A 72,089-nucleotide genomic window follows, 5' to 3' on the forward strand; every position below is an offset into this window, starting at 1 on the left:
CAAATGCTCAAATACTAAAGCTTGTGTGTCAAGCCTTGCAAAGACTGAAACATTTCTCACCCAAGTGTTTACTTCTAACCATGTTTTTGAAGCAAGTACTCCGGCCATTAACACTAGCCTGTCTTAGGTTGGTTACCTAGAAGCAGATCCTGAGGAGGATGCTCTAGAAAGCAATTTATTGATTAGGAAGTGTCCCCTGGAAGGGGGTTGGGAAGTGTGACTTACAAGGGGAAGAGGTCAAGTGAGGGCGTCGCCTGAAGCCAAGTCCAAAAAGGGGAGCACTCCCTCGAGTGGTCTCCCTCAGTTTGCAGAGAAGAAGCGTTTTATCATCTGCACCTGTAGTCATACAGGGTAAGGCTCCCCAGGGGACATACATTTGGGTTTGGACAGTGGGAGGGAGATCGCCAGAAAAGAGGCACAGGTGCTTACAGTTGGGAGTGAATATGTACTGGGAGCCATTGAGCACGAAAATGGTGAAGGGATTCAAGGACATATGAAATCTTGTTCTATGTCCCCAAAGCTTGTCTTTGTGAACAGTGAGAATATTCTCTCTAGTTTCTACCAGCTAGAAAGTGCAAATACCATCTTGCATTTGGTGGCCAGTTGAATAAACTGGGGTTACGAGACATGAAGTCACAGCAGCATTCTCATTGTCCAGCTCTCGGAGGAATTTGGCATAAGGGTGCACCTGTCTACAAGGGGCCTTTGTTGTCTCAATTTTCATTGTCTGGTTAGCGCTGGAAAAGTCCCATTCCAGTAGTACCTGCCCAGTGTTACATATAGTGGGTCTGTGACTGAGGGCATCTCACAATCTTGTGAGGAACTGGAGACACCCTTTTCACTAAAACTTTCTTACTGCCTGTGGCAGTGAAGGTCTTTGCTTTCACAGGCTTTGGGGGTGAACCTTCTGAATCTTGTGAGGGCTGCATCTTTTGCATTCTCCTTTGGGATGTCTCTGTGTCCATGGTTAAGCCATAAAAAAGCTTACTGGTTTGAGTCATTACTGAAATTAATATAAGATCCTACTCATCAATGACCAGACAAAAGATTGTTTGAATTGGAAAAACTTCTGTATTTCAAAAAAATTTCTTTTACAGACCTCTCATTCTAAACAATTGTTTTATTGGTACCTGTGGAAAGACCAAATTTAAAAAATGGCTACAAAGGAGTATCCTAGCCTTAGGGACTCCCTTAAAAATACGAAAGAACAGAGATTAGACTTAAAAAGTAAAGTCTACATCTCACATAATTTCCCCTTAGCTCCTTTCTGGCCCTGTCTCCTCAGCAAATTCCCTTAGCTCCCCAAATTCCTCCACCTTCCCCAGAAAATCCCTTAAACACCCTGCTGCCTGTTTTAACTTCCCTTTCTCTGCAAGATTTACAGAGAACACTCCAGCCTAATAGCTAGGGTATACAGGTTATTCACATAAATGCTGAAAGTCAGGAAGTGAATTTAGCAGAAGCACCCAGGACAAGAAGTGGGGTTCACTTTGCTGTCCCTTACAACTCTTCCTACTCGCTAGGGCTCTGTAATCAGGCCCTGCTAGCTTTAGGCCTTCCTATGCAATGCCCTTTGCAGATATATAGTCTAGAACCCCACCCAAAGAATTCATGTTCCCCAGACAGCAGCAGATCTTTTAAATTATAAAGCCCCTTGACTTCTACTTTTGGAAGATTCTACCAAATTTAAGGAGGAATTAATGGCTTTTCAAAACCCTATTCACAGTGACCTTGTTTGGCTGCCAAGGGGTGTTCTTCCCACCCATATTAGACTATAATTGTCAGATAAGTCAGACAGCCCTCCTGGAGAAAATCTCCCTTGGAGGAAACAGATGACCAGAAATTCTCCCAGGCCTTCCTGCAAGTTACCAGGAAATGGCTCAGCCAGAGGCTGAGATTGAGGGGCTGTTAGAGACATTAGTGGAGGCTTTCCCCTCTAACGTGAATTGGTCTAAGTTTAAACTGAGCACTCAGAAGGAAGGAGAGCATCCAAGGCCTTTGTTGAACGTTTTATAGTTTTGAAAGGTATACTTCACTAAACCCCGAAGCTCTAGAACATAAAAAATCTTTTAAATTTTGCCTTAGTAGGAAAATTTCTCCCTGATATAAAAAGGCAGATTCAAAATTGGTGGTTAGTGGGCTAATCAACCTCTAAGCATTACAATGAAAGCATCACTCAATTCTTTGAAGATAGTTTGCAGGGATGCAAGAGAAAAAAAGAGTTAAATTCTTGAGTTGCAACTTGAAACTTTAGAAGAACAAAAGCAAAACTCTGAGAGCAACCCAAAGCCCACTCAGACTCTTTCTTTATTTGCCTTCAGACATTTGCAGATATTGTAAAAAATCAGGACATTGGAAGTATAATAGCATTTAAGAAAGAGAAGGAAACATGTAAATAGTAATTATCCTAGACTTCTGATAATAGACAAATATTCTCCAAACCTAGGAAAAATTTATGTTCTTTCTATGTCCCTTGAAGATATCAATCTTACCATGTCTTTGAAATGTAAACACCCTAAGAGATAACTAAAACAATGCTCACACATGCTTGGGACTGACGGAAAAAAATAGGGAAAAGAGGCTTTCTAAAATACAAACTGCTACAATAGCTCTCTGGTCCAAACTGTAGTCCACAGCCTCCATAAGATTATTTGTCAAGGGCAAATACAAGTTTTGAAAATCTTCTCCATAAATAGTAAAAAGCTTTAGTCACCTGAGCTGGTAAACTTATTTCAACTGTTATTTATTAGCTAGTGAGTTTTATATTATTGTACCCCATTCACAACTAAAATTTTGTAACAGAAGCTATAGGGTCTCTATGCCTGTCTATACTGTCTCTGTGTTTATGTATATTCATGGATGTATGTTTATGTATATATATACATTTTTTCTACCTCCAGATGGTACTGCTAAAATTAATTTGTAAAGAGCTCATTTAATTGGCATAAAGGCAAACAAGTGCTATATAAATTAAGTACACTCTTAGAGATATAAAAACTAATCCAAATGTTTTTCAAGTTCATGTGATCTAGGATAATATTCAGTAAATAAAAACTAGTTTAAGATTTCTTGGTTTAATTAAAACATGCATACCTTTAGAGTTACCAACATTAAGCATAATACTTTTATTTTACTTGGTTTACTAAAAGTCAAATAAGCTTGTGATGTCCTGTTATAAAATTTGTGAACAAGAAAAATAAGATGATGACTAGCTGCTTTAACGTCTCTTGAAATTTTCATGAGTAATCTAAATATGGCTGTTAACAGCAAGTGAATTAAATGCAAGTGGAATAAAAATTTTAAGCGAACTTTTCAATAACGATTATGTTTTATGATATGTCTACTTAAATATTTTCCTAAATCTCTTAGGTAACTTACACCCTTAGGGTTTTGCTAAGTTAAAGTAAATGATGGAAATTTATTTAATATCTAGATCATTTCCTAATAAAATAAAATACAAAAACATTAGTTATTAAACATAGGTTTATCTACTTTTAGCTCCTTATTACCAAAAAAAAAACTGTACTATGAGAAAGCATTTCTAAAGGTTATGAAATGTATTCATAAATTTGCAAATCTAAAGAATGCTGTTATAACAGTTCAATTCTTTGCAATGCTTACTTCTTAATTTTCAATAGAAATTAAGGTTTTTAAGGGTTAAGAATTCTAATGCAATTAAAACTATTAGAAATAGTAATATTTGCAAATTTTCCTTGCAACCCTGTATACAAGGAAAGTAAGTTGTGTTTTTGGCTTAGAAAAGGTATGAGGTATGGAGATGTACTTTTTTAATGGAAAAGAAGTAAAGTAAGGTTGCATATTTTAGAAAGGAAAAGAGCAGGGTAAAGGGAAATCTATGGACATAGAAATTTGGGAAGAGAGAGAGGGAGATAGATAGTGGTGGGGGAGAGAGGAAAAGAATCTTGTGTGGTCAAGTTGGCTAAAAATTGAATTGTTATTATAAGGGTTTAAAAATAAGCTTTAACACCAATAGTATACTTATATAAAAGTACAATTTAATTTTGTTTCATCTGCTAAAAGGAGAAAGTTCTTTTGGACTATGGGTCTGCTCTCGATAAGACATTGTGAAAGATTTCTCTTTACCTTTTAAGTAATCTGCCAAGAAAGCAAAGGTTTTGTGTTTTATCAAAATAATTTTTGGGGGCTTCCCTGGTGGCTCAGTGGTTGAGAGTCTGCCGCCGATGCAGGGGACACGGGTTCGTGCCCCGGTCCGGGAAGATCCCACATGCCGCGGAGTGGCTGGGCCCATGAACCATGGCCGCTGAGCCTGCGCGTCCGGAGCCTGTGCTCCGCAACGGGAGAGGCCACAACAGTGAGAGGCCCACGCACCGCAAAAAAAAAAAAAAAAAAAAAAAATTATTTTGTGTTTCATGTTATCTTCATCATCAGGTCTTTGATTACTTAAGTAAACTGAATCTTCTAGATACTAAAAGAGCTAAACTTTGCTCAGAACTATGTAACTTTCTGTATGTGCCCTTGAAATTTTTTGTCACTTTGGTTAAATGGCTAATTAAGTATTGTTTCATAATGATCTGTGATCCTTTTGAGTCGAGTGTCGAAAACTTTTTTATATTTTTGAAAAACTTCCCCAAATCAAGCTTTAAATGAAGTCCTGTTGACCTCAAACTAAGTATGGGATTTTCCAGAGGGTCCATGAAACATCTTAAAAGATTTGTTCCATCTCCTTATAAAAGAGAGATGTTACACTAATTAGGCTTATTTGATATGTTAAATTACATGAGAAGCATTGTCAAATAAGTGATGCTAAACCTTTTTAGGTTACTTTTGTATAGATATATGTTATTAATACAAATGTTCCATAAATTGTATACAATTCTTAGAAATCTGATATCTCCTGGTATGTTATCACTTATAATTCTAGTCATTATCTTGAAGTGTTGTGTGTCACAGAAATAATCAAATTTCCTTGTCAACTGCATAATAATGAACTCTCATCAGATCTTTAACCATGACCATTTTAAGTCTTTTGGCATTTACAGTTATTGTTTGATGGCTTTGGCAAATGTGTTTCATCTTTAGAGAAATTCATAGAAAGGACTCGGACAAGTACTCTAGAATACAGGTTTCTGATAACTTTCAGATCATACAACTGAACTGAGTAAGAATTTACAGAACTTTAAGGAAAAACTGGATTCATAAAATTGCTAACAAAGTTCAAGGTCAACAAGAATTAATTGCATAGGACTGAAATGACTAAGGTGGATGATTTTAATTTTTATGACTGAAACATTGCTGGTTCTTTTAGTGTTTTGTTTTTCTAGATTTAAGGAAACATTTTTCTCTTTTCTCTTAAGATACCTATGACTTAGGGCAATTTGATAAAGTATACCTTTGTGAATAAAGATGAAGCAATTACTCTGTCTTCCTACCTGATCCCTCGAGAATTAGGAAAATTCACTGAGTATTATTATTTTTATGGCAATACAATTATTTGTAAGTTCAATAATAATGTTCTCCTTGTAACAAGACACAATTAAAAACATTGGTTATGTTACCAAGGCTCTGATTGGAATGTCATATTTGAGAGAGATGTATATATACTCAGTAGCCAATAAAGTCCCTTGGAAAAACATCCTGGTACCTTGCTTACAGGGTTCCTGGCAGCCTTACCAGGCAAGTAAGGAAGGTCACTTCCTGGCAGGTGCAAGAAACTCAGGGTATTTTGGGGACCTCAAGAAGAGAGAAATTTACCCAAATCTATGGGTACTGCAAGCAAAGTCTGATGGCAAATTCTCAGCTTGGCTTCTCCTAGAAGAGAGGCTTTTTAGAGCTCAGTCTGAGATTCTTTATGAAAAGTTCCAGCAAAGAATATTTAAAAGAGCCTATATGGTCAATCACTATCCTTGCTGCACTTACGTAAATAATCAAGTCAAGTTTATTGAAACTAGACTCAATTTGTAAACAAATTAGTGTTACTGCGGTTATCTTTGATATAAATGGGTGTAATCATAGAGAGAAAAATTATGTTTCATTACATTTCAGTAATACGCCTCTGTGGATATCAGATTCTAGTGCTATTGTCTTTGAGGTTTGTTTTCTACTTGTAAACTGGACTGGACCCTGAATTCTTCTAGTTTCCTTCAGTATTTGGGTACACCTCTCTCAATTAATGTTTCCAATTTCTCTACTACCCTTCTTGACTTGGAATCACTGAGAACTAAAACTGCCCTTTTCCCAAAGCTGTGCAAACTAATGTTGGACAACTTGATACAAACTACAGAAAAGTCAACACAACAGCTCATATATGGACAATCTTCAGGCCTGTTGCTGTGTAATTACTCAGAAAGGTTATCAAAGACATTCAAACTGCAAACTAGGAAATCTGTCATATTGCCACTGCCTGCCTTCACTCCATCTGAAGATGTTTTGAGCCCAATATCTAGAAATCTTCTTGACTGACTACTCTCAAAGCTCAGATTGGGTTTATAACTTGCTCCAACCATTGACCTTTTGTTTTTCTTTTGTTTCCTTAGAAATGTTTATTAAATACCTTGTTGCTAGCACAATACAGGCCTAACTTTGGGAGCCCACCTTAGCATCACCACCTCCTGAAATAAGTTTGACTGAACCAACCTATTTTCAGGACTAAAAGAGGAATTCAATGAAATAATGGAGCAATCTGCCAACGCGGCTTCTGAATTGTGAAACTTCTTGGAAGTTTCGAAGGTAGGACTGAAGGAGAGCAGAGTATGTTACCCCAAAATATGATTCTTTGGCATATTGAATCAAAGTTACTTTAGAAACAGCCAGTGCAAGAAGAACATTCTGACACTCCTTTGTCTCCCTGAAAGCAGGAAATAATTCTCTCATGTGAAGTTACTCTTCCTGTACCAGGAGGGTAAAAGGCATCCTTATTGCCAAAGATAGGGAATTCAGGGCCACAAAGTCTGCGTAAACACACCTTGTTACTTCTTCACTAATCCCAAGCCCAAACCCCTTTGTTTGGCCAATTCTTCACAAATTAATTTTTTCCTTGTCTAAGAGGTATAAAAGCTGCCTGCTTTGGTCACTTCTTGGAGTTTCATATTTTTATGGGCTTCTGTATATATGAAATTAAAATTTTCACCTGTTAATCTGCCTTATGTCAATTGAATTATTAGACCAGCCAAAGAACCTAGAAGGGAGAAGGGAGAAGTTTTCCTCCCCTACACTATCAACAAGAAAGTATTTCTCAAGTAGGTTGAAATGTATTTGTTTCCCTACACTTCTGGTCCATTCAGAACAGATGCCTGTTGTCATGGTAACAGAAACAAGAGCAAGTAAGAGTTTTTGAGTGCCCTAGATGCTTTTGTACAGGGGGAGGGGTGAGGTTGAATTGAAATGTGGACTTAAAATGAAATATCATTTTCATCTTTCTCTCTCCGTAGAGGGCAGATGTCATGATTATGCCTCAATCCATTCCCCAAGAGTAAGCATATTCAGTCAGTGCGTTTGAAGATGAAAGAAAAGAGAGAAAGGGAGATGAAGAGAAAGGAGGCTTCATTTTCCCCTTGCTCCTTCCCAAACTATTTCATCCAGTGACATGCTTCTGGAAATATTTTGCCTCTCTCAGGCTCATGGACTGTAATCCAAACACATATCAGTTTTGAGGAAATTTATAACTCCTCTCCCATCTCTATATTTCAAAACACATAGGTTAGGTTCACTTTTTAAATACATAGATATGATCTAACTAAACCAGCAAGAGTAGGTTTGGTTTGGTGTTTAAAGAAGAAGAGTGAATTTTCCTTATTTATTGTGTCTAACCCAAACTGTGCTCCCTGCCTGGAAACTCTCCTTCAGTTTGGATGACCATTTCCCTCACTTCAGCACTGACTGAGGCTCACGGCTGCACATCTTCTCAGTTCTGTCCTTTTCTGTCCCTTCTTTTTCAAGGTACAGCAGACACTCACCCACAGCACACTCCTGGCACCAGATGCACCGTACATGCCCCATGCTCTGACTTACCACCACTCCCTCTGGAATCTTCATGAATCAGCTCTGGTTCCCTCATGCCATCATGGGGCATAGCCTGCCCGATTCCCAGGTACCTTCAACTCAGGAGTATCTTTCCTTTCCTGTGCGTGTGTTGAAAGGCATCCATCCCCTGCCCCCAAGCGATTTCTACGTTCAACACAATTAGCAATTATAACCTGGGGTCAGAGACCTGAGGTCTGAGTCGGGTGGGGCAAAGTTGAGCAAAGGTGAAGATGAGAGAGTCTCAGGAAGAGAAGAGGCAGAGACGTAGAGAGGATGGTGGTGCTCGAGGCAGTGGAGTACATGGCAGACAGCAGGCGCTTTGCAGGCTGCCCAGCCAGCTGGCACCCAGAGGTTGTCCCTTCCGCTGTGGAAACCCGGACAAGTTATTGAATTATTGAACTTCTCTATACCTTACTTTCCTTATCTGTTGAATAAAATAATATTTTTACCCACTTTAGAGTCTTGAGAACTGAATGGAATAATGTATGCAAATTACTTGCTAGTGTACCTGGCATCTGCTAAATGCTCAATAAACTTCATTATTATGTGTGAATATTATTACCACCCGAGATGGACCCTGTTGACATTTATAGGCTGCTTAAAGAAAACCTATTCATCTGAACCAAGCCCCTCTGTTGGTTAAGTTTGAGATCATAAGAAATCCCAAAGGTTTAAATGGGCAGGTTCTCACCTGTGATACTTCATTAAGCATATTCAGGATATTTGGATATTTGAAGTTCAAGAAAAGAATTTGAGGAGAGCACTCCTAATATTTGCAAAGTCAGGGTCACTAGTGTACATAGATGTCCACAAACCATGTGTCTAAATTCTGAAACATTGTACATCAAGCTACCAAACTGTTAACTGTTTTACTTTCCATCTTGACACACACATTTTCATGGCAACCCAGAAGTCTGCTTTTTTTTTTTCAATAGTACTTTAAAATAGCATTTATTGCCTGTGTTCCTAGTTACAGAATTAGTACATGTGTGTAATACTAACTGTAGTTACAATTATTTTATCAAGCATTTATCCTGCGTCAGGTACTGTGCTTCAACTTTATATGCATGATCTCATTCAGTCTTAATAACAATTTGACGGGGGATGTCCTATTGTTATTTCCATTTTATAGACATGAAATGTGAGGCAAAAAAACACATAGAAAAAATGACCCATAATGCTATCCTCCAAAGTTAACCAACACCTTGATGCCTGTTTTCCAGTAATTTTGGAAGGCAGATTTGAATTTAGAATTCTTGGTCTTCTTGATGGTATGTGCTGAAATATGGTGACACAGGGAAGGCAAGCCCTGGTTCTTAGCCTGAGGCCATCTGCCTCTCTCCCCATCCCTGGCTCTCTCTTGCATGCACTCACATGGGCATCCCTCTCCACTGTGTACATTCACCCCCTCAGGCTGAGGCATGAGCACTCTAGGTGTGGTCCACCCTCTGGAGGAGGGACCCTGGGAAGTGGTGCTGCACAAGTTCTGGAAGTAGCTTGGGGTTGTTTGACCTGGAAACTCTGGGGTCCTAGATACCCAGAGCGTGTTCTAGGAGGGGGGGGATGTGGGCTTTGGGTATGCATATCCCTTTGGCCCTGCAGACTCTGTCACTGGCAGGGGTGATGGTTCCAGCTGGACAAGTGCCAGATAGGGGATCCAGGACAAGGGCCCTCTTGCCTGGGTCTAAGGGAGGTACTTCCTTCCTATTCCTGAGGAAAGAGAAATCTGGTAGCCTAAGCATTTTAAAATTTCTGTATAACTTAATGAAGGCCCAATTAAAGCATATTTATAGTCTGTACTTAACAAATAAGTCTAGTAATGCATTAGTATAATTATACTCTAGTAGCAGAATTACCTTTGTAGTATCAGTATCTCAGTGCTTGCTTATAGTTTAATGAAACGCATTTAGAATCAATACCATATGTTGTTGAATTAATTAAAAATACCATTTGTATTTTGGCTGAATAAATATGAGTCACAGATTTCAGCAGTTTATTCATTCATGCAACAAATATTTATTGAGTGCCTACTCAATAGATACTTGCCAGGCACTGTACTAGGCACTCTAGTGATACCAAATACTATTGATAATTAAATAAATATTGACTGGATCTGCATCTTGTAAACAATTGACATAATGCAGTAAATTGGAGATTCAGGCTCAGAGAGGGAAAAGTCTAGGAGTTTCTCAGAAAGGATGGGGGTGATTATTTGGTTAGAAAATATTTCTCGATTCATAACATGCTCTTGTTTTCCAACACCACTTCTTGATTTCCACTTGCTTAAGAAAATGTAAATTATAGAGTTTAGAAGCATTCCTCTTCTAAAAATGGCTCTTTTCTGCAAATACGAAATCCTTCTTATCACTTACCTTATGCTTCTTTGGAGTCATATTCTAAATGTATAGACTTGGGTTGACTCTCCTATTTGTTCCATGACTAGACTATATGATGGTGGGGTCCAAGGGGATATGTAGTGATGGCCTGATCAAAGGCATTTGGGTGAATGCCAGCATCTCTCTCCAGGGATGAAAGAACTGGAATATAGAAGGTATTGAATCTCAATGGCTAACATTTAGTAGATGCTTAATACAAGTTGGTTGGGTATTGTAACCCCACACTATGCCAGCGATTCCACCATAAAGGTTTAGACCTCTATTAATAGTGCCACTAGAACACCGATGTTTTAATGACCATGAATTGAGTTCCTGCTTTGCTTTTACTTTGTGGTTGTATTTATGTATATGAAACAATGGAAATGGAAAGCGTGAAGCAGTCTTAAAGAGAGTGAGTTTGTGGAGCTGGGAAAATTGTGAATAACAGACTCCCATTTAGAGATCATGGCCATATACTCTAGCTAAGTTAGAATTCTTTCACCATTTATTTGAACATCAGTTTCTGAACAACATTTTGGTATGACATTTGAAATATTACCTGCACAAATATATGCCTATGATTTATTGAAATCTTGTCAATCTAGAAATGGGAAAAAAGGCTGTGAGGAGTCAAACCATGAAGCTCCTTGTATCATGGGCAGTAGCCACCTTCTTTAAGAAGTGACAATAAGGTCCCTCTTTTCCTCACAGTACTGGAATTCTTTAATTTCCTTGGGCACACAAGTTGAAATCCATATTTCATTTAGTAGGAATTTATGTGGATAAATAAGCTCTACTTTTAAAATATGACTACCTTGGAGAACTGATCTTAGAATGAATGTTTTTCAGTCCTGTTGCTTTCTTTCTGTTACCTCGCTGAAGTCAGCCACACTGGTGGCTTGGAGGGAGGGAGAGAGGAATGCTGGTCCTCTCAGTACGAGGAGAGCAGTTCTAGGGAGGTCCTGATGCAGGGTCCTGATGCAGGCTTCTGGGAAGGACCAGGGCAACTTCAAGGAGATGAAGGGAGAGGGTATAGGGGAGAGAGGAGGGCTCTACAATTTTTCACTTTGTCTCAAACTGAATTACCTAAAGAGGTTTGAATCCACTTAACATTTTCTTTTTTTTCCTGGTAGAGGAAGCATACAAATTAAGAAGAATGTTATATACTGTCTGAAGCAATCAGAAAACTGAATGTGTGTGTGTGTGTGTATGTATGTGTGTGTGTGTATGTGTGTGTGTGTGTGTGTGTGTATGTTTAACTTTTTCTGACTGTAGGTTGCAGTGGTCTTATTTACTTATTCTCCAGCTTTTTGGAGATGTAATTGACATATAACATTGTGTAAGGTTAAGGTATACCATGTGATGATTTGATACATGTATATATTACAAAATGATTACCACAGTAGGGTTAGTTAACACATCCATCACCTCACATAATTACAAATTATAACTGGAAGTTTGTACCCTTTGGGCAATATCTCCCCATCTCCCCCATCCCCTAGACCCAGGCAACCACTATTCTACTCTGTTTCCATGAGTTTGGCTTTTATAGATGCCCCGTATAAATGAGATGGTACAGTGTTTATTTTTCTCTGTCTGCCTTATTTCACTTAGCATAATCCCCTAAAGGTCCATTCATTTTGATGCAAATGGCAGGATTTCTTTCTTATGGCTGAATAATATCCCATTGTATGTATATACAAACAGACCTTCTTTATCTTTTCATCCATCAGTGGACACTTAGGTTGTTTCCGTAACTTGGCTATTGTGAATAATGTTGCAATGCCCATAGGAGTGCAGATATCTTTTTGATATCCTGTTCTCTTTTTCTTTGGATGTATACTGAAAAGTGAGATTGCTGGGTCATATAGTAGTTCTATTTTTAATTTTTTGAATATCCTCCATACTGTTTTCCATAATGGCTGTACCAGTTTACATTCCCACATCCTCACCAACACTTGTTATCTTTTGTCTTTTTGATGATAGCCATTCTGATAGGTGTGTGGTGGTATCTCGTGGTTTTGATTTGCATTTTCCTTATGATAAGTGATTTTGAGCATCTTGTCATGTACCTGTTGGACTTCTGTATGTCTTTGGAAAAATATCTATTGAGGTCCTCTGACCTTTTTCTCTGGCTATGAGTTATATGAGTTCCTTATATATTTTGGATATTAACCCCTTATCAGATAGATTGTTTGCAAATATTTTCCCTCATTCTGTAAGCTGCCTTTTCATTTTGTTTGTTTCTTTCTTTGCCATTTAAATGGGTTTCCTGGAATAAGCAGGGTCAGTGTTTTGAGTCCTGTTTGAGGCAGTGGCTAATGTACTGTTTTACGGTTGAAGAGGATCTTTCAGACTCTGAGAGTTATTTTAAATCTTTGAGAGGGATGGTTCATAGGTAGAGATTTTATTTTCAAAACACACATCATGTGATGAGCTCAGATGGGCCAAGTGCCTCTATTTACCTCTTTTGAAATGAGTAACTTCCAGGAACTGCTGCAAATGTTTAACCTTGAAGAGGGTTTTAACTTTGGGAAAGTAATTTTTTAGCTTTCCCAAACTATTTTTGTATATAGGACCTCAGGACTACAGGTTTTTTATTTTTTTTAATTTTTAAATTATTTTTAAAATTTTTGGCTGTGCTGTGCAGCTTGCAGGATTTTAGTTCCACGACAATTGATCGAACCTGGGCCCACAGCAGTGAAAGCACGGAGTTCTAACCACTGGACCTTTCATGGTTTCTCCTCCCTGGAGGGCATACTTGAGTTGTTCCATTTCAAGGGGTTAAGGTGTCCCTTCTTTTGGGCTTAGGGAATGGGTTTACCATACATGAGCTCAAATGCACTTAACTTTATCTTATCCCTTGGGGCTAAAATGCATGTGGAGCAGGGCAATTGGAAGCAAAGTAATCCAATTTTTTTGAGTTTCCTGACATAGCTTGGCTAAGGCCGGTTTCAAGGTCTGATTGGTTCTCTACTTTCCCTGATGATTGGGGTCTCCACCCATTTTTGGGCTTTATCCAATTCTTCCTTTGTGTAGATTAGGGAATAATTGGATGGATCTGGCCTTTGAGATGTAAGAGGTTGTTGCCAAGATACTGTTTCTTGGGCCACCCTTTTGGCAGTTGCACCTGCTCTGTTTACCTTTATTATCTCTGAACCCCCCCACCCCTTTTGGTGGCCCCCACAAATGACTGGCTGCCACTTTTTTGGAAGCTGTACTGCTTCTAAGAGCTTCAATATGCTTAAGCCATATTTCACCTGTTTATTCTCTGCAGTAAGCATACCTCTTTCCTTCCAAATAGCCCCGTGTATGTGTAGGATGGCAACTGTGTGAATGTTCAAGATCTTTCCTGTCCTGATGAATGGATAAAGAAGACATGGCATACACATACAATGGAATATTACATAGCCATAAAAAACAATGCCATTTAAAGCAACATGGATGGACCTAGAGATTATCACACTAACTGAAGTTAAGTCAGAAAGAGAAAAACAGGGAATTCCCTGGTGGTCCAGTGGTTACGACTCCATGCTTTCACTGCTGAGTGCCCGGGGTTCAATCCCTGGTTGGGGAACTAATGTCCTGCAAGCAGCGTGGCTGGGGGAAAAAAGAAAAAACAGAAAGACAAATATTATGTGATATCACTTATATGTGGAATCTAAAATACGACCCAGGGACTTCCCTGGTGGTGCAGTGGTTAAGAATCTGCCTGCCAATGCAGGGGACATGGGTTCAAGCCCTGGTCCGGGAAGATTCCACATACTGTGGACCAACTAAGCCCGTGTGCCACAACTGCTGAGCCTCTGCTCTGGAGCCCACGAACCACAACAACTGAAGCCCGCGCATCTAGAGCCCATGCTCCGCAGCAAGAGAAGCCACCACAATGAGAAGCCTGCGCACGGCAACGAAGAGTAGCCCCCGCTCGTCGCAACTAGAGTAAGCCCGTGCACAGCAACAAAGACCCAACGCAGCCAAAAATAAATAAATATAAAACGACCCAAATGAACATATCTATGCAACAGAAACAGACTCACAGATATAGAGAACCGACTGTGGTTGTCAAGGGGGAGGGAAGGATTGGGAGCTTGGGATTAGCAGATGCAAACTGTTATATATAGGATGGATAAACAACAAGGTTCTACTGTATATAGCACAGGGAACTGTATTCAATATCCTGTGACAAACCATAACGGAAAAGAATATGAAAAAGTATATATATATGTATAGCTGAATCATTTTGCTGTACAGCAGAAATTAATACAACACTGTAAATCAACTAAACTTCAATGCAATTAAAAAAAAAAAAAGATCTTCCCTGTCCTGAACTCTAAGGCTTGGGTGAGGGCTATCAACTTCACCTTTTGGGCAGAAGTCCATGGCGATACCCTTCATGCATCTGTGATTTGGGTCTGGGAGGTTACTGTATATCCTGCCAGCCTTCTCCCCTCTCATAAAACTGCTCCCATCTGTGAGCCATTCCTCTTCGGTGTTTGGGACAGGCTCACTTCCTAGGTCAGGCAACTGGAATAGATTGTGTCTGTGGTTTCCATATAGTCATGCTCCAGGGGTCCCGTTTCTGTGGGTGGCAGGCTTAGTGTGTAACAGATTTTTACAGTAAGCACTGGGTTGTCTAAAAGCATTACTTGAACTTGAATCAACTTTTGGGGGATAGCCATTCTGTTCCTTTGGAACTTACTAAAGGCTGAACCTGGTGTGGAGTCCATATAGTGATTGGCTGACCAAACATTAACTTTTCAGCAGGGCTGTAGTAGCTGCTACTGTCCATAGGCAAGGAGGCCATCCTTTAGCAGTTTGAACTAATTTTTCAGAGAAATTAGCAACCACCTGAGCAAGGGCTCCCAGTTTTTGAGCTAATACCCCAAGGGCGATTCCCCTTCTTTCATGAATGTAAAGGTCAAAGGGTTCAGCTAAGTCTGGGAGGGCCAGGGCAGGGACCTGCAGTAATTGCTTTTTCAATTCTTGAAAGGCCCCTTCACATTCTGAGCTCCATTCAAAAGGGTCATCATTCTTTCCTTTCAACATTTCATACAGAGATCCAGCTATTAGACCATAGTTAAGGATCCAGATGCGGAAAAACCTGGCCATCCCCAGGAAGCCCCTAAGCTGCCTTCTATAGGAGAGTCAAGGCTGCAAATGCCTTTTTTCCTTTCCTGGGGTGGGCTTCTCTGACCTTCGGTGAGAATGAAGCCTAGGTAGGTCACCTTAGTTTGTGATATTTGAACCTTTTTCTTGGATACCTTATATCCTTTCTCCGCCAGGTGGTTCAGGGTGGTTACAGTATTTTTGTCAGAGGCCTCCATAGTAGGGCTGGTGATCAGAATGTTCTATATATTGAAGGAGGGTTCCCTCCTCCAGATGTAGATCTTTTGGGTCGTTAACTAAATTTTCCCCAAAGATGGTGAGGGAATTTTTGAATCCTTGGGGCAGTATCCTTTTTGTTGTGTGTTTGGGTCCTGCCACTCAGAAGCAAAAATTTCTTGTGACTCTGGGGCTAATGGAATACAGAAGAAGGCATTCTTTTAAATCTAATACAGAATATCAGGTCCTGGAGGACAGTGAAGTGGCCAGCAGGGTGTAGGAATTAGGGACTGCTGGATGTATATCCTTGGGGCTTTGCTGACTGCTCTGAGGTCCTGTACCATCCGGTATTCCCCGCTGGGTTTCTTTACAGGGAGAATGGAGGTATTACAGGCTGATTTGGCCTGGTCTGTTAAGGCCCTGGTCAATTGCAGAAGCAGTGCCCAATAAGGCCTCCCAACAAAGGGGGTGCTCTTTTCTATTGGACATACATGTCCAGGTTTTTGATGGACTATCACGCGACTAGCTCCTGCAAGCTCATCCCACCCGTCTGGGCCCAGACTTCAGGATTTACTCTGGGGAGATGGAATTGCTCTGTCTGGGGAGGTTTGCCCTCAGCCATTAACATTATCATCCTATGCCCTTAAGGGGACGCCAATCTCCGATTTGTACATAAAGGAAGGAATGGCGTTCTAATGGCTCTATGAATGCCTGTTCCTAGGCCTTCCCTGATACCCCCTTAATTTTACAACTCTTGTGACTGAGTTTGCCCAGTCTGGTGTTCAGTAAGTGGCACTAGTTTCGACTAACAATTCGACAGGCTTTCTCCCATTTCCAGGGTCAGCCGGGGCTCCTTGGGGGTCAATTGAAGCCCCCTGACCCCGTCGTTCTTCATCTATTTGGACCATCTGTGTTCCAGGCTAGTGGCTGGGATCTGCCATTTCCCTCCCTCTTTGAGGGTGGCTAGGGCATCCTCCCTTCGAGCATCCCTCTTGTTTACAGATGGCACACTGATTGGGTCCTAGTCCTTGGCTTGCTCTCCCTCGTGGGGGGGCAGGGGTCACTCACCGGAGTCGAGCGTCTCCGTGGGCAGTTAGTCATTGAAGGGCAACAGCCAGTAGGTGGGCTTGCGTCGGACCTTTTTATCCTCTGACTTTTCCTCTTCTGCATCCAGGTTATTAAATACCCAGTAGGCAATCTCAACCAGGCAAGAGGTAGGGGTATCTGGGTCTACTTCCAGTTTGGTGATACCCAAAAGACTTCCGATTCTGCAGGGTGCACCCTACTGGGTTGTCCTTCATATGGTGGAGGTTTGTTCCCCATACGTTAGATGTTCTGTCTTGGATTTTTTTCCAGCTACTGAGGGGGCGGTTGGAGTAATTTGTTGGCACACAAATGCCACAAGATTTGACCGAAATAAGACTTTCAGTTCAGGAAATTTGAAACCAGCACCAAATGGTCAATGGATTCCTCAAAAGACCAAAGTAGGAGGCGTCTAAATGGCGTGGACTCTGATATAACTGGGGTCCCCCTTGACTCTGTAGCAGCCTGGGTTTGAGATAGTCAGCCCCTCCTCAGTCAGAATGTCCCACAGGAGGTGAGATGGGGCCACCTGTGGCCAGAGCAGCTCAGCTGCGTGAGTTCCCGACCAACTTGGTCCCTTGGGGGTTGGCACCAATGTCTGAGGCAGGGTCTTCTCTTTCCTCCTTTGGTTGAAAAGGAGGAGTTTTTGGACCTCCCGCCCGGTGAGAGCTGAAAGTACGCGGGAGTCCGTGGCGTCTGCACCCATTCCCTGGGGCAGCTGGTATTCCGTGCTGATCCTGGGAGGGGAGCCTGTGGAACCTCAGTCGATAAAGAACCACCCCAATACGGGTTGCTGGGAGGAGTTGCTCTGAATTCGGCTGAAGGCTGCGGCCGTCCTACCTGGGCAGGGTATCCTCAGAGCCCTGAGGTGATCATCCTCACGTCAACCTCCCAGAGCCTCCGCCGTCCTCCTGCTGGAGCCGGGGCGAGCCCGGAGCCTAGCGGATGGGTGCAGGCGAAGAGGCCATAGTCCGACTTGACAGAGTCGCCAGACCCGACAAGGGCCCTCCTGCCCGGGGTCGTTTGAGCCAATGGAATGGAGCCGAGTTCAGAAGCAAAGGAAAATTTTATTCTTTGATCAAAGAATAGACCCCTCGAGAGCACAAGCTCTCCAGCGGCAGGGCTGCTTCACAGGGATCTCATCAGCCAGTGGGGGAGGGGCCGGGGCACAGCCGTGCTGCTCGGGGGCGGAGTCTCTGCACACGGCCCGCCGCAGCCACCATCTTGGATTGAGGTGTCGTGCACAGCGCCTCAGCACCCGGCCCGACGAGCTGACGAGCTGAGGCATCAACGCAGCCATTTCTCACAAGGAACCCTGGTACGAAGTGCGACGTGTGAGGACTCTGCCTGTGGCACCAGGTGAGCAAGTGAAACTAAACGAAGCACAAAGGGGGAAAAAAAAAGGTTAGACTTTATTACCCAGCCTCTATTTTTATTTTCCAGGAATTGTTTATGGGCTCTGCCGGTAACACTTAGTCAAGCCTCTTACACTCTGAGCCTCAGCTTCCTCTGGGTGATGAGAAGTGCACCAAAGATTAGAACCACTGTACCTGTTTTTTTAAAACAACCTTTTAATGAAGCATAACATACATCCAGAGAAGTGTACAAATCATAAGCGTACAATTCAGTGAATTGTCACCAAGTATCCACAGTCATTTAGCCGGTAACAAGATGAAGAAATTACCCCAGAGGCCTGCCCCCACTATCTTCTGGAAAAGATAGCACTATCAGACTTCTAACAAGGTAGATTATTGTGTTTGGTTTTTTTTTTTTTTTTTTTTGCGGTACGCGGGCCTCTCACTGTTGCGGCCTTTCCCGTTGTGGAGCACAGGCTCCGGACGCGCAGGCTCAGCGGCCATGGCTCACGGGCCCAGCTGCTCTGCGGCACGTGGGATCCTCCCAGACTGGAGCACGAACCCGCGTCCCCTGCACCGGCAAGCGGACTCTCACCACTGCGCCACCAGGGAAGCCCTCTACTACTTTTTATAGTCATGGGTTGTATCTGCCATCTGATTCTGAATCCCTCAGTGTACGTTTTAGGGTTAATTTACTTTTATTTAAGCCTAAAATTTAATTGGTGTTGCTTCATAATACCATATATTTGCATATTTATAATACCATATATTACATAATACACAATTCAGTATCATTCTGGTTACCCCTACTTGGATGAATTCCTCCAGAGACACTTTTTTTTTTATATTTGGTATTTTTGATGCTTTTGTTTATTTTTTAATTGAAGTATAGTTGATTTACAATGTTGTTCCAGACTTTGCTCTACAGCAAAATGACTCAGTTATACACATGCATACATTCTTTTTTTATTCTTTTCCATTATGGTTTATCACAGAATATTGAATACAGTTCCCTGTGCTGTACAGTAGGACCTTGTTGTTTATCCATTCTAAATGTAATAGTTTGCATCTACCAACCCCAAACTCCCAGTCCATCCCTCTCCTTCCCCTGCACCTTGGCAGCCACAAGTCTGTTCTCTATGAGACCCCCATTCTTATTTATTTATTTATTTGGCTGCACCCGGTCTTAGTTGTGACATGCAGGATCTTTGTTGCTGCATGTGGGATCTTCATTGCGACATACGGGATCTTTAGTTGTGGCACGCGGGATCTAGTTCCCTGACAAGGGATCGAACCTGGGCCCCCTGCATTGGGAGCGCGGAGTCAACCACCGGACCACCAGGGAAGTGCCATACCCACTCTTCTTAATGCAGCTTCCCAAACCTGCCATGGTGCCTGCAGCTCTATAGTTAACAGTTGTTCTTTTGGTTCAAGCAGTATTTGAAGGTCTCTGTTAAAACACATACGCGTTGGCTGTGAGTGTCATGCTTTGTGTCATCAGTATACTTTGCTGCTGTAACTCAGACATAAGACAGCTCTATTTGGTTGGGATGGAAAAGGGAGAATGTCTGGTTAGAAGCTGCAGTGGGGTGGGCGTAGAACAGTTTTCCCCGAGTAACAAAACAGACTAGGCTGCATTTCATATAACAAAAAGTCCTATTCAAAACCAGTTTCCATTCTTAAATCATGATCATCCCCTAACAGAGGAAAGGGTTAAGAGCTTTTGTGCTGTGGAGGGGTGGGGGTGAGAGGAAAAGCCAGGAGGACCTTAATTCCTCATAATTCTTAGTAGTTAAGAGCCCAGACTCTGGAGTTCCAGTGTTCGTTCTTCCATATGCTCAGTGCGACCTTGGGCAGGCTATTTAATTCTTTGTGCCTCAGTTTCTTCACCTATAAAATGGAGATGATCATAGTATCCTCATAGGATTGTTGTGAGGATTAAATGTTATTTTATGGAAAGTGCTTAAAATAATGCATTAAATAATAACAGTCATTATGGTTATTACAACTTCTCCTGTTGCTCCTTCACTTGTCGCATCAAATAGTAGCTTCTTTGTAATTCTTTTTTTTTTTTTTTTTTTTAGGGGCTTCTTTGTAATTCTTACATCTCTTTATGCTCCAAGATTATACTTTTCACATAAAGAGATTCCACCTAAATAAAGCTACCCATCCCCCTCCCCAAACAGGGGCAGGGGAAAGGGATAGCCCCAACTGGGCTTTAAATATATAATTTGATTTACTTGATTACATACTGTTGCGACTCAGGGTGGGCAGCCCTAAAATATGCCACAATGGCATTTTGATTTTTTTGAATCAAAATTACTTAAAAAGCAGCCAGTGCAAGACGGACACTCAGACCCTCCTCTTTGTCTCTCGGAAAGCAGGAAATCTCCTATGTGAAACGTGCACTCCCTACATTTGGAAGTAGAAAGACACCCTTACCGCTAGAGATAGGGAATTTGTTTACAGAGGTCAAGAAGCTTATGTGAACAAACCTTGTTACTTCTTTAATTTAATATCCCAAGCCCAGACTGTTTAGATTCTTCACTAATTGAGCACCCCAAACCTATTTCTTTCTCCCGTCAGTTCCTCACAAATTTATTGTTTCTTTGTCTAAAAAGTATAAAAGGTACCTGCTTTCGCCACTTCTTAGGTACCATTTCTGATACCTCCGTGCATCTGAATTAAAATGTGTTGCTTTTTCTCCTGTTAAACTGTCTTGTGTCAATTTTATCATTAGTCCCACCACAAGAACTTAAGAGGGGTAGAGGCAGAAATTTCCCACTCCTTGACAATACTAAAGTAAATTGGAGGTCAGTTCTGTTTTATCTTTGGGTCTGATAGGCTAGTAATATGCCTTCTACCAGCACAGTGAAATGCAATTTTACTATAACAAAATAGGGAAACCCTTGGAGCTCCTTCCAGTAGGATTTTTGTTGGTTTCGGCCTTTCTTTACCTGTGTGTGTTTTATTCAAGAGGCAGTTAGTAGTTGTGACCCTTGGGCAAGTTACTTAACCCCTCTGAATCTAAGTTTCTGTATTTGCAAAGTGGCAGTAGCAATATTTACCTTAAAGGATTCTTATTGAGAATAAGTGGAATGACTTATGCAAAGCATTTAACCTAATTCCAGGCATATAGGAGGTACCCCCAAATGTCAGTTTCCCTAGTAAATTCTTAACAAATGGATGACATTTTCCTTTATGCATAGATGATGACAGTGTTACTTGTAATAATTAGTCTTTTCAGCTTCTGGGATTTAGGTTGTCTGTTTGGTAACTTTGTGTTACTTTCAAGTCTGTAACTGCACAAACTACTCAGTTACGGAGTATTTGTCGAGCTTAACCTATGAGCAAAGGCTTGCTTCAACAAGGTATTTTTTTTACTGGTGATGTTGAACATATAAAAGTATGGATGTCTTTAAAATACATCTGTGGATGTGTGTAAACATATATTCTAGGTTTGAGGGCAGCTCTCATATTTACATATTCTACTCCATTGTCTAGCCCTGAGGTGTCCTTATTTTTAGTTCAAAAAACTGTTTTATCATATGTGAATTGCTGCCTCATCAAATGACACCTTTATGCTTCCCTCTAGTAATAATTAGCTCAATCTGTGCTGGGTACCTCTTGAACTCTAGTAGATTGGGTCAAAAATAAGAGGCTATTGAGATAACAACCCAGACTGTGGAAATAACTCCTGGGGAAATATCAGGTAAAATATGTATACACATACCCATACACACACATACTAAAGAGTTATGTAACTGCTTAGACGAAAGAGCATTTGGGGTATTCCAGCCCATCTGGAATTTACTTGATGGCTCTGGATAAATCTAACCATAGTCCTGGGTTTTAGTTCCCTACCTGTAATTCAGGGATAAGGATAGATTTGTTGGGAGATTAAATTGGTAAAATAAGTGGAGTACTTTATGAACCAGAGGGGAAAAGTTTTAAAGCTCAGAGCCAGTTTAAAAAAATTACGATAAGAATGCATTGGACAATTTGGACTTTAGGTCTTACCCTAGGAATTATCAAATAAACAATAGATTTGATAAAACTGGAAATACTTTGTTACTTTAGACAGTGAGCAGCTAATCACACACTGTCTTGCTCTGCTTCCCAAGTGCCAATGGTGTAAGCAATATTAACACTGGGTCCAGTTCATGGGCTTTTGCTGGTGCCATTGTGCAGTCTCTGAGAGGGAAAAGGAGAAAGCCCTTAAGTTAATAAGGCTAGCAAGGCAAGGACATCATCTGGCAAATAAAACAATTTAGTCAACTGCTTCCGCAAACAAGGCGGAGTGGGGTATGGTTCTGTGATTTTGTCCCCTGTCTACCTGTCCACTTTGGTTCTCTGCCTAAATGGAAAACCTTTTCTGTGTCCTACACCTGCACCCCTGGATGCTTGCAAACCTGTGCTATAACACAGCAGCCAGTTTTTTGTGCTCCTGAAATGAGCCTGTATTAGTTTACTATTGCTGCATAGCAAATTGCCCCAAGCTTACTGGCTTAAAACAACGCATGTTTATTATCTCACAGTTTCTGTGGGCTAGGAGTCTATGCACAGCTTAACTGGTCTCCTGCTCAGGACCTCACAAGGCTGTAATAAAGGTGCTGTCCAGGCTCCGTTTTCATCTGGAGGCCCTGAGTATTCTAAGCTCACTGGTTGTTGGCAGAATTCAGTTTCCTGTGGCTGTAGAGCTGGGGACTCCCAGAGGAGTCCTAGTGATGGTTTGAGGTGGTGGGGGAAGGTTATGGGTCTTCACTTTTCTAGGCTCACTCCTGCTTCTCCTTACATTTCTACAAATTCTCATGTAAAAGTATTTGACTCTCTATGAATATAGACAATTCCCTTGTTCATTTCAGAGTTTGAAAAGCTGGAGGAATCCTTTCAGAGTCCTTTTGTATTTGAAAGCAGCAGTTTACTACCAAGTGGTGCCCCAGTAACACAGAGCATTAATATCCTCTGTCCGACAGGCCACTTTATTCCTAGAAGGAGGTTACATTCCAGGAAAATCTGGTGTATCTTCAGAAGTGACTCAAAGTTCTTTAAAGAAATAGCTGAAGCATATTTTGTGGCCTCTTTCAATCCCCCTTTAAGGCTCTAGAGTCAGTCGACCTCAGTTTCAGCCCTGACTCTCCTCCTTACTTGCTTTCTATCCTTGGGAAAGTTCCCTTATTTCTCTGGCTCTGTTCCCTGTCTGTTAAATGGCAGTCATAATACCAACCTCACTAGATTATTTAATTAGATGGGATAATATACACAAATGATTTAGTTAACACCCAATAAGTGGTGGCCATACTTATTGGTTCATTTAGAAAGGGGTTTCCATTTTATTTTATTAAAAAAAATTTTAATTGAAGTATGGTTGATTTACAGTGTTGTGTTAGTTTCAGGTAATGGAACCAAAGTGATTCAGTGATATATATGTATATATATGTGTGTGTATATATATATATATATATATATATACACACACATATATATATAGGCTATTAGGAGTTGGGAGCTGATAAAGTTTTCTATGTTACTGATGGTGTAATATCAGAAGGACTTTTGTTTGTGAGATTAGTTAGATCTTTTTTTTGGTCTTTTTTATTGAAGTATAGTTGATGTGCAATATTATATGTTACAGGTGTACAGTATAGTGATTCACAATTTTTACAGGTTATATGCCATTTATAGTTATTATAAAATACTGGCTATATTCCCCTTGTTGTACAATATATCCTTGTAGTTTATTTTGTACCTAATAGTTTGTACCTCTTAATTCCCTACCCCTATAGTGCCCCTCCTCCCTTCCTTCTCCCCACTGGTAACTACTAGTTTGTTCTCTATATCTGAGAGTCTGCTCTTTGTTTTTGTTATATTCACTATTTTCTTGTATTCACTAGTTTTTTAGATTCCACATATATGTGATATCATATAGTACTTGTCTTTGTCTGACTTATTTCACTTAGCATAATGCCCTCCAAGTCCATCCATGTTGCTGAAAATGGCAAACTTTTGTTCTTTTTATGGCTGAATACTATTCCGTTGTATATATATACCACATATTCTTTATCCATTCATCTGTTGATGGACACTTATGTTGTTTCCACATCTTGGCAATTGTAAATAATGCTGCTATGAACATTGGGGTGTATGTATCTTTGTGAAACAGTGTTTTTGGTTGTTTTTTGGATATATACTCACAAGTGGAATTGCTGGGTCCTATGATAGGCCTATTTTTAGTTTTTTGAGAAACCTCCATATTGTTTTCCACAGTGTCTGTACCAATTTACATTCCTACCAACAATGTACAAGGATTCCCTTTTCTTCATATCCTTACCAACATTTGTTATATGTGACCTTTTTGATGACAGCCATTCTGTCAGGTGTGAGGTGATATCTCACTGTGGTTTTGATTTGCATTTCCCTGATGATTGGTGGTGTTGGGCATCTTTTCATATGCCTGTTGGCCATTTGCATATCTTTGGAAAAATGTCTATTTAGGTCTGTCACCCATTTTTAAATTGGGTTGTTTGTTTTTTTGATGTTGAGTTGTATGAGCTGTTTATATATGTTGGATATTAACCCCTTATTGGTCATATCATTTGCAAATATTTTCTCCTGTTCGGTGGGTTGTCTTTTCACTTTGCCAATGGTTTCCTTGCTGTGCTTTTAAGTTTAGTTAAAATATATTATAAAAAATATTGCTATGATTTATGTCAAGGAGTGTTCTGCCTATGTTTTCCTCTAGGAGTTTTATGGTATATGGTCTTACATTTAGCTCTTCAATCCATTTTGAGTTTATTTTTGTATATGTTGTTACAGAATGTTCTAATTTCATTCTTTTACATGTAGCTGTCCAGTTTTTCCAGCACCAATTATTGAAGAGATTGTTTTTTCTTCATTTTGTATTCTTGCTGCCTTTGTCATAGATTAATTGACCATAAGTGTGTGGGTTTAGTTCTCTGTTCTCTTCCATTGATCTATGTGTCTGTTTTTGTGCCAGTACCATACTGTTTTGATGACAGTAGCTTTATAGTATAGTCTGAAACCAGGAAGTGTGATTCCTCCAGGTCTATTCTTCTTCCTCAGGATTGTTTTGGCTATTCAGGGTCTTTTGTATTTCCATACAGATTTTAAAATTATTTGTTCTAGTTCTGTGAAAAATTGGTATTTTGATAGGGATTGCTTTGAATCTGTAGATTGCCTTGGGTAGTATGGTCACTTTAACAATAATAATTCTTCCAATCTAAGAACATGTTATAACTTTCCATCTGTTTGTGTCATCAACCAGTGCTACCCAGTAGAACATTTTAGCATGATGGAAATGTTCTCATTCTGTGCTGTCCAATATGGTAGCTACTAGCCACAAGTGTCTATTGATAATTTGACATATGGCAAGTGTGACTGAGGAACTGAATTTTTAACTTTTTGAATTTAATTAATTTTAAATAGCTGTATGTGTTGGCTGGTGGCTATTGTATTGGACAGTACAACTCTAGATTGTCAACTTTGTGATTAAATGATCTGTTGATAGAAAGGATAAAGGATCATGATAAAGGTGATGGTACCAATTAAGGTCTTTCTTCAAAATATTTCTTATATTTCCCTAAATCCTGCCTCTCACCATGGGGCTTAAATTCCTCCTCTTTCCATGGTCCAGCCCTTCATTCAGCAGCCTCTACACTCAAAGCAAGAATATTGTCCTCAAGTCTTTTCATGGCTTGAATATCAATAATAGAATATCAATAATTAATAGAGGGACAGGAGGTTTCTTACGGCACATCATGCTTCAGTATTGCAGGTCAGGAAGGGGCATTTGGAACGTTAAATCATAGATTGTTGGGTAAAACAAATTTCTTGTTATAGAGAAATCTGGAGAATAGCATTTGTTATAATAGTAGGTGTGTTCCATGGAATCATATGTTATTATAAATGCTGTATTCTAGCTTCCTTGGGAAGCAGGCTCTGAGATGGATTTGTGTGCAAGTGGTTAATTGGGGAGTGGTCTTAGGAACAGCTCTTACAAGAAATTATGCAACGCAGGACTGGACAAAGGGGGAGGTGAACTGGGATGCAGCAGCAGCAGAGGCCTCAGTTGATCCCATGGTGTGCTCTGAAGCTGGGAGGGCTTTTAAAGTTGTCCCGAGTTGAGGCAGAAGGACCAGCCCCCAGTTTGGCTGAGGGCAATGCTTGTAGAGGGACAAGCTTTGAGCTCTCAGTAGACGTTACTCCCAGGAGCCCTGGAAATGAGCACCTCGGCTATATCACAGCATCTACTGCAATCAATTTAATTTTCATTTGGAGAGGAAACCTGCCTGCTTTCCTTAGGCTTTATTTAGGTCTTTTGCAGGAGGCAGCACAACATCATGGTTTAAAAGCAGGGCTTTGGGATTGGCTCAAGTCCTGTTCTTGGTGATCTTGGGCAAGTTACTTAGTCTCTTTAGGTTTCAATTTCTTTGACTAGAAATTGAGGATGCTGCTGCCTATTAGTAAGAACTGCTATGGGAGTGGAAAAACATGATGTGTGGAAGGCACTTGGCCCAAGACCTGATGCTTGGTAAGCACTCCGTAGTGGCCGCTGTTTTAGGATTCTAGGAATTTTATAAGACACAACTTTTGGGCATAAGCATTTCCCACTAGGAGCACAGTAGAATCCAGTGATGGATTTTGGCAACAGAGGATGAAAAAGAGCTGTGCTTCAACGGTCAATGCTGAAGCATTTATGAACCCATCCCTTTACTTCTCCTAGCTGTTGCCTTTGCTCTGGCAGAAGGGCCCAGACTTGGGATAAGCTAAGTTTGAAAATCCAACCATAGAAACAAGGCCACTGCTGTTCCTGCATCCAGAGGGGACAGAAGCCACTTGGAGAGCTCTTGATCCTTTTCTCAGGAGGAAATACACCCAAGAAATGATAAGAAGCTTGTTCATTTATGTTTAGGTTAATGATGTAATCCTTAGAGATTCCTGAAATGCATCCTGCAGATACACACCCCCTCAGTTCTAATCACATTTCTGTAACCTTGATGGTGTGTGGCATGAATAGAACCTGTTACCACTTTCAAGAACTTCACAGATATTAACTGTAGCAGTTAGTCCCAGAGCCAAGGGACACACCTTCTTAACTTTGTTATCACAGGTTTTCAAGCTGAAGTTCCAGATTTAGGAAGAAATAGCTGCTAAAACCAGTCCACTTCAATTGACCCCCCAGTTGGGGTGTTTCCTGCCCTTGCTTTCGTGATATTTGAAGACATCGTCATCTGCTAATCCTAGAAGAGGGGGTATTGTGGTGCAAAGCAGAGCATCCCAGACTTGGATTTTATAAAACAGTAGATTTTAAAAAGAAAACCTAATTTCCTGAGTGAGGATGTAAAAAAGCCCCTATAATCTTTTACCACTATCATTTCATTAAAAGGAAGGAAATTTTAACAAAACAAAATAAGAAAGATAGTCTTGAGAAAAAGGATACCTTTTAAAGCTGAGTACATCTAGCTTCATGGAAACCTACACTCTCTCTATTTTTTTACCTTTTGCCTCCAACAGGTGCAAACCTTGTCATGGGCTGGCCTGGTCCCAGGCATAGGAGTGGACCATCAGTGGAGGTACACACCCTAGTGGTCCTTGTAGCCACTGAACCCCTGAAGGGCAGTGACCAGGGCTGTTTTGTTTTTCACTATAATTGGTGCTTAGACAATACTTGGCACGTACTAGAGACTCAATAAATATTTGTTGAATAAAGTGATGAATATGATTATCTGGTTGTGACCTTGGCCAAGTCACATCATAGCTGGGGCTCAGATCTGTGCAATTAGATCTGTGAAGTCCCATCTGTATGATCTGTACAATTGGAAAGTCACAGTGGATGCCTGCCAAGTTCTCTTGTGTTTAACAAACAAAAACCAATGCTAAGACTGCAAAGGAAAAGAAGAGTATTTTCTGTTCTTTTCCTTTTTTTAAAGGATAATTCAACTTTTTGGGCCACAATGACTTTTGCAGAGGTTTGTTGCAATGCTTATCTCCTAAACGAATGTGCTGATTCTTTGTAGGTAAACCCTGTTTCTCAGGGGCCCCAGGTAAAGAAGGGACCCTTGCATACTGAGTTATTAATTTAAAAACTAAGTGTTGGGGAATGGGGAACCTTGCCACAATTTTTATTTAGAGGACTAGATATTAACTTTAAACAACTGTTCTGTTTTAACATATTTTTAAAAGATTTATTTTATTACACATTTTGTTATTATTGTTATTGTAAAGTGTCCCATGGTCACTATGTGTAATTGAGTTTAAAGGTCTGTTAAATCTTTGATGAATAATACAACAATCACCCTAGCTTATACATATTTCAAAGCCAGTTAAATCCCAAGAGCTGGAAGCAGGCAGAGGGTTGAATACACATTATGTCTCTCTTTCCACATTCTTAACTTAATCCACTTTCTTTAGGGAAAAGCTTCTTTTTGTCATGATCGGCCAGAGGTGAGGAATGAGAGATGTATTTTCATTAAGAATAGAGGTTTTATATGAAATTTCTTCATCTGTCTGAACATCTGATAGGAGCAGGGCTTTGAAAATGATCTCAGATTGAATTGTATATGCATTTTGATTTTGAATGATGCTGAGTTGTGCAAACATTTCCCTGAGTTATGGCAAATGTTCAACAGAAAAAAGGATTCTTAAGACAACATATTAATATGGATTGCCTGCTTCTTAAAACAATAACCATAGTCTGCATCCTGTGTATTTCTTAGGGAATACAGAGCATTATTTTCAATTAGGAAATTTCATATGAATTTAAAGGATATTTTTTTCATTAAAATTTCATTGCATTTTTTTCTAGCTCAAACATGGCTAGAACATAATGATACTATTATTTGGCACTAGAAAAACTAACTAGTTATTATGATATCTTCAGCCTGTTGTTTCAACTGGAGGTGATTTTTATTGAGACATGACAAATTGAGAGTATTTTAAAAATGTGATCTTTTACAGTGCTATTTCTTTTAAATTGAGTGAGGCTTCCTGTCCACTAAGAATGCCCAGCCTGTCTGCTCTGTCACCCTACTCCTAAGAGAAGTCTGGCTCTACCCTCTCTTGCTCTCACTTTGGTTGGTGCTAAACTGCTCTTGAACACATTTTTCCAGAGCTGGGATGAGAACCCAACCTCTGTTGATGTCACCGTTGACCCTGATCTGTGGGGGTATTTGCAAATGGGAGGAAGTTACAAAATAGCCACTGGCCTTCCTTTTTTCTCTGCTCAGCTCACCTCCCCACTCACACCCTCCCTTCTGTTCTTAGAGGTTTGTGAGATGATTCATGAAGGCGTGAAGGCGAGTGTGAAGACTGGGGTGTTTGCTGTAAAATTATTTAGCTGCTCTTAGCCTCAGTTTTGTCATCTCTAAAATGGGAATAAACACACATATTTCACGGGATAAAGATTAGGTGAGATAATATATATATAAAGTACTACCATAGCACTGGGCATATAGTTCTCTTTCACATGTCTGCTTATTTCTATAATCTGGTATCCAAATTAGAAACAGAATCATCTGTTGCCATTGCCCTAAGAAATTCCTTTTGTCTCACGTTGAAGCTAGCCTTCAGCTGAAGGGTAGCTTGAAGAATATGATTAGCTGGCTGTCTGGGGACTGGCCACTGGACCTGAGGGCCAGTGGGACTGCATGCTAGGATGAAGACAGCCCCACAGGAGGAGGATGTTTTAAAAATGTCCATGTCTAGGTCACCGTAATTTCATTTATAAACTGCTCAAGCAATGTGGGTCTTGGAGAAACTTCCTCTTTATGAAAGATTTCCACATTCAACCCACCCTAAAGCAGCAGGAAAGTTCTGCATTATTTTTTCCTTGCTGCTGTGAAGCAGAACACAGTGTTTAGTGGGAATAGACCAAAGAAATAAGAGCAAGAAAACGCTGTCCTTATCAATCTTTAGGTGTGGTTGGGTTTCTGGTGTCCCAATTCTGTCTCCTACCCTGCCACCCCCAACCTACACCTCACCCTCCTTCGCTGAGTATTCTTGTTGAGCCCTGGAGAAAGTCCTTAAAGCACTAATGCAGGTAGGTAAGAGAAATAACTTTTCTTTTTTAAAGAAGAAGAAGGAAAAAAACTAGCTCCAGGTCAAATATTATGGCTGTGAAATAATTGAAAGCGCTTTGGAATTTCTTTTGGTATTTTATGAAAAAATGATTAAAAGGCAAAATTTTCTTCAAACATGACCACTTAGATATAGTATTTACATTTGTTTCTGAACCCATGCTGGCCATTACTACATGGAACAAACTATCAGAGTACTGATCCCACATCTCCAAACTTACACCCACTTTGGGGGAAGCTCGGGCTGGAAATGAAGCTCTAGACTTCTTTGCCTGTGCAGGTAGATTTGATGTTTCAAGTCACCAGGAGTTTTACTAGGCTGGGTGGCTTAATGAAGGAATATAGCTACTTGGTCATTATGGTGTGCTTGGTGTTATCTTCTGAGACAAAGTTGTTTAGACAACAGTGTATTTTTGCAGGTAATAAGCAACAATGATAACCACCAGTTTCAATGGCAAATATAACAGCTAATAGAGCTACTTTGTGAGAGGTACTGTGCTAAGAGCTGTATAATCTGTTTATAATAATTCATTTAATTTTTGATTCATTTAATTTTTCTAGTCACTCTACTTTTATCCCTATTCCACAGATGAGGAATCTTATGCTTGGAGAGATTAAGAAATTGACCCATGATCACACAGCCAATGAGGGCCAAAGATTTGAGTCCCTGCAGCTTGGGGTCAAGCCTATATTCTCTAACTACTGCTTAGTTTCTAGCTGTTTGATATAAGCTGAGTCTTGAATTAAGTTCCTCTAAATCTGTCTGAATAACTTTCAGACATGCAGCTAAGTTTTACTACATATTCCTGGTAATTTTCCAATGTTCAGTCTCCTTAGACTGAAATGTTATTGACACATGCAGAAGAAAATGGATCAGTACTGATTGTCATCCCATCAGACATGTGATTTAAAAAGTATTTCATCTTAATCTGTAGTAAGAATTATATTTTTACATTACGATCCAATACATACATACTTATATATGTATTATAAAACACAGTACAATAGCTTTTATTATGTGGAACATATTCTGATACTGTCTCTTCTATCCCGTGCCTTTCCATTCCATTCCATTCCAGTCCTCTGCTCTACTTTACTAAAAATGAGCCTCTTGAGATCAGCTTCACTTCCCTTCTCACTAATGGGTCAGAGCCCACATTTTTGAAAAACAGTCCCTTGGCTGGATAGCTTTTGCTGTTCTTTAGAAATCCTCTGCACAATGTTATTCATTTCAGCATCCTTCTACAGGATTTTTCACATTGTGAGGAGTAGCCAGGGTGAAATTGGTGTTAGAGGACCCTGAAGAAGGTGACATTCTCTCTCTGAAGGAGGTCAAGGCTGTAAATCCGGCTTGCTCTGGAACACTGAGAACTCCAACCTTAGAAGCTGGTCCCAGCAGCCTAATACCTTATATGGACAAATCCAGCCAGTGAATAAAGACTTGAAAGCTTGACCAGCTTCAGGCAAGGGTTCTTCAAGAATATTCAAGGATGCAAGTAATCTTGATTTTTAGTAGTTCCTCCAGAAACACAATTCTCACCCCTCTGAGGCACGTTGAGAACTCAGGTGACTTGTGAATTTCGTGGGGCATGTTATTTGGCTGAGAAATGCTGCCATGTTGACCTGTTGGTTCCCAGTGTCATGGGCTGCTGCCCCTAACAAACAGGATGAAAGTGGGGAATAAAAGTGAAAGTGGGGGAAAAATACAACAGTTAGGCACAGCCTGTTTTGATATTCTCTGGTACCAGTTGTTTTGTTTATTTTCTTTCTTATTCCCCTTTTTGGGTGTAACTGATGGGAAAGGGCTTAATGCTAATAACAGTTAACATTTATCCAGTGTCAGCTCTAGCCTAGGTACTTGCTCAGTGCCTTGTGTGGATAAATTCGTTTAGTCCTTGCAAAAACCTAGTGAGTTAAGTGATTACCTCCCCCACTTTACCAATGTGAACATTGAGATTAGGAAGATCACCTTCCAAAGATGATACAGATAGTAAGTGATGCTTTGGGATGGAATCAAGGCATTCGGAACCCAAAGTCTGTATAGTGAGCCACCACACCACAATCTGACCATTCACCTTCTCTTCATTGATGTCTGGTGGTCAGTTTCACAGGGAAGGGGCAGAGGTTGGGGTGGGGGGTATCTGTGTTTAGTGATGGGCTCTCAAGTTGTTCTTTCAGTGTATGTATTGAGCATCTTCCCTGTACTTGTCACTGTGGGTGTCTACTGTCTGCCTAGTGAAACTTTCAGACGCTGGTTCCTCCAGATTTGCGGTGTCTTTGGAATAGTTGAACACTCTGGATGCTTATACTCAAGTGCATGAAACTTAGTACTTTGATGGACTGTCTAGGTGGCTGGGGAAGGTACTGGAGAACAGACATGGCATTCAGGGTAACTAGGTCTCTGGGGACTATGCCTGGAGGCTGGAAATGGGAAATGATCTAAGTGAGTTGGCAGAGCCCAGCCACAAGAGCAGTGGGTGATAGAGGATGGAACTCCGTCGAGACCATGAAGACAGTGGGTGGCATCTAGGGGGGCTGGAGTAGCCAAAAGCTGAGCCCAGCCTTGGCATGAGATTCTGGGACTAGACTTTGGTTCCGAGGAGACCTCAAAAGGCAGAAGAGCACCAGTGATAAAGGAACAGAGCATTACTCCAGCATCAAACCTCAGCCTATGGATTCCTAAATTCCCTTTGAAAAGTAAAAGTACTGGCCAAGTATTAGCCTAAATTTAGAGATTAGGACTAAGCGGTTAGGTGTGGAAGTGAGAACTTCTGGGATAGTGGGCTGGGTTGTCATTATGTTAGGAATGGAGACACAAATGGCTTTGCCCAAATAAGCATTTCTGCTGGGTAGAATGCACCAGAAGGCCAAGTTAAATGTTAAAAATAAAAATGATACAAAATAAAAAATCCTATAGTTTCTGTTTTGATTTTTTTTTTTTTTTTGGTGAAAGGAATAGAAATGTCCTGGCAGGGATGGGAAGATAATTATGTATGTATATGTGTGTGTGTGTGTGTGTGTGTGTGTGTGTGTGTGTGTGTGTGTGTAAGAGGATGTAAGGCACTGGGAAAGCTTTTAGGAAGATTTTCCTTAAATGATAGCCTCCAAACCATTTGAAGGTAAGAATAATAACAATAACTCTGATTCAGTAATCATTAACTCTTTTCAGCATATTCAATGAATGCAGGAGATTCTATTATTTTAAAGGATTTTAAATTATTTCAACTGATTTGGCTGTATTGTATTTTATTTTGTGGCCTAGGGCAAACGACTATACAATCCCTGGTTGTAGCTCTTGAAAAGGAAAAGTAGATGGCTGTAAATTCATGATGGATACTGAGCTCTTTGGTTCCCTGTGAGAATTATATCACCAAGTGTTCTCTCCTCCTGCCTGGGGCAGGGGTTGGTGGGGGGAGTGTGTTGCTCCCTTAGCTTGTTATTCAGAATACTTGAGGCTGAGATCCTTGATCAACTGTTCCTACTGAGGAGAAGATTCCATAGATAGCACTTTTCACTTGTTCTTTATTTTATTTTATTTTTTTCCAAGGAGATGGCCATACACAGAGAGAACCATACTTTTAATTCACAGAAGAACATTGCCATCTAGATGAAAGATTACATTCTGAAGGCTCAGTAAGTGAGTTTTATTTCCAGCTTTGCCTGTGACTCTAAGATGCCTTTTCTACATCTGTAAAATCTCCACCTGTGTCACAGTGGTGTTATGAAAATCTGTTACGAAATGCTTGCAGTATCCTTTGAGCTTCTTTTGGAGAAATATGAAATATTACTATTATGTGAAAATGGTAAAGCTTAACATTTGACTGTAAATTTTTATAGCAGTAGACCATGATAAATGGAAATAAAATGGACAGACTTGGATTATAATGTATATTGACATAGATTTTCTGGATGGTAAGATAATCTCCCAAAAGGAAATTCCAAAAGTTAAGAACAAAATAAAAGTAAATATATACAACATTTAAACATTCTTAAGTCTTCTGGGCTCTAATTAAAACCCTAGGCCAGCATTTTCCAAACCAGGTTTATATTTTGTTATTTTTATTTATAAAACAATATAAATATCATGAGAAATTAAAAGGTATTTAATGAGTAATATATTCAGTGGTCAAATAAGTTAAGAAATGCCAGGTTAAACGCTAGATTATACAGCTCTTTTTCTGTGCATTGTGCTTCTCCAAAAGAGGGAGATGGTTTGTAGCATTTCTGAACTGCTTAATGCAGTTTGGGAAAAGTTGTTATAGGCCAGAAACAAATTTAAATAAGCTTATTTTTTAAATGACTGCTCAGTTTTTGGTTGCTTAAGCATCCTTGGTAATTAGCAATACTAAGATAAATTATTTTGCTACTTTTGTATACTTGCTAAGTTAAGAAAATTGAAAAATAAGACATTAATATCCCTTCTGGGATTTTCATTACATTATCTATACTTACATCTAAGTATACTGAATATATAGTACATGATTCTGTTCTTACCTAAATGGGTATTCTACATATATACATATGTGAATAAAGTATAATCCTTCAAGTTATATTCTAGGCCTTTTTCCTGCCCACATCTGAATTCAACCTTTTCTTCCCTATGTGTTTCTAAACTGTACAGATTTGGAAAATAGATGATTTTAGAGGAAGAAGCAAAAGTATTATTAATGATTGCCTCAAAAGTCATGCAGGGCTTCCCTGGTGGCACAGTGGTTGAGAGTCTGCCTGCCGATGCAGGGGACACGGGTTCGTGCCCCAGTCCGGGAAGATCCCGCATGCCATGGAGCTGCTGGGCCCATGAGCCATGGCCGCTGAGCCTGCGCATCCGGAGCCTGTGCTCCGCAATGGGAGAGGCCACAACAGTGAGAGGCCTGTGTACTGCAAAAAAAAAAAAAGTCATGCAGATGAGGGGGACTAGCTGTGAGGTGTTAAAAAGAATCACTTTTTTCTCCTTAAAATTAAAAAAAAAATTGTAAAAAGCCATAATGAAGGTGTTTCAAAAAATTGTAATAGATATGTCAAGGAAGGTCAAGGTCCTAAAATATTCTCTTAATAGGTGTCACCTGTATTTGGCAAGGGTTATGAAATTCTGGCTGGAAAAGAATTGTTTTGCCTTGGATGGTTGGAGGCTGGCTGGTTGGAGAAATGGCTACGGCGTTTAACAGCGACCCCTGGAGTCTAGAGCGTGAAGTGTCACTGGCATAGTTTTATTGTTTTAACTTTTCAGTTAAAGAAAGAAATCATCCTTTGGCTTTCTCTTTGCCAGAGACACAGGGCACAGCGGCTCTGTGGTACAGTCCCCAGTTAGCTGCTGCTGCTTGAGTTCCTGTCATTCCGCCTTTCCATCAAAATGCTTCCATTTGATGATTGATTGCTTGACTCTCTTGGGCTGTGTAGTGGTTGTTTTAAAGAGGATCAGAAAGTCCTCCTTTTTGAATGAACACTGCTTCTCTGATGAGAAAGTGATCAACATTTAAAATCTCTCTTGGGGAAGGAAATGGGAAGAAAACATCTTTCTCTGGAGTTTTCTGACTTATCCACGAGGAAGCAACAATGATGTAAAGCATGGGAGACACTCAGACATCACTCCAAAAGCCATGTCTGAAGTCCTTATAATGAACATTTTCTATCTGTCAGTTTTGTGCCACTGCTGTCTATTCATTTCAAGGTATGATAAGAGAAATGGTTTGCCTGAGAGCCACTGCTGCTCATCCCACATAGAGCACTTAATGAAAAAAAAATTGTGTTGTATTTGGAACATTTTGGACTCTTTATCCAAAGGAGATAAATAATCATTTCTCTCCAAACATAATATGCATCTATTAAAGCCAAGCATCATATATCCTGAAAGGAATATGAAGGAAAAGGCAATCAAGGCTTTAACTTAAATGACTTTTATTATTGGTTTGGGATTCAGGTCCTTATAATGATTGCCCTTTACTGATAGTACAACAGGAAAGATGTATGAGGTCCTTGCCTGGGTCTGTCACTTATGGTCTGGTAACTTGAGGAAATCAGTGTGGGTAAAATTGAGTAAAAATATCTGTCTAAATCACATTACAGAATCCCCGTATTGTTAAAAAAATCAATGAGATAAATCACATGTACTTGGAATATGGTAAAGGGCTAAAACACTATGAGGTTTTATTGCTGTTATTTTTCCAGTACTTTTTACAGTGTGGAGTACGACTTGTTTTCTGATGTCTTTGGCAACAGCAGTAAATAGAATATTGAAGAAGGACAATTTATACTTTTGGGGGTGAGCGTGCAGGCAGTTTGGAGCTGTGGCGCAGAGTGAACTGCCTTTGCTGATGGAGGGAGAATTTGCATTTGGCAATGGAAAGAAGTCCCAGGGACCACAGGAATATTTTAAAGACCCTTCTGATCACTTGCTAGAAGGTGGCACCTGGTCTGAGTTGTGCAGATGGATGGTATTAAGATTCACACCTGAGCAGCCATTGCTGATGGAAAAGAGGTATTTGTTTTAAGATGAGTTTGGCAGGGGATGGTGGCCTTCGGGGCGTCAGAGACTAGCAAGGTGACGGTGGGTTGGGATGTATGCTCTGTGAGAGCTTGTGTCCTCCTTTTGCCTCCCATATACAAGACTGCAAGGGATCCCAAACTGACTATATTTAACAATGGTTCTTTCCATAGTACAAAGCATCTTTGGACTTATAGGGCAATTAAAGGGAAGGAGATTTAAAAAATAGCAACAAGCAACAAGATTTCATTGTCTATACTAAATATCTAGAGCTGCTGCCTAGGTGAGACACAGTTATTAGCTGTTCACTAAGCAGGAATTCAATTCGATGAGAAATAGTCAGCCACACAGTAGCGGATTCCTTCCTTGCCTGCCATTCATTTTACAGAAGAGTTTTGTGCTACTGGAAGTGAGAAGAACTTGGCACAGCCCCTGGTACATATGAAGGACCCAGTACCTGTTCATCAGCAGTATTGTTACTGTAGGTGTTCATCGTCATCATCAGTGCATGTAACCCCAAGTGGAAAGGTCAGGGTGAGCTGGCTGTAGGGACAACTAGATCCAGCATATCAAACACCATCTCTCATTTCTGTCTCTTTGCCTGGAAGCCTCATTCTCTCTTATAAGTTGCTTCTCTGCTCAGCTGGGGACATGGCAGCAGGCAGCTCTGTCCTCCCATCTTTGGAGCTTGTGACCAGAGAGATAAAGACACTCTTCCCCACAGCACAAACTAAGAAAAATCCTCAGGAAAAGACCCTGCTTGGTCTGGTGCAGCTCATATGCCCACATTTTAGACCAGTTACCAACAAGGTAATTGACAGTACAACATTTCGTAAATTGTAAAAATATACGGCAATGAGTGGTGCTGTAATTATAAATGTAATTATTGTTTCATCATTTTTTCTCTCCCTTCTTTATCTGTGTCACTTCTATTGATACTTGTTCTTCAAAATTTGGTACAGATGTGGCCTTTCCAAGAGACCTCCTTTGACCCCCTTAGGATAGGTTATATGTCCCTTCTTTGTGTTCCATAGTATTGATACTTTGTGCTAAATTCACCTGTACCACAGTACCCCTGTCCCTGTACTTCCTGTGCTAAATTCACCTTTGGACTCTGAGCTCTTTGAGAGAAGCTATATTTCATGTCTCTGTCCTCTAGCATACAATGGGTGCTTAATAAATATTTGTTGGATAAATTATTATTCTATAGATGAAGAAGCATTGAACTACTGAACCCAGAATGTCACTTAGAAGTTATTATTTAAAATGGGGGGGAGGGATAAATTGGGAATTGGGATTAACAGATACACACTACTATATATAAAATAAACAGTAAGGACCTACTGTATAGCACAGGGAACTATATTCAATATCTTACAATAAACTATAATGGAAAAGAATTTGAAAAAGAATGTATATATATACATACATACCTACACACACATATAACTGAATCACTTTGTTGTACACCTGAAACATTGTAAATCAACTATACTTCAAAAAAAAAAAAAGGAAAAAAATCTATGAACAGTGTTTGTTATCCTGTGATTTGTCTCTGCCAGTATTATGATTATATGCTTTATGATTAACTGCACTGAAGCAAAATTACTTAAGATAATACAAGAGTTAATTTTTGTTGAGGACTTACTATGTGTCAAACACTGTTCTGAGTGTTTTACATGTATTAACTCATATAATCTTCACAAGAATGTGTTCTTACTAATAATCTTACTGTTTTACAGATAAGAACACTGAGGCACAGAGAAATCAAGTAACAGGCTTAAGGTCACAGAGCTAATAAATAAATGATAGGAATGGCTTTCAAATGTATACAGTCTGGCTCGAGAGCCTGTACTCTGAATTATAGGTTACTAGTTTGTAGTGCTTTGCTTAAATGAATTTTAATCCTCTAATATGTTCATACAGACACACCTTTCTGTTGGTATTGAGGGAACAAATTCTCTCTAACCCTTTTGCTTCTCTACTCAGTCCTAGTGTAATTGCAGACATTCTCCTGCATGAACACCACAACCAACAGTATCAAAACCCACCTATTGAGCCAGCCCATTAAGTGCAGGGTACAGTGCTAGGTAAGGGGATGCAAAAGGGTTCATGACACATGCCTTTGCCTTAAAAGAGCTAAAAATCCAGTTAGAAATATGGCCCATAGAAATAGAACTATCATTTCAGATAGTTTTGCTACATCCCAAACAAACAAAACAGACAACAGGTGATTTGGGGTAGTTAATGGTATTTTAAAAAGTTGCCAGAAAATCTGGATTTGAAACCCATGAGATGAAGCACACCCCAGTAGACTGTCAATTCCCAAGTATGGGTCAGTGCCTTAGTCATCTTGGATAAACACCATGCCTGGTGTAGAGTAGACCCCCTGGACTGTGATGTGAAGTGACTTGGATCCTAGCTATGCTAACTTACAACCTGGATGTGGGCAAGTCACTACCCCACCTGTGCCTCAGTTTACTCACCTTACTGTCCTCACTGTGTTACTCATGAAGAGTAAGGAGAGGTACCTGAAACTTGAGAAAGTTGGGAGCAGAAGTCAAAGCACCCAGGACTAGGTGTCTTCCCTGAGGAGGGGGAGACAGCTGTGCTCTGTTCACATGCTCCTGTGAAGTAAGCCTGTAGCCCCTCAGGGAGGAGCACGCTATTTAGTACTGTGCTTTGGAAGGAAATACGATTTAATTGAGTGTGATGTCCCCGGTGACAAACTTCTTTGTGGTTACACTGCCGACTTGCCTGGGCATCGGAGGGCCCTGGAGACGTAAGCTGCTGGGATGAACCCAGATTTCAACTCAGAGCAAGCCATCACAAGTCAGCTGCCAGTTCTTCACACTTCTCCAGACTGAGCAAAGCATTTCACTGAAAAGTTGGCCCACAAAAAATTTCTGATGAATTCCAGCTGGTTCATAATTTGTATGTGAGATTGAAACCAAGAACATTTCATGTTCTCTTATATTCTGTTCCCCAGGCTCCTGCACACTGGGGCTGTGGAGCCTGAGATGTATGGGTTTGAATCCCACCTCCACTTATTAGCAGTACCTCTGTGCCTCAGTTTCCTTCATATATAAAATAGGGAGGGGAATAATATATAGTAAGATTCTAGTAAGAATTATATGACATGAGCATTTGAAGAACTCAGTAAATTGTCTGGCATGTAGTAAGCATTGGTATTATTATTTGGTGACCGTACTGAGCCAATAAAATTTAGGTAGAAGTTGGTAAATGGACCATAGTGTTCTTGTATCTCCCTGAGGAGGGTCTGAGCAGATACACAAAGATCTAGAAGGATCCAAAGTGGTGGCTGCTGGAAGTGGCTTCTTCTGCAGCTATTCCCTTCAGTCTTCCTTAGTCTATATCTTTAGCTCAGACCACCAGCCCACCTCCATCTTTCTTGAAAGGACACACCTGGAACCTCATCAACAAAACAGGCTCACAGTAAAGAAGCAATGAGATGCAGGGAATTGTTGACAATTCTGGAACACTGCAACCAAAGCTTCCCCTTCCTCTTGAAATACTGAAATATTAAAAAGAGGAAATTAGCATTACAATCACATTTGAAAGAAAAGCTATTCTGAGTCTGTGCATTTTAGTCTCCTAGAAGGATGGAGATTGGGCCTTGGGACCCCAGGACTGCCCTTTTCGTGAAGTTGGCATATTTTTTCAGGTACACAGTAGGACAAAGATGGATTAAATTAGAGCAGTTTGGCCACACCTGTGTCCACACTGTTCCCACGTCAGACCTGGATCTGTGTAGGCATGGACTGCACCGACCTCTGATGCAGAAGCTTCTGGTCCTCCCACTGTCATTCCAGGATTAGCATCAGTCAGGGAGACCTTGCTAGGTTGGCAGACTGTGACACAAATTACAATCATGGGACATTTTGTAGCTTCTAGCAGTTATTAGTTGAATAGGAATGAAGTGATAACCGATTGAATAAGTGAAATAGGTAATTATTGGAACCATAGTCATCTTTCTGAGAAGCAAACTTTCTGTGGGATTTTACCAGGGATCAATTAGCCCACTGTGGAAGCATTCAAACACAACACTTGTATTCTGAATCAGGCAAGACGGAAATCTCAGACTTAATAAATTGCCATTTTTAGGTACCTGATATCATCATGGACCAAGCTCCCTCTGTTTAAGTGGTGGGCTCTGATCTTAACCCTTCCACATTTCTTTATTATATTTTATTTAAAAATGTTTTATCTTATTTATTTTAACATATTTATTAGAGTATAATCGCTTTACAATGTTGTGTTAGTTTCTGCTGTATAACAAAGTGAATCAGCTATACGTATGCATACATCCCCATATCCACTCCCCCTTGTGCCTCCCTCCCAGCCTTGCTATGCCACCCCTCTAGGTGGTCACAAAACACCGAGCTGATCTCCCTGTGCTATGCAGCTGCTTCCCACTAGCTAGCTATTTTACATTTGGTAGTGTATATATGTCAGTGCCATTCTCTCACTTCATCCCAGCTTACCCTTCCCCCTCCCCGTGTCCTCAAGTCCATTCTCTACGTCTGCATCTTTATTCCTGTCCTGCCCCTAGGTTCATCAGAACCTTTTTTTTTTTTTAGATTCCATGTATGTGTGTTAGCATACAGTATTTGTTTTTCTCTTTCTGACTTACTTCACTCTGTATGACAGACTCTAGGTCCATCCACCTCATGACAAATATCTCAATTTTGTTTCTTTTTACGGCTGAGTAATATTCCATTGTATATATGTGCCACATCTTCTTTATCCATTCATCTGTCGATGGGCACTTAGGTTGCTTCCATGTCCTGGCTATTGTAAATAGAGCTGCAGTGAACATTGTGGTACATGACTCTTTTTATTTATTTATTTATTTTAACATCTTTATTGGAGTATAATTGCTTTACAATGGCGTGTTAGTTTCTGCTTTATAACAAAGTGAATCAGTTATGCATATACATATGTTCCCATATCTCTTCCCTCTTGTGTCTCCCTCCCTCCCACCCCTCTAGGTGGTCACAAACCACTGAGCTGATCTCCCTGTGCTATGCAGCTGCTTCCCACTAGCTAGCTGTCTTACGTTTGGTAGTGTATATATGTCCATGCCACTCTCTCACTTTGTCACAGCTTACCCTTCCCCCTCCCCATATCCTCAAGTCCATTCTCTAGTAAGTCTGTGTCTTTATTCCCATCTTAACCCTAGGTTCTTCATGACCTTTTTTTTTCTTAGATTCCATATATATGTGTTAGCATACAGTATTTGTTTTTCTCTTTCTGACTTACTTCACTCTGTATGACTCTAGGTCCATCCACCTCATGACAAATATCTCAATTTCGTTTCTTTTTATGGCTGAGTAATATTCCATTGTATATATGTGCCACATCTTCTTTATCCATTCATCTGTCGATGGGCACTTAGGTTGCTTCCATGTCCTGGCTATTGTAAATAGAGCTGCAGTGAACATTGTGGTACATGACTCTTTTTGGATTACGGTTTTCTCAGCGTATATGCCCAGTAGTGGGATTGCTGGGTCATATGGTAGTTCTATTTTTAGTTTTTTAAGGAACCTCCGTACTGTTCTTCATAGTGGCTATATCAATTTACATTCCCACCAACAGTGCAAGAGGGTTCCCTTTTCTCCACACCCTCTCCAGCATTTATTGTTTGTAGATTTTTGGATGATGGCCATTCTGACTGGTGTGAGGTGTAGTTTTGATTTGCATTTCTCTTGTGATTAGTGATGTTGAGCATCCTTTCATGTGTTTGTTGGCAATCTGTATATCTTCTTTTGAGAAATGTCTATTTATGTCTTCTGCCTATTTTTGGATTGGGTTATTTGTCTTTTTGATATTGAGCTGCATGTAAATTTTGGAGATTAATCCTTTGTCTGTTGTTTCATTTGCAAATATTTTCTCCCACTCTGAGGGTTCTCTTTTGGTTTTGTTTATGTTTCCTTTGCTGTGCAAAAGCTTTTAAGTTTCATTAGGTCTCATTTGTTTATTTTTGTTTTATTTCCATTTCTCTAGGAGGTGGGTCAAAAAGGATCTTGCTGTGATTTATGTCATAGAGTGTTCTGTCTATATTGTCCTCTAAGAGTTTTATAGTGTCTGGCCTTACATTTAGGCCTTTAATCCATTTTGAGTTTATTTTTGTGTATGGTGTTAGGGAGTGCTCTCATTTCATTCTTTTACATGTAGCTGTCCAGTTTTCCCAGCACCACTTATTGAAGAGGTAGTCTTTTCTCCATTGAATATCCTTGCCTCCTTTGTCATAGATTAGTTGACCATAAGTGTGTGAGTTTATTACTGGGCTTTTATCCTGTTCCATTGATCTATATTTCTGTCTTTGTGCCAGTACCTACTGTCTTGATGAGTGTAGCTTTGTAGTATAGTCTGAAGTCCAGGAGCCTGATTCCTCCAGCTCCATTTTTCTCTCTCAAGATTTCTTTGGCTATTCGGGGTCTTTTGTGTTTCCATACAAGTTGTGAAATTTTTTGTTCTAGTTCTGTGAAAAATGCCATTGGTAGTTAGATAGGCATTGCATTGAATCTGTAGATTGCTTTGGGTAGTATAGTCATTTTCAGAATGTTGATTCTTCCAATCCAAGAACGTCGTATATCTCTCCATCTGTTTGTATCATCTTTAATTTCTTTCATCAGTGTCTTATAGTTTTCTGCATACAGGTCTTTTGTCTGCTTAGGTAGGTTTATTCCTAGGTATTTTATTCTTTTTGTTGCAGTGGTAAATGGGAGTGTTTCTTTAATTTCTCTTTCAGATTTTTCATCATTAGTGTATAGGAATGCAAGAAATTTCTGTGCATTAATTTTGTATCCTGCTACTTTACCAAATTCATTGATTAGCTCTAGTAGTTTTCTGGTAGCATCTTTAGGATTCTCTATGCATAGTATTATATGATCTGCAAACAGTGACAGCTTTACTTCTTTTCTGATTTGGATTCCTTTTATTTCATTTTCTTCTCTGATTGCTGTGGCTAAAATTTCCAAACCTATGTTGAGTAACAGTGGTGAGAATGGACAGCCTTGTCTTGTTCCTCATCATAGAGCAAATGCTTTCAGTTTTTCACCATTGAGAATGATATTGGCTGTGGGTTTGTCATATATGGCCTTTATTATTTTGAGGAAAGTTCCCTCTATGCCTACTTTCTGGAGAGTTTTTATCATAAATGGGTGTTGAATTTTCTCGAAAGCATTTTCTGCGTCTATTGAGATGATCATATGGTTTTTATCCTTCAATTTGTTAATATTGACATTTAATTTTTGATAGTTTGATTAATATGTGTCTTGGTGTGTTTCTCCTTGGATTTATCCTGTATGGGACTCTGTCTTCCAGACTTGATTGACTATTTCCTTTCCCATGTTAGGGAAGTTTTCAACTAAAACCTCTTCAAATGTTTTCTCAGACCCTTTCTTTTTCTCTTCTTCTTCTGCGACCCCTAAAATTTGAATGTTGGTGTGTTTAATGTGGTCCCAGATGTCTCTGTGATTGTCCTCATTCTTTTCATTCTTATTTCTTTATTCTGCTCTCTGGCAGTTATTTCCACTATTTTGTCCTCCAGGTTGGTTATCTGTTCTTCTGCCACGGTTATTCTGCTATTGATTCCTTACAGAGTATTTTTAATGTCCTTTATTGTGTTGGTCATCATTGTTTGTTTGCTCTTTAGTTCTTCTAGGTCCTTGTTAAATGTTTCTTGTATCTTCTCCATTCTATTTCTGAGATTTTGGATCATCTTTACTCTCATTGCTCTGAATTCCTTTTCAGGTAGACTGCCTATTTCCTCTTCATTTGTTTGACCTCGTGGGTTTTTACCTTGCTCCTTCATATGCATATTTCTCTGTCTTCTCATTTTGTTTAACTTACTGTGTTTGGGGTCTCCTTTTTGCAGGCTGCAGGTTCATAGTTCCCATTATTTTTGGTGTCTGCTCCCAGTGGGTGAGGTTGGTTCAGTGACTTGTGTAGGCTTTTTGGTGGAGGGGACTGGTGCCTGTGTTCTGGTGGGTGGGGCTGGATCTTTTCCTTGTGGTGGGCATGGCCACATCTGGTGGTTTGTTTTAGGGTATCTGTGAACTTAGTATGAGTTTAGGTAGCCTCTCTGCTAATGGGTGAGGTTGTGTTCCTGTCTTGCTAGTTGTTTGGCATGGGGTGTCCAGCAGTGGAGCTTGTTGGCCATTGGGTGGAGCTGAGTCTTAGTTTTGAAACGGAGATCTCTGGGAGAGCTGTCACCGACTGGTATTATGTGGGGCCAGGAAGTCCCTGGGAGTCCAATGTCCTGGACTCTGCTCTCCAACCTTGGAGGCTTAGGCCCAACACCAGTCCGGAGCACCAAGACCCTGCCAGCCACACAGCTCGCAAAAAAAGGAAGAAAAACAAACAAAAAACCAAACAGATAGAATCCCAAACCAAATGGTAAAAGCAAAATTAAACAAAATCACACAAAGAAACATGCACACACACACTCATAAAAAAACAAGCAACAACAACAAAAGCAAAATGGAAACAAAACAAAAGTGAACAGACAGAACCCTAAGATAAATGGTAAAAACAAGCCTAAACAGACAAAATCACACAAAGAAACATACACATACACAATCACAAAAATAGAAAAAAGGAAAAAAAATAAAAGGGAGAGAGGGAAGATGGCGGAAGAGTAAGACGCGGAGATCACCTTCCTCCACACAGATACATCAGAAATACATCTACACGTGGAACAACTCCTATAGAACACCTGCTTAACACTGGCAGAAGACCTCAGACCTCCCAAAAGGCAAGAAACTCCCCATGTACCTGGGTAGGGCAAAAGAAAAAAGAATAAACAGAGACAAAAGAATAGGGACGGGACCTGCACCAGTGGGAGGGAGCCGTGAAGGAGGAAAGGTTTCTACACACTAGAAGCCCCTTCGCGGTCGGAGACTGTGGGTGGCGTGGGGGGGCGGAGCTTCGGAGCCACGGAGGAGGGCATGGCAACAGGCGTGCAGAGGGCAAAGCAGAGATTTCCACACAGAGGATCGGTGCCGACCAGCACTCACCAGCCCGAGAGGCTTGTCTGCTCACCTGCTGGGGTGGGCGGGGCTGGGAGCTGAGGATTGGGCTTCGGTCGCAGCACAGGGAGACGACTGGTGGCATGAACACAGCCTGAAGGGGTTAGTGCACCATGGCTAGCCGGGAGGGAGTCCAGGAAAAAGTCTGGACCTGCCAAAGAAGCAAGAGACTTTTTCTTCCCTCTTTGTTTCCTGGTGTGTGAGGAGAGGGGATTAAGAGTGCTGCTTAAAGGAGCTCCAGAGACGGGCGTGAGCCGCGGCTAACAGTGCGGACCCCAGAGACGGGCATGAGACGCTAAGGCTTCTGCTGCCTCCGCCAAGAAGCCTGTGTGTGAGCACAGGTCACTCTCCACACCTCCCTTCTGGGGAGCCTGTGCAGACCAACACTGCCAGGGTCCTGGGATCCAGGGTTAACTGCCCTGGGAGAACGCACCGTGCGCCTCAGGCTGGTGCAACATCACGTAGGCCTCTGCCGCCACAGGCTCACCCCGCACTACATACCACTCCATTCCCCAAGCCTGAGTGAGCCAGAGCCCCGGAATCAACGAATCCTTTAACCCCGTCCTGTCTGAGTGAAGAACAGAGGCCCTCCTGTGACCTACACTCAGAGGCGGGGCCAAATCCAAAGCTGAACCCCGGGAGCTTTGTGAACAAAGAAGAGAAAGGGGAATCTCTCCCAGCAGCCTCAGGAGCAGCGGATTAAATCTCCACAGTCAACTTGATGTACCCTGCATCTGTGGAATACCTGAATAGACAACGAATCATCCCAAACTGAGGAGGTGGACTTTGAGGGCAAGATTTATTATTTTTTCCCCTTTTCCTCCTTTTGTGAGTGTGTATGCTTCTGTGTGAGATTTTGTCTGTATAGCTTTGCTTTCACCATTTGTCCTAGTGTTCTATCCGTCCATTTTTTTTTTGTGTTTTTTTTTTTACTTAAAATTTTTTTTCATAACTATTTTTTTATTTTAATAACTTTATTTTATTTTACCTTTATTTTATTTTCTTTTATCTTCTTTCTCTTTCTTTCTTTCTTTCGTTCTTCCTTCCTTCCTTTTCTTTCTTTCTTTCCTACTTTTTCTCCCTTTTATTCTGAGCCGTGTGGATGAAAGGCTCTTGGTGCTGCAGCCAGGAGTCAGTGCTGTGCCTCTGAGGTGGGAGAACCAACTTTAGTACACTGGTCCACAAGGACCTCCCAGCTCCACATAATATAAAATGGTGAAAATCTCCCAGAGATCTCCATCTCAACACCAGCACCCAACTTCACTCAATGACCAGCAAGCTACAGTGCTGGACACCCTATGCCAAACCACTAGCAAGACAGGAACACAACCCCACCCATTAGCAGAGAGGCTGCCTAAAATCATACGTCCACAGACACCCCAAAACACACCACCAGACGTGGACCTACCCACCAGAAAGACAAGATCCAGCCTCATCCACCAGAACACAGGCACTAGTCCCCTCCACCAGGAAGCCTACACCACCCACTGAACCAACTTTAGCCACTGGGGACAGACACCAAAAACAATGGGAATCTACGAACCTGCAACCTGCAAAAAGGAGACGCCAAACACATTAAGATAAGCAAAATGAGAAGACAGGAAAACACACAGCAGATGAAGGAGCAAGATAAAAACCCACCAGACCTAACAAATGAAGAGGAAATAGGCAGTCTATGTGAAAAAGAATTCAGAATAATGATAGTAAAGATGATCCAAAATCTTGGAAATAGAATAGAGGAAATGCAAGAAACATTTAACAAGGGCCTAGAAGAACTAAAGATGAAACAAGCAACGATGAACAACATAATAAATGAAATAAAAAATACTCTAGAAGGGATCAATAGCAGAATAACTGAGGCAGAAGAACGGATAAGTGACCTGGAAGATAAACTAGTGGAAATAACTACTGCAGAGCAGAATAAAGAAAAAAGAATGAAAAGAACTGAGGGCAGTCTCAGAGACCTCTGGGACAACATTAAACGCACCAACATTCGAATTATAGGGGTTCCAGAAGAAGAAGAGAGAAAGAAAGGGACTGAGAAAATATTTGAAGAGATTATAGTTGAAAACTTCCCTAATATGGGAAAGGAAATAGTTAATCACGTCCAGGAAGAACAGAGAGTCCCATACAGGATAAATCCAAGGAGAAATATGCCAAAACACATATTAATCAAACTGTCAAAAATTAAATACAAAGAAAACATATTAAAAGCAGCAAGGGAAAAACAACAAGTAACATACAAGGGAATCCCCATAAGGTTAACAGCTGATCTTTCAGCAGAAACTCTGCAACCCAGAAGGGACTGGCAGGACATATTTAAAGTGATGAAGGAGAAAAACCTACAACCAAGATTACTCTACCCAGCAAGGATCTCATTCAGATTCGATGGAGAAATTAAAACCTTTACAGAAAAGCAAAAGCTGACAGAGTTCAGCACCACGAAACAAGCTTTACAACAAATGCTAAAGGATCTTCTCTAGGCAAGAAAGACAAGAGAAGGAAAAGATCTATAATAACAAACCCAAAACAATTAAGAAAATGGGAATAGGAATATACATATGGATAATTACCTTAAATGTAAGTGCATTAAATGCTGCCACCAAAAGACACAGACTGCCTGAATGGATACAAAAACAAGACCCATATGTATGCTGTCTACAAGAGACCCACTTCAGACCTAGAGACACATACAGACTGAAAGTGAGGGGATGGAAAAAGATATTCCATGCAAATGGAAATCAAAAGAAAGCTGGAGTAGCAATTCTCATATCAGACAAAATAGACTTTAAAATAGAGGAGACAAAGAGACAAAATATTAGAAGAGACAAAGAAGGACACTACATAATGATCAAGGGATCAATCCAAGAAGATATAACAACTGTAAATATTTATGCACCCAACATAGGAGCACCTCAATACATAAGGGAAATACTAACAGCCATAAAAGGGGAAATTGACAGTAACACATTCATAGTAGGGGACTTTAACACCCCACTTTCACCAATGGACAGGTCATCCAAAATGAAAATTAAGGAAACACAAGCTTTAAATGATACATTAAACAAGATTGACTTAATTGATATTTATAGGACATTCCATCCAAAAACAACAGAATACACATTTTTCTCAAGTGCTTATGGAACATTCTCCAGGATAGATCATATCTTGGGTCACAGGTCAAGCCTTGGTAAATTTAAGAAAATTGAAATCGTATCAAGTATCTTTTCCGACCACAACACCATGAGACTAGATGTCAATTACAGGAAAAGATCTTTAAAAAATACAGACACATGGAGGCTAAACAATACACTACTTAATAACAAAGCGATCACTGAAAAAATCAAAGAGGAAATCAAAAAATAACTAGAAAGAAATGACAATGGAGACACAACGACCCAAAACCTATGGGATGCAGCAAAAGAGTTCTAAGAGGGAAGTTTATAGCAATACAATCCTACCTTAAGAAACAGGAAACATCTCGAATAAACAACCTAACCTTGCACCTAAAGCAATTAGAGAAAGAAGAACAAAAAACCCCCCCAAAGTTAGCAGAAGGAAAGCAATCATAAAGATCAGATCAGAAATAAATGAAAAGGAAATGAAGGAAATGATAGCAAAGATCAATAAAACCAAAAGCTCGTTCTTTTTTTTTTTTCTTTTTTCTTTTGGTACGCGGGCCTCTCACTGCCATGGCCTCTCCCGCTGCGGATCACAGGCTCCGGACGCGCAGGCCCAGCAGCCATGGCCCGCGGGATCCTCCCAAACTGCGGCACGCACCCTCGTCCCCCGCGTCGGCAGGCTGACTCCCAGCCACCGCGCCATCAGGGAAGCCCAAAGCTGGTTCATTGAGAATAAACAAAATTGATAAACCATTAGCCAGACTCTTCAAGAAAAAATGGGAGAAGACTCAAATCAATAGAATTAGAAATGAAAAAGGAGAAGTAACAACTGACACTGCAGAAATACAAAAGGTCATGAGAGATTACTACAAGCAACTCTATGCCAATAAAATGGACAACCTAGAAGAAATGGACAAATTCTTAGAACTGCACAACCTGCCAAGACTGAATCAGGAAGAAATAGAAAATATGAACAGACCAGTGACAAGCACTGAAATGGAAACTGTGATTAAAAATCTTCCAACAAACAAAAGCCCAGGACCAGATGGCTTCACAGGCGAATTCTATCAAACATTTAGAGAAGAGCTAACACCTATCCTTCTCAAAGTCTTCCAGAATATAGCAGAGGGAGGAACACTCTCAAACTTATTCTATGAGGCCACCATCACCCTGATACCAAAACCAGACAAGGATGTCACAAAGAAAGAAAACTACAGGCCAATATCACTGATGAACATAGATGCAAAAATCCTCAACAAAATACTAGCAGACAGAATCCAACAGCATATTAAAAGGATCATACACCATGATCAAGTGGGTTTTATTCCAGGAATGCAAGGATTCTTCAATATACACAAATCAATCAATGTGATACACCATATTAACAAATTGAAGGAGAAAAACCATATGGTCATCTCAATAGATGTAGAGAAAGCTTTTGACAAAACTCAATATCCATTTATGATAAAAACCCTCCAGAAAGTAGGCATAGAGGGAACTTTCCTCAACATAGTAAAGGCCATATATGACAAACCCACAGCCAACATCGTCCTCAATGGTGAAAAACTGAAAGCATTTCCACTAAGATCAATAACAAGACAAGGTTGCCCACTCTCACCACTCTTATTCAACATAGTTTTGGAAGTTTTAGCCACAGCAATCAGAGAAGAAAAGGAAATGAAAGGAATCCAAATCAGAAAAGAAGTAAAGCTGTCACCGTTTGCAGATGACATGATACTATACATAGAGAATCCTAAAAATGCTACCAGAAAACTACTAGAGCTAATCAGTGAATTTGGTAAAGTAGCAGGATACAAAATTAATGCACAGAAATCTCTTGCATTCCTATACACTAATGATGAAAAATATGAAAGAGAAATTAAGGAAACACTCCCATTTACCATTGCAACAAAAAGAATAAAATACCTAGGAATAAACCTACCTAAGGAGACAAAAGACCTGTATGCAGAAAATTATAAGACACTGATGAAAGAAATTAAAGATGATACAAATACATGGAGAGATATACCATGTTCTTGGATTGGAAGAATCCACATTGTGAAAATGAGTATACTACCCAAAGCAATCTACAGATTCAATGCAATCCGTATCAAACTCCAAGTGCTATTTTTTCACAGAACTAGAACAAAAAATTTCACAATTTGTATGGAAACACAAAAGACCCCGAATAGCCAAAGCAATCTTGAGAACAAAAAACGGAGCTCGAGGAATCAGGCTACCTGACTTCAGACTACACTACAAAGCTCCAGTAATCAAGACGGTATGGTACTGGCGCAAAAACAGAAGTATATATCAATGGAACAGGATAGAAAGCCCAGAGATAAACCGATGCACATATGGTCACCTTATCTTTGATAAAGGAGCTAGGAATGTACACTGGAGAAAGGACAGCCTCTTCAATAAGTGGTGCTGGGAAAACTGGATAGGTACATGTAAAAGAATGAAATTAGAACACTCCCTAACACCATACACAAAAATAAACTCAAAATGGATTAAGGACCTAAATGTAAGGCCAGACACTATAAAACTCTTAGAGGAAAACATAGGCAGAACACTCTATGACATAAATCACAGCAAGATCCTTTTTGACCCACCTCCTAGAGAAATGGAAATAAAAGATAAACAAATGGGACCTAATGAAATGTCAAAGCTTTTGCACAGCAAAGGAAATCATAAACAAGACCAAAAGAGAACCCTCAGAGTGGGAGAAAATATTTGCAAATGAAGCAACTGACAGAGGATTAATCTCCAAAATTTACAAGCAGCTCATGCAGCTCAATAACAAAAAAACAAACAACCCAATCCAGAAATGGGGAGAAGACCTAAATATACGTTTCTCCAAAGAAGATAGCAGACTGCCAACAAACACATGAAAGAATGTTCAACATCATTAATCATTAGAGAAATGCAAATCAAAACTACAATGAGATATCATCTCACACCAGTCAGAATGGCCATCATCAAAAAATCTAGAAACAATAAATGCTGGAGAGGTGTGGAGAAAAAGGAACACTCTTGCACTGCTGGTGGGAATGTGAATTGGTACATCCACTATGGAAGATAGTATGGAAGTTCCTTAAAAAACTACAAATAGAACTACCATATGACCCAGCAGTTCCACTACTGGGCATATACCCTGAGAAAACCATACTTCAAAAAGAGTCATGTACCACAATGTTCATTGCAGCTCTACTTACAATAGCCCAGAGATGGAAACAACCTAAGTCTCCATCATCGGATGAATGGATAAAGAAGATGTGGCACATATATACAATGGAATATTACTCAGCCATAAAAAGACATGAAATTGAGCTATTTGTAATGAGGTGGATGGACCTAGAGTCTGTCATACAGAGTGAAGTAAGTCAGAAGGAGAAAGACAAATACCGTATGCTAAGACATATATATGGAATTTAAGAAAAAAGATGTCATGGAGAACCTAGGGGTAAGACAGGAATAAAGACAGACCTACTAGAGAATGGACTTGAGGATATGGGGAGGGGGATGGGTAAGCTGTGACAAAGTGAGAGAGTGGCATGGACATATATACACTACCAAACGTAAGGTAGAGAGCTAGTGGGAATCAGCCGCATAGCACAGGGAGATCAGCTCAGTGGTTAGTGACCACCTTAGAGGGGTGGGATAGGGAGGGTCGGAGGGAGGGAGACGCAAGAGGGAAGTGATATGGGAACATATGTATATGTATAACTGATTCACTTTGTTATAAAGCAGAAACTAACACACCATTGTAAAGCAATTATACTCCAATAAAGATGTAAAAAAAGAAAAAAAAGAGAGCAACCAAAGCAGTAAACAAATCCACCAATGATAATAAGCACTAAAAACTAAACTAAGCTAAACATAAAACCAGAAACAAATCAGACTCAGAAAGCAAACCCCAAGTCTACAGTTGCTCCCAAAGTCCACCGCCTCAATTTTGGGAACATTTGTTGTCTATTCAGGTATTCCACAGATGCAGGGTTTATCAAGTTGGTTGTGGGGATTTAATCTGCTGCTCCTGAGGCTGCATGGAGAAAATTCCCTTTCTCTTCTGTATTTGCACAGCTCCTGGGGTTCAGCTTTGTTTTTGCCTCCACCTCTGCATGTAGGCCCCCTTCAGGTGTCTGTTCCCCGCCCAGACAGGAGGGGGTTAAAGCATCAGCTGATTAGGGCTCTCTTGCTCACTCAGGCTGGGGAGAGCTAGGGGTACCGTAATCATAATTGGAATGTGGGGCAAGCCTGCGGTGGCAGAGGCCACTGTGACATTGCAACAGCTTGAGGTGCACCACGTGTTCTCCTGGAGAAGTTCACCGTGGATCACGGGACCCTGGTAGTGGCGGGCTGCACTGGCTCCTGGGAGGGGCGGTGTGGATAGTGACCTGTGCTTGCACACAGGCTTCTTGGTGGTGGCAGCAGCAGCCTTAGCATTTCATGTCCGTCTCTGGTGTCCGTGCTGATAGCCACGGCTCGTGCCCATCTCTGGAGCTTATTTAGGTGGTGCTCTGAATCCCCTCTCCTTGTGCACCCCGAAACAATGGTCTCTGGCCTCTTAAAGGCTGGTCCAGAGTTTTTCCCAGACTCCCTCCCGGCTAGCTATGGCATGCTAGCCCCCTTCAGGCTGTGTTCACACAGCCAACCCCAGTCCTCTCCCTGGGATCTGACCTCTGAAGCCTGAGCCTCAGCTCCCAGTACTTACCTGCTCCAGCAGGTGAGCAGACAAGCCTCTCGGGCTGGTGAGTGCTGGTTGGCACCAATCCTCTGTGTGGGAATCTCTCCGCTTTGCCCTCCACTCCCCTGTTGCTGCGCTCTCCTCCGTGGCTCTGAAGCTTCCCCCCCACCCACCACCCCATCTCTGCCAGTGAAGGGGTTTCCTCGTGTGTGGAAACTTTTCCTCCTTCACAGCTCCCTCCCAGAAGTGCACATACCATCCCTATTCTTTTGTCTCTGTTTTTTCTTTTTTCTTTTGCCCTACCCAGGTACATGGGGAGTTTCTTGCCTTTTGGGAGGTCTGAGGTCTTCTCCCAGCATTCAGCAAGTGTTCTGTAGGAGTTGTTCCACATGTAGATGTATTTTTAATGTGTTTGTGGGGAGGAAAGTGATCTCCATGTCTTACTCCTCCACCATCTTGAAGGTCTCTTCCTATATTTTTTTATTTTAAAAGCCTAGACATTTCAAGGTTGAAAATGGGGGAGAGTGGGTGAGAAGTTCTTAGTAAAGGAGAACCAGTTTTTCTCTGTCCTATGCCCTGGAGAAGATATGAAGATTAAATCCTGAGAATTAGAGATTTCTTGCCAATGTGAAATTGCGTTGCTCTCCCGGCCTGAGGCCTCTCATAAAACCAAGACTAAGACCTAATGATTCAGTGTGCCCATGTATTCACTTTCCTGTTATGTCAGAAAAGGTGACTGCATTTCTGATTTGTTCTTGAGGGGCTAGGGAGGCAGGACAATGACAGTAAAGAGAAACCGTTGCATGTCTTCTCCCCTCTCCTTGTCTCTTTGAGCAAGAGAAAATCAGTAAATTGGTTTATTCTTTATGTTTTCCTTGTTCCAGTTCAACAAATACTTGTTGAGCAAGTACTATGTGTCAGGAGCTCTGTCTGTCAGACTCAGGGAGACAAAGATGAATGATAGGGCTTTCACATGTTTGTATTCTAGGAAGGGAGGGAGGAGAGGGAGAAGGAAGGGGAGGAGAAGGACCAAGGCCAGATCTTTCCTAAGGACACAGGATGAAATGATCACCTTCGCCTGGATGTGGCAGTCCACCATAACTGTCATCACTTCATTACCCCACAGAATGATGGCTTCTCCAAGACCCCTCTAGACAGAAATAAAGCATTGCATCCTGTCAGTATGATAAACCCTCGAGAACATTTCAATAACTGTACTTATGGCTTCATCTCTGCCATTTATAAGATATATGACTAACACAAGGAACTTTAACTCTGTCTGAGCTTCAGTTTCCTCATCTGTAAGATGGGAATCATAATAACTAACAGTTTTTGTGAAGTACTGTGTAAAATGTTATTAGCACAGGGTTGGCACTCTCAGCATTTGTAGTTTTTGTTACATATTCCTTGAGGTGCTCTTGAGTAGAGACTGTTTTCTCATATATGATTTATCTTGGGGTTGGACAGTGGGTAGATGCCCTCCTTCCTTCATCGTGACACTTGCAGACCATAACTACCTTCTCCTTGTACAAAAATTCCTGGTCTTTTGAGGCTCAAACCATCCGGCTGTACCACTTTCTCCCCCTCCCGTTTGTTGTAATTTACTTACTCTTTTGTGAGTAAATCTCTTTGGTATTACTCTCTTTCACTAAAGATTTTAGAACCATGACTCTTAATCTTTCTGTCAACTTTAACTTCCGCCCTCATCAGAGGTAATGTAAATATCCACAGTTAAATTTATTCATTCCAAACTTTTGGTTTTTGAACATTTCACCTGCATTGGCTTTCTCCTCCACTCCTATGTTAAGCAACCCTCTCCCGTAGCCTTGCCCTAATTGCTGTCATCACCAGAGACTGCCACATCTGCACGGTATCTAAATCCCACACCTCGCTCCCTGAGAGCCACTTTTTGTATCTTCCCTGCTCACTTGCTCCCGTCCCCCCTGCATCTCCAGTCCATTGGCCCTTTTGTTTTCTCTCCCCATCAGAATTGTGTTCACATTCCTTGGTCTAGCTTATCCTTCACTGTCCATTATGACCATTCTTTTGTTGCAAATACCCTCATGTTTCAATCTCTTTCTGTCCTGCCCACCTGACAAAACTCCAGCTCTGGATGAACCAAGCCATCAACTTTCTTCAGGCCCACTCTGAAGGTATTGGCTTTTTTTTTTTTTTTTTTTTTGCGGTACGCGGGCCTCTCACTGTTGTGGCCTCTCCTGTCGCGAAGCACAGGCTCTGGATGCGCAGGCTCAGTGGCCATGGCTCACGGGCCCAGCCGCTCCGCGGCATGTGGGATCTTCCCAGACCGGGGCACGAACCCGCGTCCCCTGCATCGGCAGGCGGACTCTCAACCACTGCGCCACCAGGGAAGCCCCGAAGGTCTTGGCTTTGTTGGACACAACCTGGCAGATGCCAACACTATGGATTCACAATAATCAAACTTAGTTTCTCCCCACTGTATGGCAAGCTTAGTACTACTCTTTCTATAAGCTCCATCCTGCTTTCCTCAAGGACTATTTCATACCTTTTCCCATCTCCTTAGAACTAACTTTCCCTCAGTCTCAGAAGATGACCTTATCTCAAATGTAAAAGGGAAGGTAGAAGCTCTCAGATGGAAACTCCTGCTTGTTCCCTTTGCATGATGTACACAGCAGCCTGTGTCTGCAGGCTCTTTTCACAAGTTATGATGGGGGGACACAACCTTCCTCTTATCCAGGGCCACTTGCTCCATGTGTGGTTTGAACCCCATTCCCTCTCTCCTTTTCCATCTACCTGGATTTATTTGATCAATATTAACATATGTTGTAGTATTTCCCACCAGGAACAACCGCAGTGACAGCAACAAAGACCATGATGACAAACAAACAACCACCACCCTCCTTTGACCCGAGTCTGTCCTGTTACTGTACTTTCACAGCCACCAGCCTGGTCTGCTCATGGCTGGTGTTATTTCCTCACAGCTGTCTTTTTAACCCACTCCAGCCTGGCTTCTGTTCTCACAATTCTATTATATCTGCACTTACTAAGGTTACTTGGCATGTGTTAAATTCAATGGACTTGTTTTCATTCTCATTTTACTTTATATGTAGCAACATTCAGCATTCCTTTATTTGAAATGCCTTCTTCTCTGGCTCTCCCTGGCACCATGCCCTCTTGGTTTTCTCCCATGCATGGCTCCTCTTTCCCAGTCTCCTCGACCACTGACCTTGAAATGCAAGCCTGCTTCTCTTCTTCCTCTGCACTTTCCGTGGGCAATCTCAGCCCCTTCTGTGATCTTAATTACTGTTTGTCTCTGCATGGGATGCCCCAACTTATAGTTTCAGCTCTGATCTCTCTTTTGAGCTCTAGACATTTATATACAACTGCATTCTAGACACATCCACTTCAGTGGTTGCAGAATTTCAAACTCAAATCGTCTAAAATGAAGTTCTTGATCTTACCCCACACTCCCTTCCTCGAGGCTGCTCTTCCTCTGTTATATTCTGTTTAGTGGGCAGTATTACTATGTGTCCTGTTGCCCGGGCCACAGCGAATTGAACTCCAAGTTTGTCAATTCTGCTTCAAAAATGCACACTAAATCCATCTCCACATCCTAACGCAGGCTGACATCAGCTCTTGTCAGGGTTACTGCAGTAGCTTCTTAATGGTCTCTGCAATCCACTTTTATAGTTCTGATTCATTCAGTACACTGTAGTTAGAATAACATTTTAAAGGCAAAATTTGATCAAATTGACTTTTCCCATTGCCTTTAGGATAAACTACAAAGTAATATAACACAGCCAGTAAGACTCTGACCAATTTGGTTCCTGCCAATCTTCCCTTTGCTTAGGATATTCCAGTCATTGAGGCCTTCTTCCAGCTCCCAGAATGACCCAAGCTCTCTCCTACCTCAGGGACTCCCCACATGGTATTCTTTCTGCCTGGAACTCTCCCCCACTCTTTACTTGTCTAACTCCTACACATACTTCCGGTCTCAGAAGTTAGCTTCGTAAGGTGTAAAAACTCTCTTGTAGTATTCTGTACTTTTCCATCATAGCACTTATTATGATTTTTATTGTTAATTATGTGATTATCTGTCTCTCTACTAGATTATGAGCTTGTAAGGCAAGGACTATTCTGTCTTCCCACCCCTGTATCAGTGTCTGGCACATGGTATGTGCCCAATAATATATTATGAATCAGTAAATCATTCATTAAAAAACCCTGAACCAATAGGAGGTGATTATGTCAGGAGTGTTTGTTTGTTCACTTGTTCATTCATTCATTCAACAAATATCTAGGTATTTTTGAATCCAAGGGAAGAAATTACTCTCTTCAGCTTTCCTTTGACTCTTTCATATCTTAATATTCCTTAGTGAGTTTAATCTAGCTCTTCAGGGAGCCAGTCCCTGGTAGTGGCCACATTTGTCATATCTGCCTGGCTCACTGGATTTATCAGGTCCAGGAAAGCATTTTCTTCTCTGTGTATGGCATTGCTTTGTTCCTAAATGTCTTGACTGTTCTTAATTCTGTAACAGATAATATGAATTCACCTGTGAAAGATGAAATCAAGTGTGTTTAGAAGGTCACTTATGTCATTTGTGTGTTTTTTTAAACAAGCATTTATTGGACACCAACTGTGTGCTAGACTCTCAGACTTTTTCTCACTTAATTCTCACAATAACCCCTTACAGTAGGTTAAACTATTCCTAATTTATAGGTAAGAAAGTTGAGGCTCAGGAAATTAAATTGATCTAAAACACAGAGATAAAATTGCTTTCTTTTTGTTCTGATATGATATTTGCATTTTTCAAAATCATGAATTCATGTTAAAAAATGAGCACAGCCAAATGTTGAATTATGCCTGATAATACTTCTTTCAGAGGACTTCTTTCAGAGGACATTTTATGGGATTCTGTTTTATAAGAGTAGGATGTCAGTGTCCCAGAGATCCTGCAAATTGTCCAGAATTTAGCTGTGTGCTGTGCTTGGGAGAGTTGGGGAGGTGGGTAAATGCGCTTGATTCACTCTGAACCAAGTCAGGCAGAAATACGGTACACCCTTCTAGACAGACATCTGTTCAAATATAAATTTCCTGTTTATTGAGGCTTCTGCTCTGTAGAAGTAAAAGGTCTCGATATGGCTGAACAAGTCAATCATTATAAACCTTGTTAGTGTGACAGCCCCCTGTGTATTGTTTAACTGGAAATGAAACACAAATACACCAAACCCCTGCAGTATCTGCTTCACAGTGCGTAAATCGACTGTGCATCATGTCACTTGAAATTTGATGGCAATCTACCAAATGGCAGAAAAGACTTCATCCTCGGAGGGCTATGCAAATGAGTCCAGGCTCTGAACAATAAGGTGAAAGGATGAAGCCTGTCCTTTGCTCCCCTCCCCCAGATCCTTCCCAGAAAACATTCCCTAGGGTAATTTCTTAGTGGCAACTGGTGAATTATCCAAATACAAATGACCAGTGTTCATTCAGTTCCACATGCAGATATGGCTTTAGAGGTTCTAAATAGCATTGAAATGTTCTTCTTGCTTTCCATGTTCCAAGCTATATTATTGCTTGCAGCAAAACCTTCTCAGACCCTGATTAAGCCATCTTAATCGCATTCCTCATCTTTCTTTCTCTTTTATTCAAACCTCAGAGGTGAGGGATAATCTGCTCTTAGTTAGGTTAAGATAAAGATGCTCATCTTACTCTCACCCCTCTTTGCCCCTCTCACCTAATTTTTGACACATCTATGCCATAGAAAAGCTTGTAGTTTGAAAGGACTAAACCAGTCTGCTAGTCTGCTGTTGATAATTGGTCTGGACTGAGGTTAAAATATTTTAACGTTTAAAATATGACTGGTCCTAAAACATTCTATAGGACCAGTCATATTTTCTCTGTTTGGGGTTTAAATGTGTAGGACATATCTCTATCCAGCTCTAGTGGGAAGATTTATTCATAAATTGTTATTATGGAAACTGGAAGTCTCAAAATATTATCCATTCCAGCTGCTAGTCTTGAGCAGATTAAATCATTCAAAACAAGCATTTGGCTATTAAAATCAGCTCTTCTGGGTCATGGTCAATGCTTGTCAGGGCTGCCCCTGAAGGCAGAGCCCAGGTGTAGGGAGGATGGGACAAGCCAGTGTGGGTCCATTAGCAGTTCATGGGAGGAGCAACCTGGCTAAAGTCTGGAAAGGTTAGGCCCTTTGAGAGTATATAAATGGGCATGCCAAGCCCAGTGAGCAGAGCTGCAGAGGCTGGAGAATGAATCAAGAGTTAGGAATGATGGCCAGATTATGGACTGTCTACTCCCCATAAAGCCACTGTCTACCTCATCAATTCTTTTAGGAGCATCTAGGGGAGCTGTAAGCCTCTTGAAGGGTTGAATGTGTGTGACAGTCTCCTTTATATTCAGTGACTTTCTTGGAAACAGTTAATGATCTTTTTTCCCTTGTCAAATATAACCTCCCCTTTAATCATTCAATACCTCATTTTTGAGAAAAGGAGGAATTTATTGAATTTTATAACCCGATTTATTCCTGTTCTTCCCTAAGAAGATATCAGTGTAACTTTTGATAAAACATGGAAAACTATATTCCATAGAATTATTTGAAATATCCAAACAATGCATGAGACCATTCTTGAACCATTTTAGGTTAAATGTACCTTATGAGTTAAAAGCGGCTGACTCTATCTCTTGTTGATGAAGAGAGAAAATAGTCTGTCTTTGAAAGGCAAATGATTTTTGTCCTGGAGAACATTTTGTTCCTTAGGAAAGCTGTTGATTTCTCAGAAGAAACAGTTTATTTTCTCATCTCAGGATGAGGAAATTGTTTGAAGGATATTTTGTGTAATTCAGGAGTAGGTGGATTTCAAAACTGTAGTATTCTATAGGAACATACACATGCTATATGAAGTTACATAATGTCAAGAAGTTCTATAGGATTAATAATCTTTTCATTGCTTCTGGGGCCAGAGAATGTGTTGTTTTAAGTGTGGACTGCTTTGCATTAAAGAGAAAGAAGAGCAAAATTTTAAGCTTTCTGTTTTGGAACTAGAGCAAGGCACTCCAGTCATGGTAATCATTAGTTTACAAGTCTTACCTCAGTGGTACCCCATTAATTCTTCCTGAGAAGCATCATAGCTTACAATTCTCAACTATGTAATTTTCTGGCATTTTTCTTATGGATGGTCTAGGATATTTGTATGGGAACTCAGCTAGCCATCACTGTGCTGCAACCAGTGTAAAGACACAAAAGAAAAAGAAGACAGTTTCTGCTCTTAAGAATATTCACCTCTAGCTGGGAAGGCAATATGCTTGTGAAGGACAGTTAAAGACAAATCTACAATGACAGTGTATCCATCAGCATTTATACATTAGTTTATAATAATTATGACTACCATTTTCGAGTGATTACTATGTACTGGAAAATTTACAAAACATTCTATAGGACATATTACTATTTCTGTTTTACGGATGAGGAAGCGGAGGCTCAGAGAGGTCACGTGACCTCCCCAGGATCACCCAGCGAATAAATGATGGACTCGAGATTGGAATCTAGTGGGGTCTGACTCCCATGCCCACCACTGTATCTCCATGGACAGCAACCGTGTCTGTCTTCTTCACTGGCTTACCTTAGCACCTTGCACAATGTTTGACACATGGTAGGTACGCAAGGATGACTTACAGATTGGCTGGCTGCTGCTGAAGCACACAAAGGAATTATCTTGCTCTAAAGCTGTAACCTTATCATTGAACTAAATATGTTTTCTTTGAAATAGCCTTTATATGATTGGGTGCAAAACTTTTTTTTCTCCATAGGGCACATGGTTCTGCTTTCTCTGTTAGCTTCTTTATCTTCTCCTGCCTTTAGCAAACCGTGAGGCTCTGACTTTGAGCTTGGGGAGGGCAGTACTTGGGTGTTACTGGCTGGTGTACCCTCTCCCCTCCCACCAGCTCTGTAGATCCACCAGTACCTGGACAGGAGCTTGGCTGCAGCTGGGGTAGGGGTGCCATCCTCTGGATGTCTGACCTCAAAGGCTCTAGCACGGAGGGGAGAGCAGAAGGACCCTTTTCTATGAGCCAGAGAGTGGCTCTGCTGTGGATTCCTAAGTGCAGGCTGGGAAATGCGACTTATTACCCTTCATTAGAAGAGCACTCTAATTTACAGACCTTAGAATGAAGTTATGTGCATGATGCACTTTTGAACTTATTACTGAGTATATTAAATCATATTGAAATGCTGTTCCTGCAGCATGTGTACTGGTGACTGGGATCTCAGACAGGGCCTTGGGTATGAAATGTCAGTCTGGCAGCATTATTCCCTCTTCTATTGCCACATTCCTTCCACAGTTTGGAACATCTGTTCATATTTGTTTATTGAGCCCCTGGGGCTCACTTATCCAAAATCATGCTTAACTTCATGAAATTGCCAGTTTAAGGGCAACTTTTTCCCCCACTCTGTGAAAATGAATGATATAATAAAAAGAATGGGTGTGGGAGGGATCATGACATTTTAGCCCCTTTCATTTGCTGCAGGTTATTAGATGGAGTACATTCACAAAGAGAAAATGGTCTTGGACACTTGAGAGGCTTGGGCTGGCTGGACTTTCAGTGTGGGTTTTAAACTTAGCCCTTGGTATGGGGAAGTCAGGAGCAGAAAATGACAAGGATAGCAAGGTGAGTGGTAGGGTGTGTTAGTCTGCTAGGTGCTGTTAGATGCAGAAACAAAGCACTGCAGACTGGGTGGCTTATACAACAGAAATTGATTGTCTCCAAGTTCTGGAGACCAGAAGTCCAAGATCAAGGTATCAGCAGGGTTGGTTCCCCCTGAGGGCTGTTGGGGAGACTCTGCTCTTGCCTGTCTTCTAGTTTCTAGTGGTTTGCTGGCAATCTTTGGTGTTGATTGACTTCTGCATCATCCTGATCTCTGCCTTCATGTCCAAATATGTGTGTGTCTGTATCTAAATTTCCCCTTTTTATAAGGATACCAATCATAGTGCATTAGGGGCCCACACTCATGATCTCATTTCAACTTGATTACCTCTTTAAAGACCTACTATCTCCAAATAAGGTCATATTCTGAGACACTGGGTTTAAAGCTCCAACGTATCTTTTGTTTGTTTGTTTTTGGCCGCACTGTGCAGCATGCGGGATCTTAGTTCCCCCACCAGGGATCAAACCTGTGCCCCCTGCAGTGGAAGCGCGGAGCCCTAACCACTGGACAGCCAGGGAATTCCCTCCAATGTATCTTTTTTGGATACAATTCAACTCATAACATAGGAGTAGGGGAATGTAAAAAAAAAATTTTTATTTTTGAGAGAGAAAGAGAAAAAAAAAAGTGCCAACTCTCTGCCCAGCACTGGGCTGAGTACTATAAGTGTTGGCGTGAAGTGTCTTTTGCAGACTTTGTTGACATTATTCTGATGCCCCGGGAATGATGTTCTTCTGATTATGTCTCTTGTTCTCCCAGGATTTGAAAACTAACACTGACCTCCAGCCCCCTTCTCCACGGGGGCTGCCTGCCCTCCATCATTGGGACGTGTGAGCACGTTGGCCAGTGGTGTTTAGATTCACTCAGCTGAGCAATTGGAATTTATCAGCCATTATTGGTTTTCTTCTAAATAACTTCTCTAACAGCTGACAAAAGCCAACACAGAATATGTGAAGTTAACTTTTCTGCCTATCAGGGACAGATTGGCTTCCATCCACACTAAGCTTTCAATGAAAAGGTTGGCGTTTGCCAATTAGCACAGCATCATGTGCAAAGATATGCTTAATAAATTCTTTGTGAGGATTTGTTTGTTAACTTATGCACCAGGCGTTTGTTGACATTTATTTATTTATGATTGAGTGCCTGCTTTGCATAGGGCACTAGGGGGTACCTAACATGACAGGAAATTTATGAGATAGTCCAATCTCAAATGCAGTGTAGGAATTCTTCCTGTAGCACCCCTGACAAGCTTATCTTGAATAATGTCTGGGATAGGCAGCTCACTACTGGAACGAGGAATTTATTTCCACAGGTGGGCATGTCTAGTTTTAAGTAGAAAGTACTTAAAAAAATTGAACCAAAATCTACTTTGTGATTTATACTTTGTAATGATATAATGTCTACCCATCCTCCTAATTATTTTTAGAGGCACTTATAAATTGAGATGTAATTCGTGTATCATAAAATTCACCTTTTTAAAGCGTACAATTTAGTGGTTTTTAGTATGTTCACAAAGTTCTGAATCGTCACTACTATCTAATCCATTACCCTCAGAAGACACCCTGCATCCATTAGCAGTCACTGTACACTCTTCCCTTCTCCCAACCCATTAAAACCACTACTTTCTGTCTCTATGGATTTGCTTTTTCTGAACATTTCATATAAATGCAATCATATAACCTAACCTATGGCCTATTGTGACTGGCTTCTTTCACTTAGCATGGGATTTCAAGGTTCATCCCTGTTGTAGCATATAGCACTACTTCATTTCTTTTTATGGCTGAATAATATTCTATTGTATAACTAGACCATATTTTATCTATAAATCAGCTGATGGACATTTGGATTGTTTCCACTTTTTGGCTATTACGAATAATGCTGCTATGAACATTAGGACTACAAGTTTTGATGAAAATGTATGTTATCAGTTCTCTATACCTAGGAGTGAATTGCTGGCTCGGATGGTAATTATATGTTTAACTTTCTGAGGAACTTTTAGACTTTTCTACGATAAAATGTGGCACCATGTTACATTCTCATAAGCTATACATGAGGGTTCCGATTTCTCCACATCCTCCCCAGCACTTGTTATTGTTCATCTTTTTGACCATAGCCATCCTAGTGAGTGTAAAGTAGTTTCACTTTGTGGTTTGGATTTGCATTTCCCTAATGACTAATGTATCTGTTTTGCATGAGAGGCTCATCCTAAAGGCAGATTGTCAAGGCCCTTGAAGCCTCAGGTGAGAAAGACTATTCTGAGGAGAGGAGGATTTTAAGACTCTTTTGGCCTCTGGTTTAACCCTCCATGGGTCAGGGAGCCACAGATAAGACTCAGAATCATTTTACAAAATTTCAGTGATGAGCTCACAGAAATATTGCCTCCGTAAAGCAGATGGCAACGAAGAGCTCAATTCTCTTTACTTTTGGAGCTCATTAGATAAAGGCAGAGAAAATGCTGAGACTTGAGCAGAAGACTGGGCCAGCAGGAAGCTGTAAGTGGATTGACTCAAGGACAAGGACAGGGACATTGCCTTCTCTGGTGGATTCTAGAGGTAATCCACATGGTAGCTTCACTGGACATGCTGGTGCTGTCAGCAGTTTCACAGGAGGGACTTAACTGTCACAGAAGGCACCACTCCTTGAGCTGGGGCAGGATCAGAAAAAAAGGGAAATGGCAGAGAGCACATGGTGACAGACAGGACTAGCTGAGTACCCCTAGGGGACTCCTGAGTGAGGAGAAATTTGAAGGGATTTGGAGGATCCCCAAAGAATACGTAGGAACAGAGACAGAGAAATAACAGTTTTGACTGTTAATTTCATCCTTCTTTTATGCCTTCACTGGTATGGCTTGGGGAAGTATAGATTACAGATGAGCAAATAGAACAGAGGGGGAAACAAATAGCAATACATAATTTCAATAGTCACACCTAAAATTGGCTCCAATAGTTAATTCAGACTCTGTTCCTCATGTTCATTTCAGATATTGGTTATTTGCTGGTTTCTCTCCTTTACATACTGTTGATATTTACTGAATTCTACCTTTCTGTCTGGTTCCATGAGGGCAAAGTCTCATTTACATAGTTTATCTGAATCCAGCCTCCTGGGTGGTCCTCTCTGTTGCATGCCGTGTCTTCCCTGCTCTCCTGCCTGATCCAGGGTATTGGAATACTTTATATATATGTATACACACACACACACACACACACACACACACACACACATACTTATATTGCAGTACTATGCTAGTGTCTTTCAGACTTCTCTGGGAGAAAAAAGCTTTAGGAGCTCTAATGATGGAGTAGAATTTTGAGGAGAATTTTGAAGGGAATGTTGGGGTTTTTCATATGGACATGGAGTGAGAAGATAGAGACACAGAAGCTTGAAATTATTTGGCATGTTTTAAAGAGCCTGCAAGTAGTTTGGCATAAGCATGTGGTATTTGTGGGAAAGTAATAAGATGAGGGTGGAAAGAGAGGATACGGACCAAACTATGAAAGATTTTCACTCTGAAGGCAAGCAGGGAACACTAAAGGATTTTAAGTAGGGGAGCAACTTGGTCAAATTTGTTTTTTTAGAGAGCATATTTTGGGAGCTGTACTAGGGAATAGTGAGACTGGAGGAAGACCTGTCAGGAGGCTTTGCAGTGGTCCAAGTGAGAGATGATGGTGGCCTAAGATGTGACATTGGAAATGGAGAGAATTAGGGGGATTTTAGAGACTCTAAGAGCCAGAAACCTTTGTAATTTACTAGATATGGAGGTTAGGTGAGAGAAGGGAGGAGTGAAAAATGACTCAGTTTTTGACACTGGCACTTGGGTAAATTGTGTAATTATAGAAATAGGGAAAGCAAGAGGAGGAATTTTGTGACAAGGTAGGGCAGAACATTTTGTTCTCTTGTCTATACAGCATCAAAAACCTTCAGATGTTTGAATTAGCCATCATGATTCTTTTTGTCTTTTATTACACAGCCTCAAATAATTCATCTATTTTCTTAAGATATATCTTTGTTCATACATCATTTTAATTGCTACTTATACTTGACTTTTCCACTGTGCCTCCTAACATATACTACCCTGATCTAAAGAAAACTTACTAAATGAAGTTGAACCAAGAGACTATAGAATGTTACTGTTGGTCTCCATGATACTCCAGTGATATATGATTTATATGATACATAAATATGTACACCAAGACATTTTTTTCACCAGTTTTAGAAGCTTCTCAAAACTTTTTTTGCTAACTGCAAATTCTTAGGTCATTTTCTCATTTCTTGAGTATTTACAAATATTTCAGTTAAGATGTCCTCAGCTAATAGTGACTCAGACCGTAAGGAGATCTAGTGTTTACTTAAAAGAAGCTTGGAAGAATGTGATCTTAGTCTTGTTTGATGGATAAATGATGTCATCAGGATCTAGGTTCTTTTCTTCTTTCTAGTTTGTTATCTTCAGAGGATTAGGTTCATTTTCATGTTTGTGACCTCCTGGTTTCAAAAATGGCCACCACAGCTCCAAGCATCACATTCTTGCATAAAAATATCCACAGCAGGAATGAAGGGGGAAACAACCTTCTTCTTGCACACCTTTCTTTTTTTAGAGAGGAAAATCTTTCCCAGAACTGTCCAGCAGACTTCTTTTTTATTTCTTATTGGGCCAAATCACTGGGCCAAATGGATTGAGATTGCTATGCTTCGTGTAGACCAAGATTGATTGCCTGGAAAATGAACTATTACTGTCTAAACAAAATCACTGTTTTGTTACCAAGGAAAATAGGGAGTTGGCTGTGGAATGGGCAATCAGCAGTGCCTACAGGAAACCAAAGAAATGTTTGATGAAATAAAGGAACAAGCAACAGAATGGATCAGTTTGCAGTGGTCTTAAATTTTTGTATCTATCTATCTATCTGTCTGTCTATCTGTCATCTCTCTACCTGATTTCTAGTTCTACTAGCTTAAATCCTTATAATTCCATTATCATCTAACTTGCATTTTATCATCTTATCCAGAAACAGTATGGGAGAATTTGTCAAATGCTTTATTAAGAAAAAAAATGAGAACAAATTACCATACATTATTAGTGACCTAGCAATGTTTTTTTCCTTCCAGTTGTTTTGAGATATAATTGACATACAACACTGTATAAGTTTAGAGTGTACAGCCTAATGGTTTGACTTACATATGTTGTGAAATGATCACCACAGTAAGTTTAGTTAACATCCATCATCTCATATAGATTTAATAAAAAGAAAAAGCAAAAAAGAAAAAAAATTGTGATGAAAATTCTTAGGATCTACTCTTTTCACAAATTTCATATATATCATATGGCAGTGGTAACTGTAGTCATCATGTTGTACATTAGTTATTCAACTTATAACTGCAAGTTTATATCTTTTGACCACCTTCCTCCAGTTTCCCCACCCTCCACCCCCTACCACCATATGATCCATGAGTTTTTATTTTGGATTTTCCATTTAAGTGAGATCATACAGTAACAATTGTCTTTGTCTGACTTATTTCATTTAGCATAATGCCCTCAAGGTCCATCCATGTTGTTACAAATGGCAGGATTTCCACATTTTTTTACTGGCTGCATGACTTTCCATTGTATATGTATTCACCACAACTTTTTTTACCCATTCATCTGTTCATGGACACTTAGCTCATTTCCATGTCTTGGCTATTGTGAATAATGTTGCTATGAATATGGGGTGCCGCTCTCTTTTCAAGTTAGCATTTTCATTTTCTTTGGAAGTAGAATTGGTGAGACGTATAATAGTTCTATTTTTAGTTTTTTTGAGGATCTTCCATATTGTTTTCCATAGTGGCTATATCAGTTTATAATCCTACCAACAGTGCACAAGGGTTTCCTTTTTCCCTATGCCAGTATTTGTTCTCTTGTCTTTTTATTTTGGCTGCACCATGCAGCATGTGGGATCTTAGTTCCCCGATCAGGGATCGAACCCACGCCACCTGCATTGGGAGTGTGGAGTCTTAACCACTGGACCACCAGGGAAGTCCCTTTCTTGTCTTTTTGATGGTGGCCATTCTAATCATGATATCTCATTGTGGTTTTGATTAGCTTTTCTCTATGATTAGCAATGTTGAGCATTTTTAATGTACCTGTTGGCTATTCGTGTATTGTATTGTTTTTAGAAAAACGTCTATTCAGGTCTTTTGCTTGAATGATTGGATTATTATTATCATTATTATTTTGTTATTGAGTTGTATTCTTTATATATTTTGGATATTAACCCCTTATCAAATAGATGCTTTGCAAATATTTTTTCCCCACTCCATAGGTTGTCTTTTCACTTTGTTGATTGTTTCTTTTGCTGTGTAGACATTTTTTAGTTCAATGTTTCCCACTTGTTTATTTTTGTTGCTTGTGCCTTAGGTTTCATATCCAAAAAAATCATTATAGAAATGGTTTTAGAGATTACTAACACATTATTTTCTGTATATTCATGAATCCATTGTTTCATAAGTTGGTCTAAAACTTTTCTGGTGTTCCTCGGATTCATCCTTTACTTCTTTTTTTGATAAATTGGAGCAATGATCTTTTTTCCTAATTATTCCTCAAAAGATATCTTTGGTGGTTCAGAGATAAAACCTGGGTAATCTTTCATCCTCTTGAAGTAGAATTTGTGTGGTCCTTAAGACTTGAACTCATTTAAAGTAGTAAGTTCACTGGATTTATTGTGGTGATCATTTCACAATATATACAAATACTGAATCATATTCTATACCTGAAACTAAGGTAATGTTATATGTCAATTATATCTCAAAAAGTTGTAAAGAAAAAGGACAAGAGAAAGTAGAAGGTATTTGTAGCACATATAACAAACAAAAGACTTATAAAGAATAGCTAATAAGAAAAAGAAAAAAACTGAATTGAAAAATGAGCAAAATACTTGAGCTGGTACTTTAGAAAAGAGGATATCCAAATGGCCAATAAGTATAATACGGGGTTCATTAGGCATTAGGGAAATTATTAAAACCACAGTGAGATACCATTACACAACTATCAGATAGACTAAAATTTGTGAGTCTGACAATACTAAGTATTGGAAGGATGACAAACAGTGGAAACTCACATACACTGCTAGTAGGAGTTGTGAAAGGATACCAGTTTGGGAAACAGTTTGGCAATGACTAATTTAAAAAAAGTGATCTGATCCTGCTTTGCTTTCTTATTTCCCTTGGGATGCTTGATCATTTCCCTTCCAGCTAGTTTTACTCTCTTTCTCTCTGTCTCTCTCCCGTTCTCTCTCTTGCACTTTGTCTACACACACACACACACACACACACATGCATACATGGAATTGTGTAAGTAGTTCTTTATGTTACCTATTAATAGTCACCATTTATAGTCACCATTGCATTTACTTTTTAAGGTGTGGACCTATCTTCACCTTGTTCCTCTGGCTTCAGAAGAACATTATTAACCCCAGTCCCCAGTGTACTCTCTATGACCATGCCTTCTTTTTCCTGATTACTGTAATCTCTGTTGCACTGAAGGGAGGATAAAAAGGGTTAAAATCTGTTCACTGGGGCATGGTAACATTTGAGTCAAAAGAATTCCTGAAGCAGATAGGTAAAATTCCTTGTTTGCATGTAGATTGGCTGGAAATATTTCCCTTGGTTTCCATTTCAAATCATTATGAAGTTTGTTTTTATTTGTGCAACTTAAAAAAATAAATGCAGTCATAACCTAAAGTTTTGTGTAAGGCAAACCTCTGTTCATGCTGAGTTAAAGAAATGACACTTAAAAATGTTTACTTTATGAGATTCAGGATAGTGCTTACCTCTGGGTGGGGGTAAGGGAGGAGGGTACAAGCAACTTTCCAGCTGTATTGGTCATGTTTAGCTTCTTAAGAAAGGTGATACCCTAATGTTTATTGTGCTAGTCTTCACATATTTGTGCACATTCATGCATTAAACATAACTATATCTATAAACAGAAAAAGATTAAAAATAAAAGTAATAGGGGCATATACCCTGAGAAAACCATAATTTAAAAAGAGTCATGTACCACAATGTTCATTGCAGCACTATTTACAATAGCCAGGACATGGAAGCAACCTAAGTGTCCATTGACAGATGAACGAATAAAGAAGAAGTAGCACATATATGCAGTGGAATATTACTCAGCCATAAAACGAAATGAAATTGAGTTATTTGTAGTGAGGTGGATGGACCTAGAGTCTGTCATAGAGTCTGAAGTAAGTCAGAAAGAGAAAAACAAATACTATATGCTAACACATATATATGGAATCTAAAAAAAAAAAAAGGTTCTGATGAACCTAGGGCAGTACAGGAATAAAGACACAGATGTAGAGAATGAACTTGAGGACATGGGAAGGGGGAAGCTGGGATGAAGTAAGAGAGTAGCATTGACATATATACACTACCAAATGTAAAATAGATAGCTAGTGGGAAGCAGCTGCATGGCACAGGGAGATCAGCTTGATGCTTTGCAACCACCTAGAGGGGTGGGATAAGTGGGGTGGGAGGGAGACGCAAGAGGGAGGGTATATTCACTTTGTTACACAGCAGAAACTAACACAACACTGTAAAGCAATTATACTCCAATAAAGATGTTAAAAAAAAAATAAAAAAACTAAAAGGAATAAATTGGCGGAGCAATCTTACTTATTATATTGACTAGGTAAAGAGTTAATTGGCTGATCCTGAGAGATTCCTGCATTCTTTTATTCACTTATTCATTCAGTAAACACTGATTGAACACTTACTGTGCTATGTGATGGAGCTATAATGTAGAATAATGTGGTTGCAGGCCCCAGCAGATCTCCCAGTACAGTGGAGTACACAAATGTGTAAAAAATAATTGTCTGATACTATGACCAGCAATATAATAGAAATACAAAACGTGTTATGATAACTGAAGGGATGTGTGCCTGTGTGTGTCTGTGTGTGTCTCTTTCTGTGTGTGCCACTAAGTATGTTAAAGCTGTCATGGATGGCTTCACAAAAAAAGACTCTAAGCCTCTCTTTTTCTTAGTTATACCAGATGCATGCTCCCTGTGAGCGTCATTCTTTGCATTGCGAGCTTATGGGAACTATTTATCCTGAGTACCTAAAGGTTGATGGGAGAGGAGATCTTAAATGGCACAAGTGGCTGGTCTTGTTTTCAGGTGCCTGTCTGTGTGGTTCTGAAGCTTCCCTTTTGATGCATCCTTTTGTAAAATTCTCTCCAGTCCAGGACCAACTGATGCTCTACCTTAAGGAGGAGAGATTTATTCAAGTCACATTGGAAGACCATGAGAAGGCAGTAACTGCTCATCTGGGTCATATGAAGAGGGAATTTGGGCCTCAGTGATGGATTTCTGCCTGGCCCTCTTTCTATTTTTTCCTCCTTTAGTTCAGAAATATAGGAAAGTAGTAGGGTGTAGAGGGAAGGAGAAATCTGTTTAGGGATTCAGTTAGACATAAGATTCAATTTCAACATGACTTGCCTCCAAAGCATCATCTGGAGCATTTTCACTGGAAGAGGTAACACTTGGGGTTTTAGAAATTGAATTTGGTGCTGATGAAAGACCTGACTTAGAATCTTGGTGTTAGTTTGTTCCCTAAAGGCAGAGCTGGCCAAAAGGCAGCAGTGAGGGATAAGTTAAACAAGAGGAGTGCCTTGTTGACTCAAGTGTCCTTGAGTCCAAGGTCCCAAGGACTTAATGAATGTCCTATGTATATTCATAGTTGGGGATTGCATTACAAAGTTCACATCCAAGGACATAAGTATAGGGAAGTGAGCTGATCAGAGGCTGAATCAGAAAATACTCACTCCTAGACCCGCCCCCC

The sequence above is a fragment of the Phocoena phocoena genome, chromosome 13 (assembly GCF_963924675.1).
Source record: "Phocoena phocoena chromosome 13, mPhoPho1.1, whole genome shotgun sequence".
NCBI lineage: Eukaryota > Metazoa > Chordata > Mammalia > Artiodactyla > Phocoenidae > Phocoena > Phocoena phocoena.